Here is a 70,277-nt window from a genome sequence, read left to right as displayed (position 1 = left end):
TCTATACAATTTGTAACACCCTTATAAGGAATGCTTCGTTTCTTTCTCCAACCAATGTAGGATAACGAATGAATAGATATGATGATGCTCAAAGTAGGAGGAATATGATACCTGGAGACCGTGGGACTCGAGTAATTTGACGTAATCAGCAGTGGAGCACCAAGCAGGGAGATAGAAGCCATCACAAATCTTCTGAAGGAGTTTGTGCTCCCATGGCTGCAAGGAGTCCTCAGAAGGCCCAAGGTCTCTATGGCACCATGTCACTATAATTATGGTGGCTCCTGGGGCTGCAACTCTAACCAGTTCACTCACAAACTGCAGAGGTTGAAAGAGGTAAGGCATACAAACAAACAGACACGAACTTCAAAGTAAAAGTCAAGAGCAAAGGAGAAAAAATAACCTTGGATTTGTCAGGCATGTGCTCCCCACTCTCCATGGACCATACCAGATCAAATTCCCCATCTGAGAATGGTTGGTTCAGAGCATCTGCCACTTCAAAACACACCTACCACTCACCAAATATCCTCTTATTATTATCAACGTGTGTCAACGTTGTTCTAACATTTCAGATTCCTTCATAGATAACCGAGCCCATCATCTCTACAACTTTTACAATATCTATTTTCATTTTTAAAATTTTCAACCATAGTTCATAACATAGTTCAATGGGTTGATCCTCACATGTTCTTGAATTCATAATTCGATGTTCATTTCATCCTCACATGTTCTTGAATTCATAATTCGATATTCATTTCATCCTTGCATGTTCTTGAGTTCATAATTCAAGAATCATTTCATAAATTATATCATCTGGTTATTCAATTAGAGGTCAAAATAGATCTTAAAATGGACCCAAAAAAAAGTACTAAACATTTTGAGAAGTAGTGGTTGTGTGGGCACTCTTTTCACAATTTCAGCAACCAAACAAGAAAAGGACTAATGCAGCAGGTATTCATTATTTTGGTTGTATTACTTGATTCGTGACTAATTTTCAAGTTTGGTATCAAAACAAAGAAAACGGTAAAACAAAAGCGTAACGGAAATTCTTCAATGAAGAAAATACAAAACAAGATAAATGGAGAAGAACAAAAAAGAACAGAGGATTAAACGACGTCCATACCTTATCACTTAATCCAGCATCAGCAGCAATCGCTTGAGCGCGTTTGGCTTGAACAGGGCTCAAAGTTATACCTCTACATTTCGCCCCAAACTTCCTCGCCAAATACCTCGAACTTCCCCCAATCCCACACCCAACATCCACCACCGCCGTCGCCGCCTCCACACCGGCAAACCGGAGCGTCTCCTCAATCATCCGGATTTGCGCGGCACGGTGATCAGAGAGAGAAACGGAAGAATCAGGATCGTAAAAACCATGGTGCATATGCTCACCCCAAACGTTCTCCCAAAGCCCCGACGATTCATCATAGAACTCAGCGATTCCCTTCTTGAGGCTATCGACATCCATATCGATCTCAACGTCCGTCGTCGTCGCGGCAGCGGCAATCAGAGGGCAGTTGCGGCGGCGACGAGCGAAAGAAGAAAAGGAACGACGGAGAGGAATCGGAGAAAGGATTGTGGCGTTGAAGCGATTTGAATGGAGGGAGGAGAGGGAATAGGAAGGCGTAAGGATTGGAGTTGCAGTGGTGAAGCTCATTGCTGCTTACAATATATAAAGAAAGGAGCAATGGCCGACGACAAGTCGTTGGGAAAGTAAAGCCGCGCAGAGATTCTGTGAGAGAAGATACAGAAAAAACCTGTGCAATTATTTATTTATTTATTTTTCCTTAAATTTCCGTGGGGTATTAATTATAATATTATATATATATATATATATAAAAATATTAAAATTTATAATTAAATATCTCCCCCTTTTTAAGAAAATTTTAATTTCTTACCCTTAATAAGTATATATATATTTTTAATAATATAATAAAAAAAAGATCTCGGTTTACCTCTGAGGTAGACGTCGAACTTATAGATATTCATATCGACAAAAATTTAAACTCTCGAGTACAATTAAATTAATTTAGTTATAACCTCGACCGAAAATTTAGTCGGATCTATACGAGATGAACAAAAGAACACAATTTCTGTATATATCTAATATCATTAACTTTTAGGAAAATATTTATCTGCAATATATTTTTACGTTAATAACTAAAATCTTATAAAATACAAATATTAAACATTCACAAGTCACGATACATCACTAACATCAATTACAAACAAAAAATATTTTTAATCTTCGTAATAATTTTAAAATTAGAGTAGAGTTTGGTTGGATTGTAACCCTATTTTCGAGTTGGTCTAGTTGACTTAACTAAAGACATGTCAACCAACTTTAATTAAATATTATTAATTAATTTAGTATACAAATTTAATAAATATTTTAAAAACTTATATTTACTAAATAATTGAATATTAAAAATAAATGAATTTAAGTCAGTGTAGAAGACTATTGTGTACATGTTGAACGTGCAATCTTTCATCATTAATGATAGTGAAAATTGGAGCTACCCATTATTGCAAGTTGTTATGGTCCTGACAACTCAATTTATCTGATAAATTACTCGGAGGTCTTATAAGAGTTCTGTGGCCTACTTACTCTAGTTGCTTGACGTTTTGGCGTAGGACATTAAAATTGAAAGGTCTTAACATAATGATTCATTCATCTGTATATTTATTTGTAAGAATTTAGTGTTTAGACCGTAATTCTTCCATTAAACTGTTATCATTTTAGACTATTTATGTTTTATAAAATTAAAATTTTGACGGTATGCCTGAACTCTTTCTTTAATAAAATAAATAAAGATATAGAGATTTGAATTCTCGTCTATTCATTATAAAATAGAGACAATAAAAGATTTTTTAAAGATTTCTCCACGTGAGTTTGTTCCCTAAAGATAGAAAGGTAACTATATATATATTAAATGCAAAAAAATTGAAAATAAAAAAAGAAAAACATAAATTCTTGATTGTATCGGGATCCCAAGATCTTACTAAATTATACTATTTAATTATAGACGATGAATCAATTTGATAGTTTCGATACTGTTATTTATGATATTTTAACAGCTTTTATATCATCGAGATGCAATGCATCCCATTATATTTACAAGCGAAATATTTATCATTTTTATAGAATTAAATCTCGAGTTATTGTGAATAAAAAATAAAATAATATAGTAAATGTGTCATTAATTTGAATTAATTTGTTTTTTAATACATAAATAAATAAATATGGGAGTGTTTTAATTTTAAATAGCTTTTGAAATTCAAAATGATTTAATATGTGCATTATTGGCAACAATAATAGATAGTCATTATATAGTCAACATGAACTACAATATGGGTATTATAAATGCTATTGAAAAATTAATTTACTTTTTTTTTTAAATTATTTTGATTCAATTATTTAATGTCATAATTATTTTTAATTTTATTTTTTTAATTATGCTTGTATATATTTGTTTTTATTTTTTCAAAAATAGAAGTTTTAGCCTAACTAAAAAATTTAAGACTATTTTAAAGCCACCAATTTATTTCTTTATAAATTCATCAATAAGTGAAATAATATTAATAATGGTCTAAAATAATTGTACTTTTTTTTATTATAATTATGAGACGAACAATTATGAGACAGTCTAAAATGTTCAAAACGAGCCAATTGACCCAATTGAAGTCAAATTAAGTCGATGAGGCCGACAATATACAAATCATGTCTTTCATGTTGCCAAAATTCATTGCCAAATTTTTTTTTTTAATTGCTCTAAATTCACCCGGGATTAGAATAAGAATCAAATTTAAGGTTAGATGACGTTTAATAATAATCATTATTGTAGTATACGATGACAACATAGAATTGAGATATCACTAATTCAATCTGGAATAAATTAATTAATACAATTTGAACACGAAATCGGTACTAAATTGATTTGTACGATAATTTTCGACCCTTATTTCAATTAATTAACTTTTTTTTTCTCGTTTTTGAATGTTATAGTTCGAGGTTGGTTTATTTGTGTTTCATATAGGAGTGATCTACAACTTTGTAGAAGAAGTCGAGAGGAGATAAGGACACGAAACCTCAAATTGAAGATGAGGAAGCCTATAATGCCTATAATGCTTGAACCAATTCGAGTTTTAGACCAGTTGGACCATTGTCATACGAGCACGCCCGTGTCTCATGGAAAGAGACGAAGTGCCGTAGCTACAAGCTATTCACAGTTTATTTCAAAATTTTCACTATTTTCGTTCAGTTTAGACTATTTATTATCTGAGTTGACTCAATTTAGGATGTTCTTAAAAATTTTGTTGTGATTTCATCCAAAAAGTATCGTAATAATTAAGAAATGTGAAGGGCCTATAGTATTTAACAAATCGTATCAGAGTGATATTGTAATGACCCGAAATTTTCTACTTAATTTAAGTTCGCTACTGTATACATATCATAAACATTGAATGCAAAAATACTTCATTTAAACATTCATACAACATAACCGTCAGCTTAAAACACAGCCAAGGACTTACGTATTTTGAAAATACGTTTAAAAACGACACAACAAAAGACTAAATAAAATAAACAAATGTTTAAATTAAAAACATCTTATTCTAGCCTAAGTCTAAGAAAATAATACGATTACCCTATACATGTGCCATAGTCTCGAGTTGTGATATCGTTGTTAGCTGTACAGGAATGTCTTGCTTTAATCTGGAATAGAGGTAGTACGTGGCTTGAGTATTTTAATAAATACTCAATAAGTGACTCCACTATCGGGGGGTTAAATGCAAGAACATGCGAATGCAATGACGAGACCTATCATATCACTTTCTTTTCCTACGACACTATCCTAATGCGCAGCTTGTATGTGTACCATATACTCTACACACAACCCATACGTGCGAGTATGGGTTCACCAGTTCGCACACCGCTGGGCCCCTTTTCTTGTTGGACGAACCTTTTCTGGTAGGTCTTTATACCAAACACCCATTAGAATTAGTAACCGTCACGGCAACATTATGTAAAACATAATGATACTTCACCTGCCTAATAATGTACGCGTTTGTACCCTCGTGATGGAATAGAGGTATCCATGAGCACACATAATGCATGAGGTCACAATATTTTTCCGTTTTCAACATTATTAAATATAACCCCGCTATCATTTCTCATTCATATCATATCATTTCTCATATTTCAGTCTTCATATCATATCATTTCTCATATCATACATAATTCTAACGGGTTATATTTCATATCATTTACCGTGATTTCATGTCATTCATATCATGTTGTATACACACAATTTAGGACACATAACATAATGTTTCATGCTTTTAAAATAACATTTCATTATATACATATCATACCATAAACATGTATTTATCACATGTCTCGTACCATAACATATTTCATATCATATATGACAATATATATATATATATGACAATATATATATATATATATATATATATATATATATATATATCCGTCATTCACATGTCGTATCATAATCATATCGTATCGTAAACACTTTGTGGTCATATCGTTCCTTAACTTATCGTAGTTTTAACGTTCTTATACATATCATAATCATATCGGTACATGAACGTACTTTGGTCATATTGTTACAGGAACGTATCCTAACGCTATCGTTCTATCAATCTATCATAATCTTATCCCTTTCTACCTATAACCTAATCGTTTTATCAATCTCGTATATCTATAGCACTTCGATACGTAACCTGACATTAACGTTTCATGAACATATCTTACTCCTACCATTACATTACGTTTAGTGCATCCTTCCCATATTCTATCTCAAACATATCATTGAACACATCGTATCATAAGTATTATCATATATATATATGAGAATTCAAGAGTACAAAACAGATAGTCATGTCAGTAGAATTTAAGAGTACAAAATAGAGAAGTGGTGACAAGTCATAAAAAGGAAGAGCCTCGATGGTACTTCGGTCAAGGAACGACAGGTAGAGAAGCGATCGAAGTCCTATATTTAGCTACAAAACGGACGATTATGGATATACAAGTCAAAATAGAAGCAAAGTAGATGGAGAAGGAGATGATCTCTCATTAATGAAGTGATCAATAGTGTCCATTTTATAGAAGAATGGCAGCTCTAATAGAATAACCATAGGCCCAATAGGCCCATTTACAGCGTAACCAACAAACAATTACCAGCAACAGAAAATGGGCTGTTCCTAAAATGGGCCTACAATGTTTTTTTTTTTTTTTTTTTTTTTTTTGACTTTGCTCCTAAATATCATCACGTTATTAGCGTCAATTTAAACATAACTCAACTAGTTAATGTATATACGGTCAATTTTAGGCTTTTTCATTCTCAAACGTCTTCTGGTATGAAATTTTCAAAACAAAATATTTCAATGTACACCTTTTATGTGCTTTCATGCTGCATAGGTCTTTACCCTTCCATATTGGGTTAGTATGGGGGTGTATGACCGTTCACCGAAATCATGTCTACACCTACAAGGGCTAAAATGCCCCAAAATGTACTATAGGGGATATGACTAGTTGTCAACTTCTTCCTACCTGAGAGTTATATGCAGTAAGCCATTGTTGTTTGTCTTTTTGCTTACATTCTCATATAACACCATTTCCAATTTCTCAATTCTTGCTTTCAAAACTCTCTGCCCCCGTTTTCTAAAATTTCTTCTTGAACTGGGGCTAGAGGCTCGAGCATACATCGCTTGGCCGTAGGCTTAACTCACTTGTTGCTAGAAAGTGAGTGCTGCACAATCGCAAGTCCGCTGCCATCAAAGTGCGATGGTGACACGGAACAATGATATTAATTGTTAATATGGATAATTTTTAAATAGTAAAAATGGAGTTTTGATGTTGGTGTGGTTTTTTTGTTTGGTTTGGTTTTTCTTTACTTTCACTATAATATGTTTGACCCTAAAACACCGTTCCTACTTTCTCTCCTTCTCTCAAATAATTCAACAAACCAAATCATTAAGTTCAAAGAATCCTTACTATTTTTTTTTTCTTTAAAAACTAATTCATTTTATTCAAATGAAATTCAATGGGTTCTTACGCCCTATCATGATCTATCTTGACTTCCATGACTTTTCCAACATTCACCGTTATTTGTGCATAAAAGCTTCAACTTTACCTGACAAATATAAGGGTAACACGTGGTTGGAGTATTTTAAGAAATATAAGGCATCCCAGTATTAAGGTGAGTAATGCAATCAAACATATAACATGATTTGAGACCTAACCTTTATAACCGTAACATGGGCTTAAACTCTTTCTAGTTTTAGGCAGGGTTGGATGTGTGGTGCTTCTCCATACACGACCTACGTACGCGCACATGGAACCACCAAGCGGGCTCGTATATGTACCCCTTGAGCTAGGCTTGGTCGGGCATAATGCATTATGCATTGTCGGATGCCACAGAAAAGAAAAGATCTGCATGATATCATGGCGAACAAATATTTGAAGGTACACGTCTGTACTAACATATGATAACGAGAAAGTATTCTGATGCACAAGACATACAGACATGCATGAGGTCTCCATGACTACATTCATAGCATAACATTAATATCATTCCCTTTCTGCTTTCATCCATTACATATTACATACATGCATAATGTATACATGACAATCATCAAATTATCCATCACATTGTCAGAAGAATTTGATTATGTAAATACTGTTAAATAAAGATGGCTTTTGGGATAGTTAGATTATTTTTAGCTATTTAGTTTAACTAATTTGTTACTTTGTATTTCTCTTGTTATTTGTAAGGCTATAAAAACGAGTTTAAAACTATAATTGTTTATGTTTCTGGCTTAATCATTCTTCTGCCAAAATCTTACAATTGGTATCAGACCCACCACTATGCTTTGTAGAGTAGCAATTTTTAAGTGATCAAATATAGAGAGTATGAGTGAAGACAAAACTTTAACGAATATCCCTCACTTCGATGGTCACTATGATCACTGGAGAGAGCTGATGGAAAATTTGCTCAGAGCAAAGGGCCTATGGAGTGTGGTAGAGATTGGTTTCTCAGTGGAAGGAACAATGCTGACTAAGGCACAAAAGGACCACCTTGATGATGCTAGACTCAAAGATCATTCAGTAAAGCATTACCTCTTCTAGACAATTGATCGTACTGTCTTTGACCAAATCATGAATCGTTGAACATCCAAGATTGTCTGGGACTCAATGAAGCGAAAGTTTGGTGGAAACCAAAAAGTGAAGAAATCTCTTCTTAATGCATTAAAGAGAGAATTTGAGATTCTAGAGATAAAGAAGGATGAAAGTATCACAGATTATTTTGCAAGAGTGATGAAAATCTCCAACAAGATGAGAAGCAATGGAGAAGATATGTCAGACAAGAAAATTGTAGAAAAATTATGCATACCCTAACTGAAAAAGGCGATGAACGATCCAATAGAAAATGACAACCGGCGATAACTTGGAACACTTTCAAGGAGTGGGAGCTTACATAAATTATTAGGAAGAACGCCGGCTAAGGCCAACCAAGTAAGTGACCCTACCGTCGTTAGGTTATGAATTAAATGTTGTATGACGACACGCGCCCGTGGTTCGCATGTGTCATAAAACGTGAATGTAGAATGTTATGAAATAATACGTAAATGCTATGCGACGTGGTTGTTATGTTGTTTTCGATGTATTGTTGTGCTCTATGTGTTATATTGTGATTTATTGATGACGTGTTCATAATGTATTATGTGAATGTTAGGACATATGCTATGATATATGTACGTTATGAACTGTTGTGTCTGAAAGCATGTAAACGTTATGTATGTCTTGTAAGTCACATAAATAGTATGATGTTGACATGAAAAACAAAAAATATCATGAAATACAACCCCGACATACGCATGAAAGACTACGATAAATGATATGTTAGACGTTATGAGAAATGACATGAAAACGTTATGATTATGAAATATACGTTAGTGAGGTTGTAGTAAGAATAATTAAAATGGAAAGATTTAGGGACCTTGTGCATTATTGTGTGCTCATGCATTGGGGAATACCCTTATTCTTTCACGATAGTACCGACGCGTACACTACTAGATAGGAGAACGATCATTATGTGTGACATAATGCTGCCGTGACGGTCGCTACTTCTAATGGGTGTCCGGCATCAAGAGCTCCCAGAGTATGCTCGCTTGACCAGAAAGGAGCCTAGGAGGTGTGCGACCGACTGGTGGGTTCATACTCGCACGTGTGGGCCGTGTGTAGAAAATTAATTACACATCCAAGTTGCCTGTTAGGATAGCTGTCATAGGAAACCAGACTGTTATGATAGATCCCATGCATGCATTTTGTATGTTATTGCATTATAGCCGAGACTCAAAATTAATTGAGTTGAGTTGAGTTGTAACCCTATTTTCAAGTTGTTCAGGTCGGCCGAGTTGACCTAACAAAAAAAAATGTTAACTCGCAAACCCGAACCAAATTTTGCTTTTGAAAATATAATTTTAATTAATTTAAAATAGTTCTCTTCTTGAAAAGTGACTTCAAACTCACCTTACTTTTTATTTTATACTTTTCGAATTTCATTTTATATAATTTAAAATTTAAATTTCCATGTCTTGGGATAGTGACGGGTGCATGTGGGTGGTGAATGGCCTATTCAATCAATTTATTTAACCTTTTATTTTTATATATATATATATACACACACGTATACATATACGACTTTCACTCTTAGAAACATCTTTTTCGAAAAAGATCGTCACAGTCGAATATTAAAATCGAATATTTTGGAAGAAAAAAAAGTCGAGACAATTTATGTTGGAAAAAATGAAAGAGAAATCCGTCACATGTCCTGTTTTTTATTGTAACACCTTCCGGTATCGTATTCCAACTTTGTTGTATTCTTATACTAAAAAATAATAAAAGAAAAATGGAAACAAATCTAGTCGAATTGTTTGACTAGGGTGTTCGGGCTCAAAAAGTATAATAAAGTATGGTGCGAAATCTTTGTACATTAGTATAATAAAGTACGGGCGTTCGGGCTCAAAAACTTAAGTTGTCGTAGAAGGAATTCCGAGAATATAAAGCGGATGGAATATGAATGGGTAAGATTAAATAATGTCTTTTATTTATATCGTCTTCTTAGCAAATGTAAGCGACAAAAAGGGAGCTTGGTTGAAGTGGAATGATCTTATGATCTAGTGAGTATATCATCGCTTCCAATTTCTAGCCTTCTAAGCGTTGTTACCCCTACCGTGTAGTACGTCAAGAGAAAGGGTTGACCCGTAGGTCGAAAAAAAAAATAAAAATTTCCTTACCCTACCTTCTATTCTCTACCTTTTCGGGATCCCAAATCGGTTTAAGAAGAAAACAAAACATTTCTTATAAAGGTGTGGAAACCTCTCCCTAGCAGACGAGTTTTAAAATTATGAAATTAACGACGATACGTAACAGGCTAAAACAAACAATATCAACTAGTAGTGAGTTTGAGCTTGAAAGTTGAAGTGTTTAGACACCGTGCAAAGTTTAAGGACATTTTTTTTTATTAATTTAGCGAATATTATATAACAAACTAACCTAAGTATAATTAAACACGTTAAAATTTATGTCATTGACAAGTAAGTTTGAGGTTTGAATCTTTCATCTTCGTGTGTTATTGAGTTGGAATCTAAAGCCTCATGCCCAAGACTCGAATCACAGTTCAAAATTAAAATTTGGTATTTGTGTGTCCTCGACAATCACATAACGTAGAATTACTTCAAGAAAAATACACTCAATTTTAGCGATCTTATGATTAAGCCATTGAAAAGAAAGGTACACATTGTTAGCATAGACAGTAACATTCAATTCTTTTAAAACTTTTTAATCATCCTATCCTCAAGATCATTCTCATTTAAATAAGATCTTAGTTCATTCGTATACTCATCTATTACTCAAGTGTCATAAAAAAAAAATCAATTAATTTTTTTAAAACGAATTAACATATTAATTTAGAGTAAGTTTTAATTACACCGTTACAAAAACAATCCATATGATTGATTGTAATAACCCAAAAAATGAAAGTTGATGTGAAAGTTGTCTCACATCGCTTAGATCGAGACAGTGGGGAGTTAGATTCCATTATGTGAGATCCCACATCGATAGGGAAGAAAAACGAAATATTCTTTATAAAGGTGTGGAAACCTCTCCTTAGTAGACGCGTTTCAAAAATCTTGAGAGGAAGCACGAAAGAAAAAGTCAAAGAGGACAATATCTACTGTTAGATATTTTAACGGGAAAATAAGATTGGGTATATGGATTTTTTTGGTAAAGTTGAGGATATTATAGATGGTAGTTGTGGCTACAAATTGAGCACAAATATGAGAGGATAGGAAGTTAATGTAAAAAGTAAAAAAAAAAAAAAAAAAAGGAAGAAAAGTAAAAAAGGTGAAAAAGGAATCCAAAAATGTGCTTCTTTGTGGCTTTCAAGTTTCTTTAAATTACTTTTGGGCTCCATCTAGAATTTTGGTAATTAATGTCCACAACTTGGTACTTTATACCTCCCCCACATTTTACCTCTTTTTAAATTAACTCAAAATTTCATTTTACCCCTTTCACATCAACTATTTACCCCTTTTATAAAAAAAATAAATTTCAAATATTTGTCCCTTCAAAAAAAAAAAAAAAAAAAAATTACCTATCATTTAATTTAATAATATGACCCATCTAGACTGTCTTATTAACCGTTGAGTTGGGTTACATTTTAAAAATTCGGTCGATTAACTGGTTGACATTTTTTTTTGTTGGGTCAACTCGACCAACTCAGAAATAAAGTTACGATGTGTTATGACTTATGAATATTTGATATTTGAATTTACGAGATTTTAGTTATTAATGTAACATGTATTATGAATAAATAAATTTTTTTAAATAATTAAAACTCGAAAATTGAAAATATATATATATATATATATATATATATATATATTAATCTTTATGCTTTTTCCTTAATTTCAAATCAACTTCTATACTTTTTAACATTTTCATTATATTCTTATACTTTGAGTAAAGCTTACTTAACATATACCAAATTATTTATAATTAAAAAAAAAATCTAATTTATATCATCCCTCACACTTTAAAAACGTCTTAAAATTCAACATAAATTCACGTTTTTTTTTATTACGAGCAAACTAAACTTTAAGTAAAGAATAAAGACAATAATGAAACTTTTAAAAGCGTAAGAATCGAACTGGACCTGAATTTCTCTCGTTCCTTGAATTCATTTTTGCTTTTTTTTTTTTTTTTTTATATATAAAAAAGGAAATTACAAAAATACCCCTGGAATGTGCAAAAAGAGGAGGCATGGCTCATAGTAAGAACCAGATGGGACGGTTGCTAAATTCAAGAAATTTGTGGTCCCATTAACAAAAGAAAAATATTATTTATTTATTTATTTATTTATTTATTAACATTTTGATTCTAATTAATTTCTTTCCTTCACATTTTTATTTACGAGTAAATAAACCAATAATTAAAAATGAATTTACACGTAATATTATATTTTAATAAATTTTTTAAAAAAATTATTGTGAGAGATGCCATAAATCTAAAATAGAGGGAAATGAAGGACCAAACAGCAATAATACATAAGAAGAGGGACAAAAAAGAAAAAGACATAAATGCCCCCAAAAGTGAAAAGTCTGGGGGGGGGGGCCTCCTTGGTAGTAGAGAAAAGAGGGGTGGGGCCCAGATTGGAATGTCACCTGCATTCCGGCAAGGAGGCGGGCCGTAGGAGGAACCGGGAATAGCAGGTAGCAGGTAACCGGTTGGGCCTAAAAAGAGGGCCCATTGTATGGACCAGCCCATCACGTGTTGTTGCTGTCAGCTAAAGAGGTAGCAGTGGGTGGGTGAGGGGACAAAGTAATTATTAAAACATAACCCTTCCACCCAAATTTTAAAATAATATTTTATTTTTATTTATTTATTTATTTATTTATTTATTTATATCAAATATCCTCACCACACATAAATAAATAAATAAATAAATAAATAAAAGTGATAATAAAAGAGATAAAGCTCCAAAAAGTTTATAAAGAAATTAGGGTTTCTGAAAAGTCAAGTCATAGGATTGCATCTTACCTCATTTGAAATAAAATACATCCCGAGTTGGGTTTCTAGACTTTTAAGGTTCCCGTGAATAAAATATTTTAATATTTATGTTTCACAACCGTATGTTCATTTTCAGTGAATTGAAAGTTTGAGAGCTTACTGTGTTTCGATGTATACGCACAGACTAAATGGTAAAGCTTTTGGACCTGTTAGGAGTTTGTCAGTGTAAACCTATTATGGAGGTATGTTAAATGTTTCGTGGATGTGGGCAGATCGAAATTGATTCTATTGTATCCTCTCGATGTCTCGCACATTGGCCTCCTACCTACCTACCTACCCAAGAGGGAGCATAAAAACACTAGGACTCTCAAGACACCTACCAATCTATGTATCTTACCTACATAGACTAACAAATCAATCTAATGATAGATGGACTAAATTCAATGGGGTCGTCGTAGCTTTCTAGAATTTAAAATCTCTAGATTCGTCATGATAAGATTTCGTTACCTTATAGTAAAGATCTGTACTCATGTTCTACGTCTTTTAACTTAGGATTTTATTTGTAACGACCCATGTTCAGGATTTAAATCAAGAATTGAAATCTAGATTCAGTATTGGATGGGCCCGACATTCTCGTGCGACATGGTCACTTTATTTACTCTTTGTTTCTAAGAGTGAAGACTATTCTCACAAATCAACACGAATCCTTCTAACATGTTTTGTCTTCACTCACATGCATCTTAGGAAAATTCCTAGAAGGTCATATCCATGAAATTCTTGTAATTGAGGCGCTCGGAAAAAAAGATACACCTTGTTGGTATAGATAGTCACTTTCGAATGTGATCTCAATTCATTCATGTCCCCTCATTTACTCGGGTGTCACATTATTTTCATTGATTTTTATGTCTATTAAAAAGAAATTCCATGTCATCACTCCTAGAAAATATACAAATAGTGAAAGTTTTTGACACTCGAATTCAATGCCTCAAAAGATTGGATCATGTCTTGTTTATTATCCGTCAAAAAATATTTTTAAGTTTTTTTAAAAAAATGTCAGATGTTAAATGAGTTAGATTTAAAACGTGTCTTAAATCTAACGTCTTGATAGAAGCTGCACTCGAAATAAAGAAACGGTTCTAAATCATAGAAATTAAAGGGTCGAGACTAAAGCTACTTTTGAAACGGAGCACATGTTACGATGTAGTATTCGGGAATATTAAGTTTGAGGAAGATCGTTTCGAGTTTAATAGAACCTTGAAAAGCTAGGAATTGGAGAATAAATGTTTCACCACTTTCTCTTCTATTTTTACAACTTCTTTATTGTTCTTGTTCAACCTTTGTTTTGAAAACTACTTTGAAAAATTAATAAAACCAACAAAAGTTGGATGAAAAATATACGTTAGATCTGGTCGAGTTTGATATGATTTTTGTTTTGAATTATGAACGATTTGTTAGATCAAACCACAAGAAATAGAATCTCGTATTTACTAAAGCTGAAGTTAAAACACTTTAATTTATTGGTTCATTTAATAAAGTCGACCTCTTCTGAACTTGATTTAGAGGACGACTTGATACACCAACAAATATGACTAGACAGATCTGATCATCTAAAAGTAACCGTTCATCCTCATTTGGGTATTAACATGTCATTTACGTTCTAATTATATCATTACCTTCGTCATCACTTATATGGAGAAGAAATGTCAAATACGCATCGACTTTGCCAACAATAAGCCATTAGAGCTGCACCAACAAGTTCATCAACGGGTATGAACAAGCACAAAGTAACTAAAATAACTATGATGAGTTACACCTCACCCACAATGTTGCATTTTTTAATAGAAATTATAACGAAAAATGAAAGTACCTAGCTAGTAGAGTAGCTAGCTAGTCCAAACGAACCATAGTGAGTAGCACGAGGAATAGAGTTGTGAAAGAGGACAGACTACCATGTGACAAATTAAAGGATTTCTCAGTCAAACATGGTTCCATAGAAGTTCCCTCGATGATTGTTTGACTGAGTTTATATTGAATTGATACAAGCTATGACGTCAAGACACGTTGTTGAGTTGACCTTACGAGCAAGTTGATTCAGAACACAAATGAGGTGACGTACTACGGTGTGTTGGGCGAAATTTGCCCAAATATAACGATGACCATTGAAAGCCATCTCTAAAAGCTACCTTTGATGGGCGTGGGTATGCACTCTATAAACATGGATGACATGATAGATGAAATATGTTTATAGGATAGAAAATAATGAAAAAGAAAAAGGAAGGAGGAGGAGGAGGAGGAGGAGGCGGCATTGGAGTCCAATGAATGGTGAAAAGAAACAGTGTGGGGCTGAAATAGAGGCATGAAAAACACAGCAAAGGCATGATTGGGAGCTCTTTCCTTACCCCTAAACAGCCCATATCCCAACAAAAACAAAACAATGATGGGTGTGTTTAAGGGAAAAGGCCTTTGATTAATTAACCAAACACACATCAGAATCAAGATCAGCCAAAAGCAAAAAGAGGTAATCTTTTGAAGCCGAATCCCCCAATACCCAATACCCAAATTCCCAAATTCCCAAATCCCAAACACACAAAAATAAAAATGAGACCAAACTTGGCCTCCTTCGGTTCCTCCACACATACAGATACTGCCCCCCCTTTACCCACACAAACCTTCGGACACTAAAAACAAACACTACAGAGAGTGACAGTGAGAGCAATCCAGATGGTGGACACACAGGCTGATCTATGTCCCATGATTTTCTTCTCTGTCTCAGACTATGTTTGAGGTTCTCTGGGTGTTTTAGCAAAAGGGGTTTTGGTGGGTTTTGTGGATTAGTCGCTACACAACTGGTGGTCGGCGGCGGAGGTGGAGGCAGAGGCGGAGGAGGAACTCTCGTGTTATTATGAACAACAGTGGCGGTGGCGGTGAGGATGGGAGTAGGACAGTAGCAGCAACAGCAAGTGGAATGATGGGGATGAATAGGTCACCTTTCACAGTGTTACAGTGGCAGGAGCTGGAGCATCAGGCTCTGATCTTCAAGTATATGATGGCAGGTCTGCCTGTTCCACCGGATCTTGTACTCCCTATTCAGAGGAGTTTCGAGTCCATTTCTCATAGGTTCTTCCATCATCCCACCAGTAATCTTACCTCAACCCTCTCCTTTTTTTTTTTTTTTATCTCATTTTCTCTCTCTCTTTCTGGGCTCTGTCAGTTTGATTGGTTTCTGTTTGTGTTTGATTTGATTTTGGTGATCTTGTTCACTTCTTGTTTCCCCCTTTCTTTTTCTTCATCTCATTTTTTATCTACAGTTCTTTTCCTCTAATGGGTTCATTTTGATTCATGAATGATGCTTTTTTTTTAAGTTCCCTTGCTTCAAACACTTCACAATCTTGTATTTCCACTCCCCTTTTGTCTATAAGTTCTGAATCTGCAAGTTATATAAGAAATAATGGTGTTTTTCAGCTGAATGAATGAGGGGTTTGGTGTCTAATAACCCTTCATTAGTTTCAATCTTTGTACTGTAATAAATCCCCCAATCTAAAGCCTTAGCTTCATCATTTTGGGTATGTAAAGCCAAGAATATGTTTGAGCTATCTTCGTGTTAGTTCATGTTTTGATATGTGCGAGATTTGTGCAGTGGCTTATTGTTCATTCTATGGGAAGAAGGTGGACCCAGAGCCTGGAAGATGCAGGAGAACTGATGGAAAGAAATGGAGATGCTCCAAAGATGCATATCCAAACTCCAAATACTGTGAGCGCCATATGCACCGTGGCCGAAACCGTTCAAGAAAGCCTGTGGAATCTCAAACAATGACACAATCGTCGTCCACTGCGACATCTCTTACCGCTACTGGAAGCAGTAGCACCGGAGCTGGAAGCTTCCATGGCCTTCCATTGAATGCCTTAAGCAACTCTGAGGCGACTACGACTAGAACCAGCCAGCCTGATTATCCTTTGGACTCCATTCCATATGGAATACCAAGCAAAGATTATAGGTATCGTATAAATCCTCCCTGCAACTTCGTTTTGTCGAATCATATCGCAACGCAAGAACTTATGAACATTCATATCCAATTGCCATGATGTTTGATATCAAATGGGAGGAGTTTCCATGCATTTATTTGCAAGAAAGGAAAAGTTTGCACTCTTGGGGACCATATTCAAGCTATGTGGTGGGAGCCCAAACTGTTCTCTTCTCTGCCATATGTTTTATTGAATGTTTTAAACACACCTTTTTGAATTCTTTTGGATCCAACTCTTTGGGCCCTATTCATTTCTTTTGTTCATAATTTTTTTTGTGTTATCCTAAGTATACATGCTTCACTGATCCTATGATGTCTTGCTTTTATGTTCTTTCCAATTGATGCAGGCCTGACATAGCCATAAAAAATTGTCTTGCTGTTAAAACAATTGTACTAACCCTATTGGTTATATACCTTAGCTCAATATCAAAAGATGTCAAGACAGAGAAAGAAATGTCAGTTCTGCTCCAATTCTAGTGGTCTGTAAAGTTGAATTGTCTCTCTTTTTTCTCTCTCTCTCTCTCTCTTTGGCTTTTCTTAGCTCATCTTTTTTACCCTTCAAATTGTCTGTGTCTATGGTAATGTTCCATATTTCGCTGACATTCTGCGATCGATGTTTGCTGAAGAGTAACCGTTCTGATGGTTGTTGGCGTTCACTTTTGTTAACTTTAACTGATAAACTTTTGCGTGATCTGGTTTGTTCTAGGTCGATTCTTGTGAATTTAGGTACGAGTTAGAAAATTCTCGTCGTTATTTGTTTTTTTTTTCATGGTCCAACATATCGGGTCCTAATGTCGGCGGATGGCTGCCGAGTTCAGTTTTGTTGTTCATAGGGAACAACTCTGACAATCATTATGTTCTTTTGAACTCTTGCTGTTTAGCTTTAATTGTTCCTAGCTGCCTCAGTTATTGTGTGAGCTGACTGAACTTATGGAGCTTAATGGGTAAACCATGCTTAAGCTTTCAATCTGTCATCGGTTCGTACCTCGGGGTTTGTACCGGTATTAGATGGTTTGCTCTCTTCTATTTAGCATCGTAGCGAACATTTTAGCTTGCTTATTGTCCTTCACTAAAGCGGCTTAAGCTTCTAGCTTTCGGCTTGACTTTGTGATCGATCTCTTCATGTCTTGAACGAAGGTCTTTGGACATGTTTTATTTTCGCTCTTGTCGCACGTTGCTGTACTGAAGCTATGTGAGGAAAAAGTGCCATGTTTTTGAACGATTTTGATTGTTCTTTCATATGCTTTTGGACTCTCCATAATTGATTTTCTTTGTATTTGCAATATCCTTGATCATAGTCACAAGAAACCTGAATATAATAGCTTTGATCCTCCTTTGATGTCTCATCTGTCTGCTAATTTTATTTCTGCTGCTAACACGGTCTCCTTTCGAGCTACTTTCCTTCGACCTTTTCTTTTTCTGGGTCAAGTTCTGATAATCTTGGTCACGCATTGTGATATCCCACATCGGTTAAGGGTGTGGAAACCTTTCCCTAACAAACGTGTTTTAAAAACTTTGAGGGAAAGCCCAAAGAGGACAATATCTGCTAGCAGTGGACCTGGGCCGTTACACGCATGGAAGCGAGTCGGGGGGGGGGGGTTAAAGAATCTATGGAACGTGACAGAAGCGCACAGGCTTACAGCCTAAAATATCTCATACTGTTATGGTTCATAGACGGAAATCGAGTAACAGAGAGCCACTTTGATGTCTGGTCGTGTCCGAACCATTGTAGTATACGATTCTCATTTTGTTACTAGTGACAATGGTTGAATTAACATTGAAGCATGTGCATTGGAGGTTAAATTTGCAGTGAAGTTGAGCATATAGATTCAAATTCTCTTCCCTTATTTATGTATTTGTTGGATTACAGGTATCTCCAAGGGCTTAGACCTGAGGCTGGAGTGCATAGTTTCTTTTCTGAGGCATCAGGAAGCAGCAGGGCTGTTCAAATGGATGCACCAATGGACAACACATGGCCAATAATGCCATCTCGATCACCGTCTTTCCCGGCATCAAAATCGACTGAAAACTCCATCTTCCAAAGTGGATATCTGCAGCATTCGTTCTTCGGTGGCGAATATCCATCTGGGGAAACTCTGAAACAAGAAGCTCAATCGCTTCAACCGCTCTTCGACGAATGGCCGAGAACTAGGGAGTCATGGACTGGACTCGACGAAAGATCCAATCAAACTTCCTTCTCCACAACACAGCTCTCCATATCAATTCCAATGTCTTCATCCGACTTGTCGACCACAAGCTCGAAATCTCCTCATGGTTAGTACCTGCTTCTACCACGCCTGTTCGGTTTCTTCATGCATATTCTTAGTTCATCCTCAATATCATTCTCCATATATGATTGAAAGCAGCATGATGCTTTGAGAAAATTTTCAAGTTTTATCTCTCAACTTCAATGCCTGAATTTTGAATGCTAGTCGTTTACGTTCGGTATATGTGAGCGAACGTGTCGTTGGAGAATTCTGTTGTATTCTTGTCTTGTTTTCCCTTTGCAGCTCTGTTTTTCGGGGTATCGAAAACTTGGTTATGTGTAAACAATTTGGAAGCTGAATGTTGTTATTAGGCTTGGAATAATACAAAACTATGGCTTGAAAATTTAGAGAAAAGTAAGATTATAATGAGGTTGACAACAAATGGATGTTTGTAGTAATGTTTCTTCTCTACTTTTATGTCATATTTTTGTTGAACAATGTTGCCTTGTTTGACAATGGACAACCTTACATAGTTAGAACATGTTTGGTTCTTTTAATGGACAAACATAGGCAAGGGACAACGTTGTTCTTTTAATTAGATGACATAATTGAAACATGTTTGGTTCTTAAACTTTCATGTAACTAGGTATGTAGTCATGAGTGTGAGATCCCATATCGGTTGGGGGGGAACGAAACATCTTTATAAGAGTGTGGAAATCTCTCCCTAGTAGACATATTTTGAAATCGTGAGGCTGACGACGATATGTAACGGTCCAAAACGAACAATATCTATTTACAAGGGGGTGAATTATGAGATCTGACATTGGTTGGGGTGTGAAAACTTGATTGTTGTGAAGTAAGATTCTTGTGTTGACCTGAGACATTGAGTCTGCTTGAGAAAGATGGGAGACTCCCCTGGAGAAAGCAAATTCACCCTAGGTTGTGGCAACTTTCTACTCCTTCTAAGCTATCTTGTCGTATCTAAAATGGCTTCGAGCATCCTCACCACAGTTGTCTGCTCTCTCTTTCTTCGGCACATCCCAGTCCACAACAGACCTGATCTTTTCTTTAGCATATGCTTTTTAAAACATTGAGGGAAAAGCTCAAAGAGGACAATATCTACTAGCAGTGGACCTGAACGGTTACAATTAGTCTTTTAATTATGATTGGTTGCAAAGACTTAGTTCTAATACGAACATTTGAGAACTTTCTATGAATATAGATTGGTAAATGAGACTAATTGTGTTCTCGAACTAGTCTCTGAGTACTTGGTTAAATAAAAATGTTGTTAAGTTGAACTATATTTAAATTGGCTTTTGAAACTTTTTTTTTTTCTTTTAGCGGGAAAAAATTGTTACCATTTTTTAACCTTAGGACTTAATTCCTTCACAATAAATTGACCGCAGTTAATAAATCATGGTACCCGCTGACGTAGGATCCACCGTCTTATGAGACTTCGACATTTATGGATATTAAAAAAAAAAAAAATTGTTATGGACTTCTTTGTTTTCTCACCATTTCTTTATTGTGATTTTTAGCTCCTTTAGTAACAGACGTGCCCACTTGTATACCGAATATGTGACCTTGTTCGAGATGAAGTTTCATCATGTTTGTCAATAATGACCAAAATCATTGTGAAGCCTCTACTCGTTTGAGATAAAATCTATTACCACCACTATGAGGTACTTAGAGGTTGTAGTAATTCAGAGGGTCTCTGTCTAGGTGTTTTGACTTGCTGATAGGTCAAACACCGATTCACGTGGTCTGCCACGTTTCTCTTCATATCAGGCCATCAGTAGCATTTTTCAAGTGTTCTAAATGGTGAGCTATGAGTCTTTGCTAACAACTCTGGGTGTCATGTGTCATAATCATATTATGAAGAGAGTAGGTTGTGACCTTCACGTGTAGTCATGACAAAGTAGCGAAATGAAGTGGTGCCCAAATGGCCACGTGAGGGTCAAGACAAGATAGTGCCATGATTCGATCAAGGAGGACGGAAAATCATCCAACACACTATATAAGGTATACATTGAAGCCAAGCCAAGACAGGCAAGAAAGAGTCATCGAGTAGACAAGAGTGTCGAAGATAGGCTTGTTGAAGGGTCAGGTAGGGTTTCGGGCCTTAATCTTGAAAGTCAGGATTTTGTAGAAAATTTGGGCATGCGATTCTAGAGTCAAACCCATCTGTATGAAATATGAATGCTCACCAAATTTGGTGTCAATCGGACACTGAACGAATGTTCCACGACATCTTATGACCGTTAGCCAAAATCATGTCTACACCTACTAGATTGGAAATGCCTCAAAATGTACCTTAAGGGGAGGCATGGTGTTAGCTCTCCACCACCCCAAGTCCTGTGGCCTAAGTGAGCTACTCTATGGCACATACTTGTGTCACGGTGAGAGCGAGCATTGTGAGATGAGTGTCTCGGGCGACCTCCTATGAAATGAATTTTTCAAGAACAATGTCAGACGACATGGGTGTGCCGACCTTGCGACCCAGCCCAAGTGTCGGCGGTTGGATAATACTCTTGCTATTCGGAACGAAGTCTGTAAATGATATGACATGGACGCGAGAGGGTCCAATGCCTCGATAGAACTCTGAATTTTTAGGATGTCCCAATATTATGAATGACACATGGGCCACTCTTAATGGTATGATCTAGTGAGCTGTGATGGCTGACGATTCCCCCGTTACTTGGGATGGTGTCAAGATATATGTTAATTGGAAACCTAGATGATATGAGATGTGACGTTAAATTGAGAGACCTTGGCTTCGAGTCGAGGCAAGGTCAAGTCGAATGACATGGTTTAGTATAGAAGCAACTTGGTTAAGTCACATATGATTGAACATGCACGCACGGGCAGAGTGTGTGGTCGAACAAGCTTAGATTTCGTACAAGTTGTGTTCGGTGGGTGAAGACAAACTTCGCCTAAGGTCTGAAGAAGACACAAATTTGAGCAAAAAAATGTACATGGGGCTTGGGTTCACCTCAAGGCTAGTGGTGAGCATGTCATGATCATGATGCCACACGGTTGAAAAAGTATGACCGTGACATCATGCCTATATGTTGGTTTAGCTTTTCTATCACACACTACTAGCAAATGTTGTACTTCCCTTAAGGTTGTATGGACTCGTATGTCCTCATGCAACACCCTTCTTAGGTGTGATCCAAGGTTTGTCCAGACTTCCTTCCTTTTAATGCTTCGTGAGTCGGTAAGTGTATTCCCTCACCATTGATATCTATGTCTCGTAAGTGGCAAATCATCGACTTGTCTCTCCATACTCTCTATTTCATACTTTTTATTGATTCTTTCCTTGGAATCAACCAAAGTGTCACGAAACTCGTACCGACTATAGTGTTGGAATATCAAACTTTACATCTTGTTATGGTCTTATAAGCTCTTGATCATATTATGAGTCTAATTAAGGTATCACGGTTCTAGACTTGAGTTCCTTATCATTCATACTCACAAATTCATGGAAGATACATTCATGTGATCATGAGCTGGGTTCTTGGGCCGCCTATGTCTAAGTCCGAGTTATATGAACCCATGTGATCCCTCCCTCATCCTTCCAAGGTGGGTTTATAGAGTGTGGTCCTATTTCGAGAGCCACATCCATTTTCACACACAATACATAGTCATAATTCCCGAATCTAAGACACTTCCCTACTTAGAACAATCTAGGTCACGTGGTTGGTACAGAATTGTATGGTTACTAATCTAGATAGTAAAATCTTGACACCTTACTAATCGGGCGATGGTCGTGAGCTCATGGCGTATCGAAAGAAAAGGAGGTACTAGATGATTTTAGGCTAGGTAGGCTAGATTTGGTTCTTTCCATGAAGTGGTACTTAACTATCAAGGTGTTATGTCATAATCAGGATCTTAACCGTGTTTATTTATGAAATTAGCTCAACAAGCTAGTTCCGATCTTACACTAAGAGCATTGATCTTATGTTCAAAAGTATTAAAAAAAGTTCAACTTAAGTTTGATGGTTTTTCTCTCATAGTCAGTGCATAAAATAACTTTGTTCCACTTCACCCATATCAAATATTAATATTTTTTATTAACAAATTTCTAAAAGTGATTAAATATTTTGTCATCATATCATATAAAAACTCAATAATATAGGACACCTTCACTTTTATGTCCCATATGAACGACTTGGACCAAATCATTTGTAACAATTCTAAAGTGTAACACCCGAGTCTGGATGAGAAATAAATACTCAATTTTTCTTTAAAGTTCTAATTTTCATAATTTATTGAGGGTATTAGAGATCGAATTTTAAGATGATTATTCCTAAAAATCAAGAAAAATATGAAAAAACAGTAAAAAAAATTGAAAAATAGGTCAAAGTCAACCCTCGAAAAAATATTATGGTCATTATAACCTCCATTACCAATTATGTATGTGAAAGTTAGGAAGAAAAATAAAGAGGAGGAAAAAAAATGAAATTTGGATAAAAAGTAGGTTGAGGATGGTTGGAGTCCCACATTGGATAATTAAGGGAAAGATTATAGATATATAATTAGGAACATTACGAGTGGAGACAAAGTCATGAGATCTCTTACCTCAAATCCTATGGGCCACTAGAGCCTTTTGCGAGCGGAAATGCGAGCCTGCAGCGGCGTTTTCATGACGATCGAAACCTCAAGCTTTTCCTCAAGATCAACTTCACCCTCCTCATCCCATTTGAACACCCACACCAAATTCCCCACAAAATACTGCAAATGAAGCATCGAAATCCCAGCTCCTGGGCACATTCTTCTCCCTCCCCCATATGGCATCAACTTAATCTCCTCCCTCCCCCTCCAAATCTCTTCTCTACCTTCCGCTTCCGCTTCCTCTTCCTCGTTTCTCAAGAATCTCTCCGGCCTGAACTCCATCGCCTCCTCCCATACCTCCTCGTTCCTCGCCATCTCCGCCACCGCTAAATGCACTGTCGTTTTCTCCGGCACCACGAATCTCCCGTCCAATACCACCTCCTCTGTCACTGTATGTGGTAGTGCCAAATGCCCTGGCGGATGCCGCCTCAAGGTCTCCATTATCACTGCTTTCAGGTACGGCATCTTCTTCACATCCTCCTCTCTAATGTAGTCTTTCGTTGATGCTCCATCCATCGCCTCATTCATCTCTCTATATAGCTTCTCTTGGATTTCTGGATATTTTACGATGTTTGCCATTGCCCATTCCATCACCACTACTGTGGAATGGACGATTCCGTTGAGAAATTCCACGCATAGGCTGATGATTTCACCTTCTTCAAGCTTCCGATTCTCCTCTGGGAGGTGTAGGTTTATCAATGTGTCGAGATAGGGCAAAATGCGTTCTGATTTTGTTTCTGTTTCTGATTCTGATTCTGATTCTGATTCTAATTTGTTGTTCTTTTGTTCGATTTCGCGTTGTTTTTCGTGGAATCTGGATTTAATTAGAGGAATTATTGCAGTTTCGATTACGTTTCGAAGTTTTGAGAGTTCCTTCCAGAGATTAGGGCAGAGGAATTTCCCTAATTTTAATGGATACTGATTTAGTTTGTTTTCGCTACTGGAGTACAACAGAACGCGATGGAGGAGATCGGCTAGGGCTTTGATTCGATCCTCCTCGATCTTCAATCCAAAGCACATGAACACTGATAACTCCATCATAGTCGGCCAGAAATGGTCGACAAGGCGAACGGCAGTGGCGCCGCCCTGGGAGTGCGATTTCAGGCGAGAGACTAGCAAGTGCAGGCTCCACCGGTGGGTGTCGGAGTGGAGTTTAAGGCGAGAGGGGTGGAGGATTTCAGAGACGAGGTTACGACGGAGGAGGTTCCAGTTTGGGCCGTGGAAGGCGTTGAAGATGGTAATTTGGTTGCTGTAGAGGATCTTAGTAGTGGTGGAGGCAGGGGGGCGGCCAGCGATTGCAGCGCCGTTGTGGTTGAGAGCTTGGTGGGCGATGGTATGGGCGGCGATGAAGATGACAGGGCGGGAGCCGAAGTGGAGTGTGAAGATGGGGCCATAGTGAGCATGGAGGGTGTGAATGAGCGAGGAGAATGATGAGGAGTGTTTCCGGAGGAGGAAGAAGTTGCCCAGAAATGGGAGAGGGGATGGTCCTGGTGGAAGGTTGTTGAAGGAGCGGGCATGGCGGATGAGCATGAAGATTGTGAGGATGGAGATGATGGCTATGATGAGAATTGGAAGGGACGTAATTTCCATTTTGAACATACACAAAGATGGTAGAAGCAGAAGACGATCTAACCCATGCACATGTAAGGAATCCTTAGCTGATGAACAGATCATGAGTTTATAATCGAGGAATACTTTCTATGTTAGTGCGAGACCTTTTGGGGAAGCCCAAGCAAAACCATGAGAGCTATTGAGTGGACAATATCGTACCATTGTGGAGAATCGTGTTCATCTAACATGGTATCAGAGTCATGTCCTAAACTTAGTCGTGCCAATAGATTGGTAAATCCTCAAATCTCGAACAAAAGACTCCAAAAGAACCCTCATCGAAGGCTAGTAAAAGATGACTAAGACTCCAAAAGAGTAGGAGTTGTGGGAGCTTGGTAAATCCTCAAATCTCGAACAAAAGACTCCAAAAGAACCCTCATCGAAGGCTAGTAAAAGATGACTAAGACTCCAAAAGAGCAGGAGTTGTGGGAGGAAATTAAATCAAATTTTAATGGGTTAAAATTATTTTAATAATTAATTTAATAAAAATAAATTAATTAACACCAATCCAAAATTAACTAATGTAATAAAATTGGTAGTAGGAGTAATTATCAAGCTAAACAATTATTGATAACATTTATATTTTAATTTATTTTATTTTGAATAAAATCAGTTAGTTATGTAATTGATCGGGTAATAAACAAGATTATTTATTGATAACATTTATTGGTCACCAAAATCATGTATAATCATGTATATACCTGCTCGGGCTAAAATACCACAAAATGTTATGATGTGATTAGTTGTCAATTCTTGCTATTCGGATTATATGTTATCAAAGTTGTGGTTGTTGCTCATTCACTTTTAACTTATAACATTGATTTCTTTCAGATTATTTTCAACATATTTCCGAACTCACATTTTCTAAAAACATTTATCTCAAACGTGACCAACCCTCGAACATATGCTAATATTGTCCTTGAAATTCAAATCTTACACAGCTTACTAGTCAAAGTATACTATAGGGGATGCAACTAGTCGTTAATTCTTCTCACCAAGATTTATATGTTATTTAAGTCATTGCGTTGACTTTCTTGCAACATTGTTTTCCACTCATTCGAAAATCTCTCTCCATTTTTTTCAGACTTTCTTCTTAACACATGGAGTCGATATGAGGTTATCTGTTGTTCTTCTTAACACATTGAGTCGATATGAGGTTATCTGTTGTTCTTCTTAACACATTGAGTCGATATGAGGTTATCTGTTGTTCTTCTTAACACATTGAGTCGATATGAGGTTATCTGTTGTTCTTCTTAACACATTGAGTCGATATGAGGTTATCTGTTGTTCTAAGCATTCTAGGGAGTGTTATATTTTCTAGACTTTTGTTTTTAAGAAAATATTTAAGGAAACTTCTGAAAATTTAAAAATGTTTAAAAAATAAATGCAATGAAATGTATTTTTATTAATTTATGATCGAGCTTTCAACACATTTCAACGCCCATAATTTGATGAATTATTCCCCACCCGTTTTCGTGATTCCCTTCCCATCTTCGCCGCAGCCGCACACCCAATCGGTCGCTTTATCTCTCCGATCAGTATCACCACTGCTTCACAGCGGCGCCCATACTCATCAACCCTCCATTCCTTATTTCCTCTTTCCCTCTCTCTCACCTGCTGCCGTCGCTGGTCGCCGGCACCCCACCACACCAACAACGTAATGCCGTTTGTTTTTGGGAAAAGAATATGATTGAATTGAATGGTTTATGCATTTGATTCAGTGCAGATGTGTGATTGAAGTTTAGACTCAAAGAAATGGTGAACAAATCGCAAGCATTTTCTTGGTCGCGTCTCCTTCTCAACCAGGTCGTGCACCAAAACCCCATCAAAACCCCACTTCACATTTCCCGGAAAATCTCCCCTCTCCAACGCTTCCCGTTCGAGGAAACACCGAAGACTCCGGCGACGCGGTGTTACTCAACTGCTTCAGCCAGAGTAGTTCAAGATCTTCTCGCTGAAGTGGAGAAGGAGAAGCAGAGAGAAAGGGAGCAGAGGAGAAGGGCTGGTCTTGATACCAAGGATATTGACGATGAAGATAGGGAGGATTATATGGGTGTTGGGCCATTGATAGAGAAGCTCGAGAAGGAAAAGTTAAAGGACACTGGGAACTTGAACGCCTATGAAGAAGCTACTGATTCTGATAGTGATGAAGACGATGAAAGATTTAGCTCTGAATCCGTCAAAAAGAGGTTTGATGAATTTGAGAGGAAATTCAAAAGACACGAGGAATTGCTCAAGCACTTCACTGAGACTGGTATGACCATTTATTTTGGAGCATATCAACATTTCCTACTTGTTCTTGTTTTTAGTATATGGAAGGATTTTGGGAATGCGTATTGATTCAAATTTTGTATACTCCAAATGTAGCTTGTGGCATCCTCAAGTTTTTGTTTCGTTATTTGATACTTATTGCAATAGACTAACATGTGGGTTACACTTTTTATAACGTTCTTCATATGGAATGAGGCATGAACATATGTATTGAAAACGTTGCAGAATTCAGCAGCTATTAATTGATACCATTATTCGATCTTAACATCTTAACCAAAAGAAAATTGATATAACCATTGTTTTCGTTTTTGCAACTTTTTGTACTTGTGTTAAAATCTGTCGTCTTCAACTGTTTTTTTACAGACAACATCGATGACGCCTTCAAATGGATGAGTAAGATTGACAAGTTTGAGCAAAAACACTTCCGGCTTCGTCCTGAATATCGGGTAATTGGTGAATTAATGAACCGCTTGAAAGTAGCGGATGGCAAGGAGAAGTTCATTCTTCAGCAGAAGTTAAATAGGGCTATGAGACTAGTGGAGTGGAAGGAAGCTTATGACCCAAATAATCCTGCAAACTATGGAGTCATTCAACACGAACAAGTTGGTCCGTCGGTTGATCTCATGGAGCAATCAGGATTTGAAAAAGAGAAGCAAATCATACAAGGGGTTGATGATGATGATGAGGAAGAGTTTGATGACATGAAAGAAAGGGATGATATACTATTGGAGAAGCTTAATGCTATAGATAAGAAACTTGAAGAGAAGCTGGCAGAGCTGGATCATACCTTTGGAAAGAAAGGAAAGGTTCTTGAAGAAGAAATCCGAGATCTCGCGGAGGAGAGAAATTCTTTAACTGAGAAGAAACGAAGGCCTCTTTATCGAAAAGTATATTACTCCATCATCCTTTCTATGCCTTTACTTTATTGTCTGTCTTCTTTTGGCAGTTGATAGTTTCCATCTAATTTCGTTGTTCTACACCGGGATTTGAAGAACACGCTGTGTTGTAAGCTAAGCTGTTCCCCTTGTAGAAGGAGGAGATATAGAAAGTGTGGTCTAAGTTGAGGCTCTCTCTCCCTCACTTTTGCTTGTTACAAATTGATTGCAGGGTTTCGATGTGAAATTAATTGATGTGAACAGAACCTGTAAAGTTACGAAGGTACGCACCCACCCTTCTAAATATCCTATCCAAATAATTATGTACTTGATGATTGTAAACTTTGTATGATATAGGGTGGGCAAGTTGTCAAATACACTGCTCTCTTGGCTTGTGGGAACTATCATGGCATTGTTGGTTATGCAAAAGCCAAAGGACCTGCAGTACCAATTGCTCTACAAAAGGCATGTTGCTTGTGCTATTCAGTAGACTCCGTTTACTTGTTTAGTTTTATTGAAATTTGAGAATTTGATAAAATGCCTGAAGTTTGAGTTATAGAATGATAGTGAATTAATTTTTAAGGTGTACTACAATTGTGTTTTGATTGAAGAGATTGAATTTGTGGTGATCCGAAGTGAGAGATACAAAATTTATGGTAGTATTTTGTACTTTGAATCATTATTATATATAGGAAACCGAAGCTGTTCGTTGTTATGTTGAAATGGGTTACAAAAGTTTACAAAACATAGAACGGAGGAGGAAAGGAGTTTGTCGAGGGCCTTTCAGAGGCGAGAGTGTTGCGCTGAAAAGTGTATTTGAAGTCTTAATTAGGAGGGAGGACACTAGTTTGAGACAAAAGTCGAAGGTCAAGCGGGCTAAAATGGTGGATGAAAACTCCTCTTTTTTCCCGTAGTATGGTGAGGGGTAGGAGAAAAAGAACTTGATTGAGTTCGTGGATAACGAAGATGGAGTGGTCGTGATGCCCACCGCCTAGTGTGTTCCTAGTCCTTTCTTGGAAGGTTTAGACTGGTGTCCCATCTTAGAAAGGGAAAGGGAAACAGAAGAGTTGGAAGCTCCTTTTTCTTTGGGAGGAAATTTGCGTGCTGGTATTTGACATTGATAGGAATAAACCGCTTGGTGGGCCCACTGACCCATAACCTGAAGAGCTTTAGCTCGAATCGACTTGCATTAACCAAACTACCTGAGCCCGAATCCACTCTTGCTACCAACTTTCTTAACCGGTTCCCCTATGACTCCTTACGCTTCCATTAGAGGTTCAAACACATCTTCTAGGATTAATGTGGGATTCCTATTGATTTGTTCCCATGAAAGCATCTTTGGAAACCGTAATGTCTGTTTTGTCAACATTTGCTTCAATCATCATCGTTGATCCTGTTGGAGAAGATAAAAGAGCTCTTGAGGCAATATCGTTATACATCAAACGATAGCATACTCTGCAAAGTATTGCCACTTTGTGCCTAATCAAGCCTTCACCTTTTAGCTCTAGGGATAAGGTTTTAAGAATATGAGGGTCTTTGAGAGAGACGGAAAAATCGGGGTAGCAATTAAAAATAAAGTGGTCCTTTTGCAAGGTTTGTTTGAATAATTCCCAAAAAAGAGTTTGAGCAATCTTTGTCTCTTGTCACAGAGGGTAACAAGAACTGGGGTGTTTGGGTTAAGAATATCATCGCTTTTTTTTTACAGTCTGATGAATGTTGACACTTGGGCATGCGCAATCATCAGTCGAGCGCAAAGCTAGGAGAGCCAGAGACCAATACTCTTGAGTCTCCCCACTGAATTAGAGCCCCTCTTGCCACCTATCTGATAGTTTGACGTAGATTATGACGTATATTTTTCTTTTTGCAGTCGAGCGCCTTCGTGATAGTTTGACATAGATTATGCATTGATAAATTCATATTACAAAATGGACTATATATGGTGTTAGCTTAAGATCCATCAGCCACCTTATTTTTCTATGAGAGATAGCAGAAAGAAAAATATTCTATATCAAATTGCCTTGGTGCCTCAATGAGCATTTTGCCTTATAATTTTTCAGTTTACATTTATAATGTGTATATTAATTGGATGCTCTTAAGCAGGCATATGAGAAATGTTTCCAAAATCTTCATTATGTGGAACGCCATGAGGAGCACACAATTGCACATGCAGTACAGACGGAGTACAAGAAAACAAAGGTATTCGACCATTTATAATTTTCTTCTCTGCATCGAAAGCTCCCTCTCCTTATCTCGGATCGAGGAGTCCTGGCCCTCCCGCACCTCGAAAACATCAGGGGCTAAATACCTGCGGTGGACAAGGCTGATGAGTTGCATACCAACAGGCAATATACTGGCTGCTGGACGACAACCGACAATCGTCTCTTGTCTAGTTTTGGATGATCCATATCCAGTTGATCGATTTCTGTCATTTGATAGAAACATGGTTCCTTTCTTTTCTCAAATCTCCTTTTGTTGTTGTGTTTGTTAAGGTATATCTTTGGCCAGCATCAACTACCACAGGCATGAAAGCAGGGAAAACTGTTCAAACTGTTCTGAATCTGGCTGGTTTTAAAAATGTCAAATCTAAGGTAATTTCTTCATCTCCTTTGTTGTGGAGATCAACATAAAACGTATTTTCTCTTCCCTTCTCCACTGCCTCTAACTTGAGTTCAAATAACAGGTTGTTGGCTCAAGGAACCCCCACAACACTCTGAAGGCCCTCTTCAAAGCTCTGAACGCAGTTAGTAGCTATGAAATTAATATTGTTAATGTATCTTCATACAACATTCTGCTAACAATTATATTATACGTCGTGTTTTCCAGATCGAGACTCCGAAAGATATTCAAGAAAAGTTCGGACGGACTGTTGTCGAGAAGTACTTGCTATGATACGAGGTTTTGTTTTTCCTTCCTTTCCATACTTTCTCGGGTCGAGTCTGTTCTTTTTGTTGATTCTAACTCGAAAACGTATTGATATTGGTTTTGAATGAGATGTACAAAATGGAATTTTGGTATTTAACTTAAGAAATCATGGTTGTAACTTGTGTTAAACTTTGGATCATCTTTCTCTTTTTTCTTTTCCATTTTTGTAGCTTTTTTTGGTTTATCTATAAAGGAATTTGTTCTTAGTGGTTGTCTTTCTCCTTTTGGACTTCAACTTTATGGTATTCTTGGGTTACGTGAACTTAGAATTCAAATATCACTTAGATTCCTTTCTCTTCTGCCATTCCTTAAAGCCATCAGCTTCTTTGTTGTTCTTACATTTTTTTTTTCTTTCATTGTAATTTGTCTCGTCTTGTAATGTTCTTATTCGACACCCAACAAGCACGTAACCCGGCTCGAAAAGGGATTATTTTGATTATGATTTTAACAGGTTTGTGTGTGTGAATGGACGGGATAAGACAAGGCGGCTAGGCTGAAGGCAAGGAACATCTGTCCAGAACTATTGAGATGTTGGAATTTGTGTTTTTTTTTTAATTAATATTGAGAGATAATTTTAGAAATTAATATTTTTTTATAATGTAAATGAACATTCTACCAAATCAAATCTTTCATACGTTTTGACGTTTTAAAGACGAAGATGTAATTGAATCCCATACGTAAAAAAAGTTATATCCATAAAATTTATTTATAATATTTGATCAATTATGTTATTCATATAGTAATTGTTGCTTAGTTGTATGATCAATTATATTATTCATATAGTAATGGTTGCTTAGTTGACTATGTTGGCTATTTATTTATAATTTAGATTTACGTGCTCAAATAAATAAAATCAAAATATTTACGTACCCAAATAAAATTAAAATATAGGGACAAAATATTTACGTGCCCAAATAAAATCAAAATAGTTTAGCAAACATATTTATAAATAGTTAGAAAAAAATATCTCCAATCCTAATCCTAATATATAAATAATATTAATATATTAAGGATGGATAAAAATATATATTTCTAAATAAAAAAAATATAGCACTCTTCTATTTTATTTTAAATTAAATTTTAAACTTTAATAATTTTCTTATTCATTCAATATATTTTTTAAAAATTACAAAATTTATTAATTTAAACAATTTTATTAGATATGTAATTTACTTTATGTTTAATGAAGAAAATCTTAAAAATATAAAAGTTAGATCAGAATTTTATTAATTGAAAAATATTTTTTATTTTTATTTATTTATTGATTGTAATAAAAATCTTAAATTAAAAGGCCTTTATTTAAATTGGCTTAGTCCACAAGTAAAGGCACTAAAAAATAAAATAAAATAAAATTGTGTCTCCAAAAAAAAATAAAAGAAAAAGGAAAAAAGAAAAATAAAATTGTCACCACGTGTCTGCAAAGAATGGCATCAGCTTTATATGAAATGACACTTAAAATTCAGAACGCCACCACCACCTTCGCCGCCACTGTCTCCACCGTAGCTGCAACCTTCCTTCCTTCTCTGCAAATTCTGCATTCATTTTCTTCAATTTTTCTGCATTTATTTTCTTCAATTTTGGCATTGAATCGTCTTTTCTTTTACCCTCGATTATGTCCGAATCCAATGCTAATAATCCGATCCGGAAGGTTCTCGGATTGGGATATTGGGTTCAGGGTTTCCGTTGCTTCCCATGGATGGCGGTTAACTTCTTCCTCAAGGACGGCCTCAATGTAGATCCTTCTACTCTTCAGCTTCTTCAAAACTCCGCTAATCTTCCTATGGTCGCGAAGCCTCTGTACGGGATTCTCTCTGACGCCGTTTATATTTCCGGCCAACATCGGATCCCTTACATCGCCATTGGAGGTAAACTTCCTTTGTATTGCTTCAATCTCTGTTTCATTGGATTTCGCCTTTTGTTCTGTGTTGTATTTCGATTGTGTTATTAAGTTTACTTCTTGTATTCGAAATTCTGGAATATGTTTATGAAACAAGTTCAATTCTGGTGTTCTTTTGAAATCAATTTCGGATCCCGCCTTGAATTTTTGGGAATTTTGATGACAGAACACTGCTGAGATGATGGTGTACAGTCCTGAGGCCTCTCTTCATTCACTAATTTTTCTGTCTTTGTTCTGAACTAATGCTATGTTCTAAATTATATTCATATGACCAGATGGCATCATTCTATGATGAAACAGAAATCTTAATAAGCATTACAATCTTTGAGATTTATATTTCATTATAGGCTGGGAAATTCTGTGAGGGTGTGATATGCAAACGATGCCAACGTTATTGATTCCCTAGTTGTAAAATGTATGGTTTAATCTGTTATACAACCTGAATAAGATCCTACAAACAATTTGCATTGCTAACTGGTTTAGGCATTGACCTCGACCAAGAGACCAAGAGGTCAAAAGTTCGAATTTCCCAACCCGACATGTTGTTGAACTTGCATTAAGGTTACCATGGGAGATAACCAGTTAACCAAGTGTTTCTTGGTCAAGCATTTGAGCTAAAATCACTATGCATTTGTTTTCAAGTTCCTTGTGGTAGTTTTGACGTTTTTTCAAAGCAACTTTTATGCTAATCTCAAATGGGAGATGCCTTTTGGCGTAGGCAAAATGATTTTGACCATGCAGAAAGCACCTTCGCCAAATTCATTTACAAAATAATATTATTAGACAAATGCTACCTTTTTTGGATAAGCAAGGTCTGGTACAGAGAGAATAGAAGGCAGCTTTCTTTCAGTATCTTGGAAAGCAGCTTGTAAGAACTGTGAACCGAAGTGGTTTTCTATAAATTGTCTGTCATCAGCTTCTCTGTAAGCTTTTCTACATGATTGCTTTTGTTATTCATAAGTGTGAGATCCCACATCGGTTGGAGAGTAGAATGAAACATTTTTTATAAAGGTGTGGAAACCTTTCCTAGTAGATGCGTTGTAAAAAACTTTGAGGGGAAGTCCAAAAGGAAAATCCCTAAAAGAACAATATCTGCTAGCGGTGGACTTTGACCGTTACAAATGGTATCAGAGCCAGACATCGGGCGATGTGCCAGCGAGGAGGCTGAGGCCCAAAAGGGGGTGGACACAAAGCGGTGTGCCAGCAAGGACGCTGGGCCCCGAAGGAAGATGGATTGGGGGGTCCCACATCGGTTGGAGAAGGGAACGAGTGCCAGCAAGGACGCTGGGCCCTAAAGGGGGTGGATTGTGAGATCCCACATCGGTTGGGGAGGAGAACGAAATATTCTTTATAAGGGTGTGGAAACCTCTCCCTGCAGATGCGTTGTAAAAATCCTTGAGAGGAAATCTAAAAGGAAAAGTCTAAAGAGGACAATATCTGCTAGCAGTGGCTTGGGCCGTTACAATAAGCTTCTCTGTAAGCTTTTCTACATGATAGCTGATTATGTAAGCTTTTGGACAAATGAATTGGTATTACCACTGATACATACTGAATTGGTACAGGTTTGGTAATTAAAAGATGATTGGATTGCACTTAAAACATTAGTTTATGTGCTGGAGTTTTAGGAAGCTATGCGCCAAGTATTTATCATGAGTTATAAATGTGAAATGGTCAAATCGTTTATCAATTATTTTCATCCTTTCATTTGTCTGATAATTTACTTTGAGACTCTCATTTTATTGTAAATTATTTTTAAAAAAATTATTCCTCCTATGCTTTATGTTGATGCAGCTCTCCTACAAGCAGTATCATGGATACCCATAGCAACTATGTCACCCTCAAGTATTTCAGTTTTCACGATCAGCATATATCTTCTCCTTAGCAACCTCGGTGCTTCAATAGCGGAGGTCGCTAACGATGCTATCGTTGCAGAGGCAGGAAAGCAGCCCACTTCTTCCAAGAATTCTCGAGCATCTTCATCAGGTGAGCTACAAGCATTTGTTTGGGTAGCATCCTCTGCTGGTGGGATTCTTGGAAATCTTCTCGGAGGCATCGGTATCGATAGGTTTTCGCCTCAAGAAATGTTCCTATTCTTTGGTCTTCTTCTTTTGCTTCAGTTTTTATTAACCATCATCGTTCGTGAACGCTCTCTTAATCTCCCTCAGAGCTCAACCAGTGCTGGTATCAAGAAACAGCTCTCACAACTTTTCGTCGTGCTAAAAAGACCCGAAATTGTGTATTCCATAACATGGTTTGCTGCATCTTACAGCATAATACCTGCATTGACTGGCACCATGTTTTTTTATCAGACAGAGTATTTGAAAATTGAGTCATCTGTTTTGGGCATCTCTAAAGTTATTGGCCAAGCAGCCCTGCTATTATGGGGTGTAATTTACAATCGTCATCTGAAGTCGATCCCGTCTAGGAAACTTATATCAAGTATCCAGGTTTTGATGGCGGTGTTCATGATCTCGGACATGCTGTTCGTGAAGGGAGTGTATCGAGAAATGGGCGTGCCAGACTTCATATATGTTGTTTTGTTCTCTGGTCTTTCAGAGGTTCTGTTGTTCTTCAAGATCTTGCCATTCAGTGTTCTGATAGCTCAGCTTTGCCCACCAGGATGTGAGGGCTCTCTCATGGCTTTTGTAATGTCAGCCATCGCCCTCGCGTTCATAGTGAGCGGATGTCTCGGTGTAGCGCTTGCGTCTTACGTTGGCGTCACAGCAAATGAGTTTTCTGGGCTCCCTAATGGTCTAATAATACAGGCAGTGTGCACTGTTCTGCCATTGTCATGTTCATGGTGCATCCCTGATGATGTCAAAGCCAAAGGTAGAGATAAAGACTCCAAAAAGCAGCAGTAGCACAATGGAAGAATGGTTAGCATGGTCAGTGAATTTGAATATACATATTATATTCCATTATTTATATTCCATTTTATAACGATTTTGTTATAAATTTTTTATTTTTAAGATTAAGCTCATAAGCATTTTTCAAATCTTAGTTTTCATTATAGTTCATAAACGATGCCACGTACATTTTAAAAATAAAATCCTTAAATCAATTCAAAAAAAATGTAAGAAACAAAAATAAACAATATATTCAAAAACTAGAAAACAAAACAATCAAATGTAATTACCGTAATACCAGTTCTATGGTTTTCATGCGGCGCCTTCTTCATCTGGACAAGGATGTCTTATCTTTACTTGAAATGTAAGAGTGAATAACCCTGGTGGGCTAGGTAGTGGAAACATACGCATACATGATGAAATCTATCTTTTAAAACGACATAACATGATCTTGAGCTCTTTCTTGTTTAGAGCAAGATTGAAGTGTGGTACTTTCTCACGCACGGCCCATATAGGCCTGGCTTGATCGAGCTAAATGCGCTAATGCGTCACCGACATCGTAGGGAAAGACTCGCATGATATCATGACAAACATAAATATCAAAGTGTCTGTAATAACATAACATAATGGGAAAGTATCCCGATGCACATGACATACATAAAATACATGAGATCTCCATGGTTTAAAATCATACACATATAATAAGAATCATTTCGTTCTTTCTCTTCGTTCATGTTATAGTACACATATGAGTCATGTATGCATAGTACTCATCATGGCTTTCATCTTACATCATCATAGTGTAGTATAATCTATACCATAACTTCGCATGACATAGCATAACATTCATAACATTTCATATCATACATATCATGGCATAATAGGACATCACATACATACATAACATGACATCGTATGTCATCACATAGCATGACATTATGATGCATGCAGGAGTCACTGGGCATGTGTCATTATACATCATACAATTCTTTCGATCATCCAATTGTAAGTCTACTTACTTGGCTGACCTAAACTAGAGTTACTATTTATTCTTGGTAGTAGGAAAAGAGTAGTGTCAATAGATATAAAATTAACTAACTATACTTTGATTAACCAATTTTCATTCATTAAACTATTTAAATTATTTAAACTATTTAGGTCACTTTACTTAAGACACAGAGTCTACTCGTATGCACAATAGAACAAGTAGTGTCAATGGATATAACTATTACCAATAACTATTACCAACAAGTTAGTGTCACTATACTTAAAAGTATGTTTTACCCTTATAATTTAGTACCATTGGTCGTGCCCTATTGGTCAAGTCCTAAAATCAACACCGAAAGAAATTACGAAGGAAATGAATTATTCATTCACGCAAAACATGGATTTTAGCTTGATTTTATTAAAAATTAAAATTAAACATAAATCTTACTTTTTGTAAAAGTTGTGACCGAAAAATTTCTTGGATGTGTTCCTATGAGATGAAACTTCCTCCCCAAGATATCCCTAGCTGTGATGGAAACCCAGAACCTAACAGATGGAAACCCAGAATCTAAAGTTTTAGTTCGATAAAAGTAGATTGCTAAATTGTTATTACTAAAGTTTAAGAACTAGATTGATATAACTTTGAAAGTACAAACTAAGGTTAAAGAACTCGCTACGGAAGCTCGGATCAAACATGAACATATCTAAGATTTATGCTTTGAAGAGGATAAGATGACTGTTGAAAGAACAAAAACAATAGTTTATGCTTAGTGTAAAGAGTGATTCTAATAAACCACATAATTTGGCCCTTATTGTAATATACAACAAAGCTGTGTATATTTATTTCAAACCATAATATGTACCCAAAAACAATCACAGAGCTATGGAAAGAAAAAAAAAAAAAAAGTAGCTTAGATTGCTGTTTTCCCTGTTCAAAACTCTGTCTACCTTCAGAAGTTGCTACCATTTGTCGAAATCTGGCTTAAATTCGAGCTCGAATTTGGCAGTCATTACCCAAAAAGTAGCTCCTTAAGAGATGTTAGAGGTGAGCGGAATCCATACACCATAGAGTCTCTCCAGAAGAAAAAGCCTATAGGATTAAGCAACATTAGATATCTAGAAGTGTCATTAGGCAAGGTGCTTAGTTTGTTTCTCTACTATAGCAAGATCAGATATCTAGATGGTGTTTAATATCATTCATGTTTCTACTAGGCGTCTTTTTAGCTATGCAGTATATGTTGAGGATTATTGGGAGTGAGTCCCACGTTGGTTAATTTAGTGGAAGATTATGAGTTTAGAAGTGGGGAATACTATCTCCATTGGTATGAGGCATTTTGGGAAAGCCCAAAGCAAAGCCACGAGAGCTTATGCTCAAAGTGGACAATATCATACCATTGTAGAGAGTCGTGATTCCTAACCGTTTAGGTTCCAGACTCTAGAGTCAACTTTCCTGTATGAGCATTCGGTACATGTAGCAGTCCGTGGACACTTGATGTGGATCTTAAGAGAACAAATAAACTAGAAAGGAAGAGAAGAGAACCTATCCAGGAGAATAGACCAGCAGTTGCAGCAATGAAGAACTCCCTGCTCACGCCATTGCAACTGTTGTAGGAACCATAAACACACTCACTTAACTACTACTAATACTACTACTAAGGTAAGACATATCAAAATTATCAGCAGCTTACCAGTACAAGCATACTATGTTACCATATCCGTAGAACAACATCGCCCAACCCGAACCCAAAAACCTGCAATTTCCGTTCAAATGATCATTATCAAGGCTGGTTGCAATGTTATATAATCTGCAATCGTCGTGGTTGCACACCATAGGGCTAAAAGATGGAAGATTATTTGTATCGATTCGACCCGTTTTCATAATATGCAAGAAAGATGTTTACTTTTGGGAAGAGACACTATACATTTGTACTCTAAGTGAAGATCATGTTTCCCAACAGTTAACGAAAAGGAACGAAATAGACACGACTAAACAGACGTGAAAGTTCTGATTCGGGGAAATAAGATTACCACATGAAGTCTCGAATGAATAGCGCACGTGGGAGTACAAGACCGTTTCCGATCAGGGCAAGAAACATTGTGAGAGCTGATAAGCCTTTGATGTTCTCTGGATTTAGATAATTAGTCCACTGAACAAACAGCATATATTGTCGTTAGAGATAAAGTAAAGATGTAATAGTGTATATTCTGTAACAGCCCAAGTCCATCGCTAGCAAATATTGTTCGTTTTGGCACGTTACGTATCGCCGTCAACCTCACGGTTTTAAAATGCGTCTGTTAGGGAGAGGTTTTCACACCCTTATAAGAAATGTTTTGTTTCCCTCTCTAGTCGATGTTCCCCTCTCCAACCGATGTGGGATCTCACATCGGTTGGAGATGTGGAATCTCACATCACAACCGATGTGAGATTTTGTAACCGCCAAAACCCACCACTAGCAAATATTGTTTACTTTGGCTCGTTACATATCGTCGTCAACCTCACAGTTTTAAAACGCGTTGTTAGGGAGAGGTTTTCACACCCTTATAAGGAATGCTTTTCTTCCCTCTCCAACCGATGTGGGATCTCACATCACAACCCATGTGGGATTTTATAATAACCCAAGTCCACCGCTAGCAAATATTGTCTGTTTTGGCCCGTTACGTATCGCCGTCAACCTCACGGTTTTAAAACACATCTATTAGGGAGAGGCTTCCATACCCTTATAAGGAATGCTTTTCTCTCCTCTCCAACCGATGTGGGATCTCACATCACAACCGATGTGGGATCTCACATCACAACCGATGTGGGATTTCGTAATAGCCCAAGCCCACAGCTAGCAAATATTGTTCGCTTTAGCTCATTACGCATCATCGTCAACCTCACAGTTTTAAAACGCATCTGTTAGGGAGGAGTTTCCACACCCTTATAAAGAATGCTTTGTTCACCTCTCCAACCGATGCGGGATCTCACATATTTATATCATACTAAAAGTTCAAACAGGAGAAATACCATTTGCGAAACCGGCATCCACATGAAGAGGAGTGTTGCTGTCCATCCAGATAACGCTCCAACAAATTTCACACCTTTCTCAGGAAGTTTTCCAGCTCGTGCCTGTAAATCTTACAAGAACACCTTTAAGGGATGTTGAACTAGATCGCACCAATAACATTTTATCAACATGATAAGAACAGAACAGATAGTAATCTTGGTTTCAGATCTCAACTTCACATTAAGGATTTTGCCTATTTGGTGCAAGTTTTGCAACACCATTATTGACAGAGATACTCAATCCTCACAAACACGAGATTTTGAGCTGCATATTTCATTAAACAGAGTAGCAAATGCAAGCAAAAACAAAACATTCTACCGAAGCAACGGCTAGCAACGCTGCGACCAAAGCGGTGATCCCCGGCAAGATACTATTCGGTATGAACGGAACAAACGTAGACCACATAACCTACAAGGAAAAACATCTCTGAGACAAATTTTACTATAAAATGTTATCATCTCAGGAATGAAGGTGAGGCTAGAACAGAGATTACCTGAGGGAGCACAGAAAACCCACCAACAGTGATGAAATCTTCCCAAAATTTCAAGATTTGAACAGGAAGAACATTGAAGTAATTCATAAAGTTTATAAGAAGACCAGAAGACACAACAGCCGATGTAGCTACAAAGTAAGGCAGTGGCATGGCCCCAGCTATTGCAAGCTGAGCAAAAACTATAAACGTTGTAACTGATCCTAATGTTTGAATCACCATGGCCTCTTTTTCCCTCTTCTTTGCAAAGTATGATAGCAATGAAAGGTTCCCAAGCAAACCAGTTAACATCCCCTACATGTATAATAGAATGGACTCGAATTATCAAGAAAACACTAAACATTAATGCACGTAACTCAACATTTTATTGTCACTTCCTTGAATCTTTGAATTGGAAGTAGTTCTTACCAGCCATGGAACAGCCAACAGCGCTGTTGTGTTTCCTGCTAAAAGGTTTCGAGTATTAAGGATAATCTGAGGCAGTTGCAGCAACATAAAAGGAACATTTGCTGCTCCGGAGAACTTCGCTGTTAATGAACTCCACTCCTCAACCCTTTTACTGTCACTTAAAGTCTCAGATCCCTTTCACAATTTGAAAAGAGATCGTCAGTTCAACAACACAAAAGATCTGCTGGGATAACAAATGACGATGCTAAAATTGAATTAGTGAAGAAGATAAGATAGCAACCTGGTGATGTGACTGAGGGACGTCAGATTCCAAGGCAGCGATCGGCGGAAGACGGCGGTGGGGCAAGGTTAATCGAGAACTGTATGGCTTCAAACAAAAGCAATTGTGGGGATTTGGGTTATTCAGAGGCAACGAGAGGGAAATGGGCTTCGAAGGAATCGAAGCCGAGAAGAACCCAAGTGGGTTTCGTGGTAAAGGAGTTCTTGCACCATTTGAAGCCAATGGGAACTTAACCGCCATTAACATCGCTCGAAGCTCGGATTTCTGACAGACCCACCTGCAAATGATTCGCTAGAAATACAGAGAGACGGTGAATTGGGGATTGGAGAAATGGGAGGTGAGGCGTGGAAAGAATCTCGATTGAAAGTGTTAATAAGACAAGGATGATCCTGTTTGGAGCGTTTATGAGATGGGTGAGAGAGATATTTAGGGACGATCAGCATTTCGTTTCAGGTAGTTGCTTGAAAAGGAAGGAGGTATGGGAAACAGAGAGAAGCAGCCGGGTTCGGCACAAGATCCAATTCGATGAGTAATTTTGTTAAGTACAAACCTCACATGCCATGGCCATTGGACGTCTCATTCAAACTTTTTTTTCTTTCCTTTTTTCTTGTTCTTCTAAAAATGATTTTCATTTCAAGTTGTAAAGGTGTTTTTTCATGTTCATGCATTTAAGGGAACATTTTTTGTTTGGTAGAAATGTTCTTTTCAAGTTAGGGAGTTTCCAAACTCAAGATCTAAGCATCTTTTGCTATATTTTCTTTCCACCATCCTAATCACGGGAGCTTTTCTAAGATCTAAGTGATCGAAGTTGTTGAAATTCACCTCCTCGAAGAAGGAAAATATCATGTCGAAGGTGAAAAGGAAGATTTGATAAAGATCATACAGTGTTACAAATGTTTCTGATATGAACTAAGAGACATCAATCATACAATATATTTCAATGAAGATGTGAAGTAAATATTGTTGAAATTATCAAAAGATAGTTCAATTCATGCCACGTCGAAGAAAAATGAAGTTTCATGTTATAAATTTTGGGTGGATTACAATTTAGAGTAATATAAAGTTATTGTATTTCATTAATGTATTTTAAGAATTTTTAGTTACTTTAGGTTACAATTACATAATCGTTAATTATGGCTATGAATGTTACACGTCTTGGAATGTGTTTAATAGTTTCATTTTGAGACTATATAAAGCCATGTATATTGTATTTGTAAGTAAACTTAATGTAGTAAAAAAAAACATTCGTGCTTGCTTTAACTAATGGCTAAGTTTCTTTGCAATTCTACGTAGTTTAGGTTGCACGTAGAATCATTCAAGCTCGACATGATCAATCTTGCTTGTGGAGTGATTCGAATCTCAAACAAGTGTTCTTACGTTGAGATGTTTGAATCATTCAAGCTAGACATGATCGATCTTGTTTGTGGAGTGATTCAAATCTCAAACAATGTTCTTGCTTTAGATATTCAATCAACAAGGTAATCCGAATCTTACTCTTCTTGTAGTGATTTCCACATATCAATTTCAACTACATTTATTATACGATTCAAAACTAAGAAGATTCAATGAGCATTCATTATTCATCTAAGAAATTGTATACGTTTAATCTTCATTTCATGTGTTACAAGAAAGATCATTTGTAAGTTTACAAATGAACATTTGCAAAGTTTAGCTACTGTTTGTACAATCATGAACCAAAACGAGAGAAATGGAGAGAAGATTAATGAAGCTAGGTGGAGAGAAGCACAAGTCGAGGCCATTACTCGTGTGAGTCAAGTTATTAGTAACTTGATAGATCAGATGGAGAGAATTAATGAAGAAGTTGAAAATGAAGGGAAGTATTTTTATGGTATTTTATTAAACTTTATCTTTTATATTTTAATTCGTACTAACGATCCTTGACAGGTCGGGACCATTACTCATTTGAATTATTATTACCTTGAGATCCTTGACAAGTTGTGAAGTGTCTGCTTTAAGGTTGAATTCATCTCATGTCTTTAGAAAAATTCGCTTTCATCGGGTCGATGTTAAGTTCAACCTCTTTGTTTCATTATCTTTGTTACGGTGTAACGAAACTTTCTTTTAGAATCTCAACATCAGACTTTCAAACTTTCAAGCATTCTATGAATGGTGACTTTCTGTGTCTGGACAAGGAACATAATGTAAGACATGAAATATAACGTTAGACATGACGATTAGATACTTTCTCGTCCTTTAAAACTTTAAATTTCATGGGACTAATACATGTCTCACTTCGGAAAGTCCTCACCTTTTGTCAGGTTGACAAAATGACATACTTCCTCCAAACGATTGTCGTGGAAGTTTCTTAGGAGGAACCCTAGTAAAGTTATTGGTCTCCAAGATCGAGGGAGATCCTTGTCTTCCTTCCTTACCGGCTTAAGTTTCCTTGTCTTCCTTTTTCCTTTCTTCTTTTGAGTGTAACTTCTTCTCTTAAAATTTTGGTACGAGCGAGACTCTTCTGAATAGATTCGATTGTTTTCGTGTTATCTTTAATAGACTCATATGTTGGGATCTTCAATCGGAACCGAACAACTATAAGCTCAAAGGTTACAAATTGGGTCAAACTTTCTCCTTGATTATATAATATACCAAAGGTGGTTCAGCATTAGAATTCATCATTTCTATAACACGATTCGTCTGAGTTCCCTTTTCAAGATCTAGCTCGATTTTCTTTTCACAAGTCAATCTAAAATTAACTTGTTTGTACAAAACACTTCTCCATTAGATCATCCGTGGATGTAATATTTGCAATAGTTAAGGTCATTTACTTTTTTTGACTATTTCGATTGTTTGGATTTAGAAAAGTAAATGAGTTGTTTCTTTAACAATTGCTTGAACTTGTCAGGAATGTCAAACAAGTATTTAATTTTTTTTATTCCACCCCTATTAAAGGGGTGGTTTGTTCTCCTCTCCAACTGATGTGGGACATCGCAATCCACCCTCATTCGGGGCCAGCGTCCTTCGCTGACACTCTTTCCTTCCTCCCTCCAATCGATGTTGGACCGCCCCCAAATCCACCTCCGTTTGGGGCCAGCGTCCTTATTGGCACATCGCCTCGTGTCTACCCCCTTCGGGGAAGGGCGAGAAGGTTGGCACATTGTCCGGTGTCTGGCTCTGATACCACTTGTAACGACCCAGATCTACCGCTAGCAGATATTGTCCTCTTTCGTATCTACCCCCTTCGAGGAACAGCAAGAAGGCTGGCACATTGACCGGTGTCTGGCTCTAATATCACTTGTAACGGCCTAGATCCACCGCTAGCAGATATTGTCCTCTTTGGACTCTCTTTCGAGCTTCCCTTCAAGGCTTTAAAACGCGTCTGCTAGGGGAGGTTTCCACACCCTTATAAATGGTGGTTTGTTCTCCTCCCAACCAATTTGGGACATCACATATTTATTCAAAAATTGAATCAAATAGATCTTTTTAACTCAACGGTAGAGTAACACTATAGTAAGACGTAAATCATCAGTTCAAACTCGATAAGGCTTTTGTCATGAAACTACTCCGATTGAAGGGAGAATTAGATGTCATATTCTTATATACTTATTTAAATTTTATACAAATATAAAAAATCTCCTAATATATATGGAACCTAATTAAATCTCATCATCAATTTTCATTTATTAACACCAAAAATTACAGAAATTCTTGATTGCATCGGGAATCCCATTTTGTTTGAATTCGGTATGGATAAAAGATCTTCCTACGTTATACTATTCAATTCTCGACGATGAATCGATTTAATAGCTCCAATATTGTTATTCATGATATTTTAATACAATTCAATATCATCGAGATGCAATGCAGCCCATTGAATTTACAAGCAAAACATTTATCATCTCTGAGATTAAATCCCGAATTATTACGAATAAAAAATGAACGTATTAAGATTATTCAACTTCGAACTTCGAGGGAGTCTGTACATACTAATTACTATTATGATTTACATATGTAATCAATAGAGTGAGTACACGTAATCAATAGAGTGAGTACACGCTAATTGCCACTGAACTATGATAAAATTTTGATTTTTGAGTTGAAAGTATTTAAATATTTTGGTAAAAAATATAAGTAGAACCGAATGATATATATTAAGAAGTTTATAAATATAAAAATGAGTTCTAAATATTTTTAATGTAGAATAACTTGATTAAGTTTAACCTAATTTTAATTTAAAGTAGGAGGATTCCTTGGGAAAATTTTAATTTTGAAGGCAAATTTGAGAAATCGATCGAATAAAAAGGACATTCAACCCAATTTCGCAGCAAGTGGCCATGGCTGAAGGCGGCGGTACAAAATTCCGACGTTCGTAACAAAAAACCAAATTCGAAATTCGAAATTCGAAATTCGAAATATTTTAGCGAAGAACAGAAGAAGAAGAAGAAGAAGAAGCGCAGCTACTGAAGTAGGTTTTCTTCTCGATCAATCATTTTTGATATTGTCAGTCATCCTAGGTTTTCAATTTCAGACGGGATCCCTTCTCCACTCTTTTGTTGTTGTTTTTTATTTTTTATTTTTTTTGTTATTCTGGAGCCGCCGTAATCTGTTTTCCTGGGCGAAATTAGGAAATCAGGGCATTTTCGAGTTTCTTCTTGCTTCTGAAATTAGTGTGTAATTCGTGAGTGGTTGAGAAGGGGGAGAGAGAGAGAGAGGGAGAGGGAGCGATGGATGATTATCAAGAAATGGAGAGGTTTGGTATGGAGAATGATTACGATGATGGCCAATGGATTGGGGGCGAGTTTTATTACCGAAAGCGCAAAGAGAAGAGGTCCCAAACGAAAGATGATGTTCTTTATGGTGTGTTTGCGACTGGGTCGGATTCGGACTCTGATGGTGATGGATTTTCGTCTCGGAAGCGCCGCAAGGACCGCGACTTGTCTAGGAAACCTGACCTCACCAAGCCTGTCAATTTTGTATCCACCGGCACCGTCATGCCCAACCAGGAGATTGATAAGATTTCCAAGGATGGAGATGCTGAGAATGTGGAAGACAACCGGCCTGGCCTTGGCTTGGGCTCTAGCACGTCTGGTTCTGGCCTGGGTTTTAGTTCTTCGACTGCTGACAGGAATCTTGATGGGTTTAAGGAGAATGGTTCTACTGTTGATGGAGATGAAGGTGGTGATGACTTCTTTTTGCCCACTGCGTTTGGGAGAAAGATAAAGGAAGGAGCTGAAAGGAGGGAGAGGGAAAGAGTGAAATCACAGATAGAGAAGAAAAGTCAAGTGGTAGCCGGGGGAAGAAAAGATTCTGACTCTGGGAATGTTGGAGCCTTTGAGAAGCATACCAAGGGCATCGGTCTGAAGCTACTTGAAAAAATGGGATACAAGGGAGGTGGGCTTGGAAAAAACAAACAAGGGATTGTAGCTCCTATCGAAGCTAAAATGAGGCCTAAGCATATGGGTATGGGGTTTAATGACTTCAAAGAGGCACCTAAGGTACAAGCTTTGCAGGAACTTGAGGAGAAAACATTGCCCCAACCAACGACAAAGGCAAAGGAGAGGCTATGGTCGAAGCAAGTAAGGTCTAAAAAGAAGAAAGAAGCATATTTAACAGCTGAGGAATTACTGGCTAGCAAGCAGGACCAGGCATTGGAGGTTGTTCAAAAGGTGTTTGACATGCGTGGTCCTCAGGTGCGGGTGTTAACAAATTTAGAGAACTTGAACGCTGAAGAGAAAGCCAGAGAAAATGACATCCCTATGCCAGAGCTTCAGCATAATGTGAGGTTGATTGTAGATTTGGCTGAGTTGGATATCCAAAAAATTGATAGAGATTTGAGAAATGAGAAGGAAACTGCACTGAGCTTACAGGAAGAGAAGGAAAAGTTAGAGATTGAGCTGGCTCGTCAGAAGAAGCAGATGGATAGTATGGAAGAAATTATGAGCATGATAGAACGAATAGGAGAAGATAATTCTGCTGGAACATTGACATTAGATGGACTTGCTAAGTGTTTCAGTGGCTTGCAGAGAAAATTTGGTGACGAGTACAAGTTATGTAACTTGTCTTGCATTGCATGTTCATTTGCACTACCTTTGTTTATTAGAGTATTTCAGGGCTGGGATCCTCTTCAAAATCCTTCTCATGGGTTAGAAGTGATATTGTTGTGGAAGACTCTTCTTCAAGATGAAGACTGTGTTGACATCTGGGATGTGACATCGCCTTATACTCTCCTGGTTTCAGAAGTTGTGCTACCTGCCGTACGAATCTCTGGCATAAATACTTGGCAGGCTAGGGATCCTGAACCAATGCTTCGGTTCTTAGAGTCTTGGGAAAAATTGCTGCCTCCTTCAGTCCTTCATACCGTATTGGACAATGTTGTCATGCCTAAACTTGCAAGTGCAGTAGATTTGTGGGAACCTCAGCGAGATCCTGTTCCTATCCACATGTGGGTACATCCATGGCTGCCATTGTTAGGGCATAAGCTGGAGGGTATGTATCAGGTCATACGTACAAAGTTGAGTTTTGTTCTTGGTGCTTGGCACCCGAGTGATGCTTCTGCCTATACTATATTATCACCTTGGAAAGCTGTATTTGATTCTGCTAGTTGGGAGCAGCTTATGTGTCGATTTATTGTACCTAAATTGCAGCTTGTCTTGCAAGAATTCCAAGTAAATCCAGGAAATCAGAAACTTGATCATTTTTACTGGGTTACTAGTTGGGCTTCTGCCATACCTATCCACATCATGGTTGATATGATGGAGAAATTCTTCTTCTCCAAGTGGCTACAGGTATTGTATCACTGGTTATGTTCAAATCCAAATTTTGAGGAGGTTACAAAGTGGTATATGGGCTGGAAAGAACTCTTCCCAAAGGAGCTTCTGGCTAATGAAAGTATCAGGTACCAGCTTAGTTGTGGCCTGGATATGATGAATCAAGCCGTTGAAGGGATGGAGGTAGTTCAGCCAGGTTTGAAAGAGAATATTTCTTACCTTCGGGTTCTTGAGCAACGACAGTTCGAAGCTCAGCAGAAAGCTGCTGCGCAAGCTAAACAACAAGGCTCAGCTGGATTGGGTAATGCTTCTCATTTGGACAGTATGGGTGGTACAGTTGAGATGACTCTGAAAGAAGTACTTGAGGCCCATGCCCAACAGTACGGTTTGCTCTTTAAGCTTAAACCTGGAAGAATGCACAATGGGCACCAGATATATGGCTTTGGAAATGTAAGCATAATAGTCGACGCTCTAAATCAAAAAGTGTACGCCCAAACTGAGGAATCATGGTCCCTAGTATCCCTTGAACGATTACTGGACATGCACACTAGTTCTACAGCAAAGAGACGGTAGATGTAAGCTTGGCATAACTTTTTGAAGGAATTTCTCATGTTGTGAAGCAACTTTAAGCAGTGTTTAGATTATGTAGACTGCTTGTACTATAGGAGAAACTATAAGGTTAGTATGGCTTCAATCTCTCAGTCATTGCTGGGCAAGTCTTTTTCACCATTAGATATGATCTGAAAATTCTTTTTTCATCAATATGTACTGAATTTTGTCTTTTTTATGTGAATTACTATCTTATCATGAATTAATCTCAATCTCTAGCTTTGCTGGTAAAATTCTATGATGTCTTCTTCTATCACCATCTGCGTTTTTAATAGGTACAGATAAATTACTGAAAGGTGATTCATGATGAAGATCTTTATTCTAAATTTATTGATTCCTTATTAGTTTTTGGTTCATGTCTCAATAACAATACTTGATAATTATATGGTTAAATATGGAATTGGATCTGACATGTGAATAGTGAACATGTTTTAAATAGAAACATAGGTTATTAGATTAGAGGCTAAAGATGGAGTTCAATAGGCGGTCATAAAGTGAATTTAATTAGAGTTGAGATTAAAAGTAGCTTTTCCTGATTCAAGAAGCACTATAGATGCTGATATCCAAAACGAGCACTATGTTCTTCCTAAAAACTTATGAACCTAATGCTTTGTTCTTTGCTGGAGAGGTATAGGAATGCAAGAGGTTACTTTCTGGAACTGGCTAGGAATAGCAACAATTGTTATAAGGTGTATGCAACTGGGGTGATTGCAGGGGGGTGCAAGCTCTGGTTTCATGAAGAACAGTAGAATGATTGAATACAGTTTTGAATTTGTCTTCTGTCCCTTATATGGTGTTCTGATGCAGGAGAAAAGACATCTCAAAATTAGAGACAGAAGTAGGGAATGTTTTTTTTTTGGGGGGGAGTGTGCACTTCCACTTTAGAATTCCCAGAGAAGTTGTCAATATACTGATAGATGCATGAGAAAAATTATCTGGGAATGAGCCGATGGAAGGGATGATAACCATATCAAATAGATTGGTGTGTCAAATCGTGAGACATTTTTTGTTTTAGATGCTTGCTATTTATTTTGTTTAACATTTAACTTTATTTTGTTGTCTGAACTGGAGAATGTTGTACTAAAAATTATAATTCTGAACTTTGTTTAAAATGAGTCTTGCAATTGGCATCAAGCTTTGTTTAGCATTGACATGTGTATTATGTTAACATGTTTCTTAACCATCCCTGTCTTAACGTCTTTTTGCGTTCCTTCTTTCTTTCTTCTGAGATATATTGTTCTGAATCTTTGCTTCTTAGTGTGCGCAATTGTTGCAAAAATTCAAATAATATCAGACATAAAAGAAAAATGTAATGGAAATTGAAGTTTCCTAGCATTATATACATTTTATTTGTGTAGATGCTTCAATTAATAACTTGATTAGATGCTTTCTGAATTCAAATCTCTGGCTTCTTGTCATCTTGTGCCTTTATTTACAGAAAATCTATTTTGATTTATATTGGTTCATTATCCTTGTATCCTTCCTATTGAATACTTCTTCTCTGGATGATCATGGTTACAAACTTGATATATTATATATAGAAACCGCATTGAGTTTGAGAAAGTTACAGGTACTGTGTTATATAGGCTGATTAACTGGAGGTCACTTTTAACTACTGGGTGGATGGCAAATAATATTAAGTTTGTTAGTTAGCACTTCGTCAGCAACGTCGGTAGGAAATTTTGGGAAATCCCGATATTTGGGTAGATATCGAGTATTGTAGGGTTAATGAGTAGTAAGCTACCTACCTTTGTTCTTAGAAAATGGTAGCAAGGTAGTAAGATATTGAGTATTGTAACATTACTTCTGTAATGTTGGGAAACTGGTAGCAAAGTATTCCCTTGTGGATTCATTGTGTGCTGCTCAGAAAATTTGATGATCGAAGTTTTTCTAGTAGTGTTTGGAGGATACTTTTACAATAGATTGTGCAGGATGATGACACCACTAAGACAACATGGCTCAAAATCAAATTTCGCAAAAAAATTATTCACATTTAGTAGATGGCAACATCAATCAAGAGCAAAATCTCTTTCTGTATATATACACAATAGACAATGGATGGTCTCTATTGTAATTATATGTTCTTAACAAATTAATGTTTAAGCAGCATGGCTTCCATCTTCCTTGTCTTGGCTGCCTTCTTTAGTTTCTCCAACGCCACTAGTCCAATTTGTCTTACTCTTTCTCTGGACAACCCTATGCTGAAAAACTCAGACCACAAAGTGCATTTTCTCAGCTAACTTAGAACATCATCGACATTTTGCTCGATTAAGTTTCTTTGGCTTACCGTTTGCTTATTTCCTCCCATGTCAGACACTCGTTATCCAGACCGTGGTAAAGGCGTATGATCTCTCTTTCTCGGTCCCCAAGTGTCGTAGTTATGAGTTTGTTAACCTCAGCCTGCCAATATTTTTCAGTGTATAAGCAAACAACTCATCATTCTTCACCTTATATTGCTGAAAATAGTATAGTTTTTCACTCTTTTAAGTCTATTTTCTTGGTTTTGTGGTCGATTATTTTACCTTCAGAATCCATATGTCTGTTCCATGCCATGGGTTGTTCTCGAGGCAGTTATCTGCAATATACTGCAAAAACAAAGGAATTCAAGCAATGCCAAACATTTAGACCAAAATTCTGAAAAACATGTTATGTTTGAAGAAACAGAGTTTCTATTCAAGTCTTACACTATGATGAGTTTCGCCTGGAAGACCATTTAATGAAGGAAATGCCTCTCGGTCTAGCGAGAACACCTTGCTTATTGCCTAAAAGAGATGATTGGTTGGCTTAATAAGGAAAATGAAAACAGAGATTCATTAGGATAAAGCACAGTGAATGGGTTATTAGAAATTTGTAGTACCTCTGTGGCGTTCTTGACTTTCTTTTTGGACATGTTTAGGGATTCTGCAATCCTCTGAGACAAATAGACAAGTGTTAAGGAAATCCCAAACTTCACAAAGTTCATGTAGGTTAGTATAGGTATCTCTGTTTTATTTTTACTCAGGTCTATTTTCATTTTTCCCTTTTGTTTCAAAGACTTTATTAAACATGCAAGTCCAATGTTCTATAAATACGTTTCAAATGATTATTTCCGCACTAACGGTGACATTATGTATATGGTAGCGACTTTAGGTTAGTAAAAAAACCTAGGGTCGTTACAGTTGGTATCAGAGTTAGTCACTGGATTGTGTACTAACGAGGATGCTGAGCCCCGAAGGGGGGTGGACACCGAGCGGTGTGCCAGTGAGGGAGCTGGGCACCAAAGGGGGTGAATTGTGAGATCCCTTGAAGTGGGGAAAGAGCACCAGTGAGGACGCTGGGTCCTAAAGGGGGGGCGGATTGTGAGATCCCACATCGGTTGGGGAGGAGTGAAACATTATTTATAAGGGTGTGGAAATTTCTCCCTAGTAGACGCATTTTAAAAACTTTGAGGGGAAGCCCGAAAGGGAAAGTCCAAAAAGGACAATATCGGTTAGCGGTGAGCTTGAGCTGTTATCGTTCATCTTAGTCTAAGTTTGCAGTCTTTAATGTCAGTAAGCAGTGTTTTGCAATATTTTGCTGCAGTGTTATAACAGTTATCCACTTACATCAATTGATGGAGTGATTCCTTTCTCTTGCAGTCTAACTTTAGCGTTGCGAATCAATCCTAATCTTTCATGCATATGAGTCGGCAATCTTAGCATTCTTGAATTCTCAACTAATGCTCTTGAAACACCCTGCACATGGATGTAGACATTCAACTGCTGTCAGTGCGTGCTATAACATGGTATGCATTCTCCAAGTTAAGATGCTTACATTAACTGATTTAATATCTCTCCTTTTATTCTTGGCAAATCAACATGTTTGATCTCCAAGTGTTCATGATACAGAAGTGTAATTGTTTTCTCACCTGGCGTATCCACCAATAAACATAGGTTGAGATTTTAAACCCCTTTGAAGAATCAAACTTCTCTATCCCACGGAGAAGTCCAATTAAGCCACCCTACATTAGACATGAACAAACTCTTCAATTACAGGGAAGCTAATAGGTTTAGAGTTAGCTGTAGGGGGTTGTCATAAGCTCTTCACCTGAACTAAGTCATCCATTTCAGCCCCCATTTTGTCGTATCTTTGCGCAATAGACATAACCAAACGAACATTGCTCATTGCTAGCTTCTCTCTTGCTAATGAACATTCCATTACACTTGACCGTAATTTGGCACGAGAAATCTTGAGTGATATTGCTAGTTGGTCTTCGGAGGGCTCACATCCTAATCTTTCCTTTAGTCTGAGTTTCATTACAGAGGTTAGGGAGAACAAAATGTGAAGTTCATGATATCATTATTAGAGCAATCAGTTTTGACAATGGAGTAACAGAAGCATATAAACATATGATGGGTTTCTTTTTCACAGTTCAGTTCGGATAAGACTAATCATGGGAAGAAAACGGCCGGAAAAGAGTCAGTGTTGAATGATTTTATCCACACTGAGGCCCATCCAAGTAGGAATAATACTATCTACTACTATTACTCAATTGTATACGTAAAGATTGTGAGATCCCACATTGGTTGGAGCGGGGAACAAAGTATTCCTTACAAGGGTATGAAAACTTCTCCTTAGTAGACACGTTTGAAAACGGTGAGGATGACGGGGATGTGTAATGGGCCAAAATGGACTATCTACTAGCGGTGAGCTTTGGTTGTTACCAATGATATCAGAGCTAGACACCGGGCGGTGTGCCAGTGAGGACATTAGGCTCCGAAGGAGGGTGGATTTGTGAGATCTCACATCGATTGGAGAGAGGAACGAGTGCTGGCAAGAACGTTGGGCCTTGAAGGGGGTGGATTGTGAAATCCCACATCGATTGGAGAGGGGAACGAGAGCCAGCGAGGACGCTGGGCCCCAAAGGGGGTTGGATTGTGAGATTTCACCTCGGTTGGAGAGGGGAACGAAGCACTCTTTACAAGGTGTGAAAACTTCTCTCTAGCAGACACGTTTTAAAAACCTTGAGGGGAAGCCCAAAAAAGGAAAGGCCAAAGAGGACAATATTTGCTAGCCGTGGCTTGGGCAGTTATAAAGCTTGAAGTAATCTATAAAAATCTGAATAAGAAGAATGTGCTGACCTGGTTTTACGCTCCTCCAATGCAAGACCGACTTTGATTTTCTTCGAAAGGCGTACAACTTCAGCATGAGAAAGTAACTCTTCACTTAATAAACCTCTCACATACCCCTTTAATCGATTTTGTAATAGCTCAGAATTGATTGTAGGCCTTAACTGTTTGCTGATTCTTGGCTGAGCCATAAGAACATGTTTGCTCTGTATTTTCCTCCTAGAACTCATTCTCCTTTGTCGTGCAGACACACCAGAACAAGTGACAGGTACTTTCTTCTGTGTTTTTCCTCTCGGCGCATCGGCCAACACGGTTTGATCGAAAGATAGATTCCATTGCTTCTCCAGCATAGACTTTTGCAGCAAAAGAAGAGCCTCCACAGTACATTTCAGATCAGTTTCTTCATCTTCCCAGATCGTGCTATTATGAAGCCTTGGTTCAGCAGTTGGAGAAGAGGGTGTATCTACATGTTCCTTCACAGCTTTGATGCAATGCCCGTGCCGTTTCGACGACGACTGATTTCTCGGAGAAAAGTTAGCCGAACTTCTTGCTATTACCACACTCTTTGTAGGGGAAACCTGGGTTTGTCCAATCCTGTGGTCATTGACATACAAAAGCTTTTCTGTGAAATCAGAATAATAGGACGAAGAATTGAACAGCCTCTTGGCTGCACCAAGCCCAGTTATTGCAGTTGTTGTTGCCATCATAATATCATATGGCTTCTCTTCTTCTTGTGCACAAAACTCTTAATCATCACACGATGAACACAAAATCAAAGAACACCAAATCAAAACTCCCAAGTCTATTTGCTTCACCAGAGCCACAAACAGCCCTAAATTCATGAAACAGAGTAGAAAGTGGATTAAATTCCCACCTGAAATCTACAAACAATCAAAGAAAATAAAGTGGACAAGAACTTAGGAAGAACAAAATGACATCCAGATTGAGTTTCAGTCACTATAAATCAACATGGAAACAGCAAAAACAACAGAACCCAGAAACAGAAATTATTGAATGAATTGAAACATGAAAGAGTGCATCAATTAAGTACCTCGAAAATGGAGGAAGACAATGGAGTCTTCACTCCTCAACTCTAGAGAGAGAGAGACGATGAATCCAAGACCGAATGGTTTGCTGCTGTTGTTGGTGGCTTCATGAATACCATCAAATTTTTTTTTTTTTTTTTTTTTTTTTTTTTTTTTTTTTAATTCGATGAAAAATTTCTGGTGGGGTTTAATTAAAAAATTCATGGAAAAAAAGAAGGAGAAAATGGGAATTAAAAAAAAAAAAAAAAAATAGAGAGGAAAATGTTTGAGCATTAAGGATATGGGAAACTGAGATCCTATTGGTTGGAATAGATCTTGGGTCCAGCTTTGTGTGGCCTGCAATTTATTTATTTATTTATTTTTCATTATATATATATACGAACATTTTTTTTTTATCTTTTCTTTTTATGTGTGGAAAGAACTTCTGAATAATATTTTCTCGGTCTCAATTTTACCCTTAATATTTTATAAGCTCTCGGTTAAGTCTCTTGACATAATTTGTTAATATAAAGAGATATGTTATTATAAGAAAATTGACGTACATAATATAATAACAACATATGATCGGAAGTAGAAATTTGAATAATTAAAATCTGTATTTCACAAAAAAAACTCATAGTAAATTTTTATCTCATTGATGTGTGAGGTTCGTCTGTTTCAAAATATTAAAGTTGAGATAATAGGAAAACAATAAATACCAAAATTAGATATTAAAAACTATCATTATACATAATAATCATTATTGAAATAAATTAGAATGATAATAATATATGCATAAACAATATATATTTGACAAAATATTTAATTTCTAAAATTTAAAAAGTAGAGAGAAAATAATATAAAATCGGATAAATTACTTAAAATACTTTGTAATTACGAAAAATTGATCGACGATAGAAGATATATAATCTTTGTGTAAAAACCCTAATTTTCTACTGAAATAGAGTCGTTACTGCATGCATGACATATTCACTTTATGTGGGAAATATTCCGTTAATGCAACTTCATGAAGCGATGTCATGGACTTATACGTTTGCATAAGAGTCTTACAAAAATAACGAGAAATATTCCATGCAAAATAAAATATAAGTCGAAGAAAAAAAATTAAAAACAATGCTCTATGCTAATCTAATATCTACAAAATAAAACGACCCTACTGTGGAATGAAAGAGGGGATTAAGAAAATATTGAAGAAGAGAAAGAAATAAGATGGAAAACGAGAAAATATTTCACCATAAATTAAACTTGACGGTGATTTTCATTCCTACAGAACGATGATATTTTAAAACCTTAAAAGATTAACAACGAGTGTATTAAATGTTCGTACTTTTTTTGGTAAGGAATTTAAATGATGTCATGTATGAAATTATTATGTGTATCGTCTCACTTAACCAAGATTTTATATGGTGGACCTCATACATATTATAAGCTCATACAATCATGGATTATTTCTCTAGTTTTATAATATAGAGATAGGTACCTAGTCATTTTTGGTAGTGTAAGCATACGCTTATCCATAATATGACCTAAAGAATAGATTAACGAACCTATTCAGTGGACTGACGTGCACGTTAGCAAGCAAAACGTTATTATACAAATACTTATGATATTGTATGATTTTGTCCACTTTGAGCATAAGCTCTCACGGCTTTGCTTTGGACTTTTCCAAAAGGCCTCATACCAATGAAGATTCCCTACCTTAATTGACGTGGGACTTTCATCCAATGAATTTTAATAAAAACATTGACTTCACTCGCAATAATTAAATGCCACGAAACTGCTTGTAATTAAATAATCATTAACACCATTATTTAATTTTAGTTATTGTTAACGAATTTAATAATAAAATAATATCTACAATACAAACAAACCTTTTCATTTTATATTTTTATTTTTAATATGCTTTAATTTAATAACTTTGTTGGTTGTTGCTCTCATTTAAATTCTATTCCATTAATTATATATTTTGGAGGATTTTTAGTTAATTATTACTTATCCATTTTTAAAATAATTTATCCATTAAATATTTCTTTAAAAATAAATTTTAAGCTAATTCAAATTTTGTTAAATAGTTTTTATTTATTAAAAAAAAAGAATCGTTGAAATTATTGGTTTTTTTTCAAAAATGTTTTTCTAAAAAAGGATTTACATATATTTTTCTAAATATTAAACCAGCATGATTATTTTAAAATGAGTGTTTATTAAGAAAAAACATAAACATGTTAACCAAATAAGATATCTGTATCAATCACTTACAAGTATGTCCCATGAGATTGTCCCGATCTTGACCTAAACTTTTTTTATGGACCAAATTCTAGGTCCGAGTAGGTCCCATGAGGGAACAGGATTGTCCTAACCTTGGCCTAGACTTTCTCCATGGACCTAATTAGGTCCGTGGGAGAGTTATAGGTATCTGTTCCGAACAATATTTTGTCCCTTTTATCTCGATTTTACCCTTCGAGACATTTTTCCTTTGTGATTGATCCCTAGAATTCAAAATTACTGGTAACAAAAACTTACCACTAAAGTCAAGAATTTGAAAACAAAGGATTAAATTAAAAACATAATTTATTTGATATTTGAAAGTTTGTTGCCAAATTAAGCTCCAAATTAACAAAAAAAAAAAAAGTTCATAAATTACAAGTTTTCCTAATCAGAGAGCAGAAGTAATGAACAATGGCTTCTGATTTTCAACTCCAATGGCTTCTCCCACCTTCAACAAACCATCGAGTTCTTCCACAAATCTTTCCATGGCTGGAGCAGGCAAGCACAGAGGCACCAAAATCCCCTTTTCTCCCTTCTTGTTCTTCGATGGTATATAAAAGCTTGCCACGCCGGGGATAGCTCCGACGCCTCCCTTCGCCGGTCCGCCGTATGCAGCCTTCCCCCACCCAAAGTCCACTTCTCCAAACCCAGCCCTCGTCACATCCGACACAAGATACGACCTGACCACAGTGAAATGAGGCCGCCCTTTCACCACCATAAGATCCGCCACAGATTTCATATACTCCTCTGTCACCGCCGCCTTCGCTTCCCGAACCAATTCCAAAGCATACCCAATTGGGTTCCCACAAAGCTTCCCTGCCGTGGTGACTGCCACCGGAAAAGCAAACGCGTTGCCGTAATACCCCAATGGCAATGGTGGGTTGAATTTAGAACGGGCGTTTACAATACAGAGTACTCGCACTTCCTCCTCTGGATCTGGGTTAAGGGATATGGTGCGGCAGCGCCAGAGACAGGCTGTGAGGATCTCGAAGGAGGAGGATTGTCGGAGGTGGGTCGGTAAGGCCTTGCGAATGCAAGCAATCTCCGATGGGCCGAAGAAGAATGAGCGATGCGCCATGTCGTCAAGCGGGATTATAGTGCCATTAATGTCAGCTACTTCATCATACTCGCGATGAACACACCTCACTTCAGGTGGGTCTCTCGCATTTAACAGCGCCCTTTGCCATACCGGCCGCACCGACGGAGTACTCGCCCCACGAGCCATTTCGCCGACGGCCATCATGAATTGGACAAGACCAGAGGCATCACTCATAGTATGATTCAAACGCAGAGCAAATATAAACCCACCGCACTTAAGCCGTGTCACTTGAATCAGCAACAACGGGCAATTTAGAACACCATTAGAGCCAGGAACATCAAAAAGAAGCTCCTCGAGACATGGAAATGGTGGCTGAAGCGAATCCCCAAATTCCTCCAAGCGCACATCCGCCTCCGCTTCAATAAACAAAACCCCTTCTCCATTACACTCCACGAAGAGCTTCCGGCCAGGCCCTTCCCTCAGCCGACCCGCAAAAGGGTAGTAAAACACAAGCGTGTTGGCAATCGCGTTCTTTATAACCATCGCTGGGTCTCTCCCGGCCATGCGTGGGTCATGGCGGTAGAATTGGATTACAGGGATCTGAAATCGAAGGCCGTCTTGGTCGTCGATGTCGGAGAGCTGCTTGAATTCATGGGGCGTGGGGCTTGCAGGAGCCACAAGCTCCGGCGGGGACCTTCGGACATGGAAGAGAAGAGCAGGGGAGGAAGGCGGCGCCATTGAATTAGAAGAAGGATTGCAGAGAATTGAGCATGATTTGCAATAGCCCAAGTGAGGAATTTATAAGAGGGAGAAATGGGGGAAGGAATTGAAAGTTCTTGAATGGGAAATGAAGGGGGGAGCTACCAGACATTGTAGTGGCAGTTTCTTGTCCCGTTCTAACAACCATCGTACTCTGTTTCAGTTTTCACACCTCTGTAACAACATTTTTTAAGAAATTTGTGAGTCACTTTGAGCATTTATGGGTATTTCATTAGTAGAGTCAATGATTTGTATGTAAGAACATTGTTAGAAATTTCATGATTATTTCTTCTCCAATTCAAGGAAGATTTGTCAGAAAGTAGTTGAATGTGAACATTCAATGGCAGTTGCAATTATTTTAAATTTTTGGCTAAATTATTTAAACATGTTACTTTTCTTATCTTAGTTTTCAATGGGAATGGAAATGGGAATAGTTAAGGTTTTCTTTAAAAAGTTCAAAAAATAAAATTACAATTAAAAACTTCTAAAGAATCATAATGGTAAAGAGTTGATCTTGAAGCATAGGTTCATGACGCAAAGAAAGCATACCTCATCTTTTGGGCTAAGTTGAAGGGTTATGGTATGAAGGCGCCAAACATGGGTTGTGATGAGCTCGTGGGTAAAGTTGGAGGGGACTAAATACGGATAATAACTTGGTCATATATTTACGATACGATGACGACAAGTGAATCTAGGAAGGTTCCTTACGGTAAAGAGAACTCTTAACTATACTGAAAAAATAGATGGAGTAAAAGTTCCACAGGCTATCTCTACTATAGCCTTCATGAATTGGAGTTGCGATGATCGTCACGGAACGGTAACCCGATGAAATTAATCTTGAAAAATTCAAAAACATGCGTTAGGATGGCCTTCGAACTTGCGCACCGTTTGAGAGGGTGGACACGTGTCAACTAGTAATTTGCGCACGCATCTGCACAAGGAAAAATGAAAAAAAAAAAAAAAAAAAACCATGTCTCTTCTATCTTGAAGGCACACCATAATGCATCCGAGAACCTACGGACCTTGCATTGACTCGACCTACGAGATGACCCAACCCAAAAACCTGTGGACCCGTGAGTACACCACCTTCTTTTCGTGTGCACGAGCGCATGAAATTCACGCATAATTAGCCCCTGTAGCTCCTCACGGTTGCATGACTTGGGCGTGAGGTCTCTTTTTCGGTTTGTTTGACCTGACCCATGTTCGACTATTTTCGCTCCAATTTTGGTACTAACCCTATTATAATTTGAACTAGGACCTACTAGATAAATATAAAATTTTTTGGAGCCTCCAACACGTGGAAAAGCTAGCTCAGGAAAACACACTTCATCCAAGTAAGTTACCATATTGACTTTAGGCAAGTAATACTTGTAAGGATCGCTAGGACGTTGTCTCCTACTTGATTACTTTCTAATTTCTTGTTACTGTTCTCCAAGACACTCCCCCTAGGATTTACGGTACTAGTTATGAACCTGACAACCTGTGTTCAAGGTTCATACGTTCCAAGCGACACTGTCTAACCTACGTCCAAGACTTCATGCGTTTCGTGACATAGCTTGAACCCGCATCCATGACTTCATGTATTCCAAGTGGTATAATCTAAATATCTATGCTCAAGGTTTCTTATGATCCAAGGAGCGTAGTCTAAAAACCTATAACTAAGGCTTCTTATGTTTCAAGCGTGTAGTCTGATTCTGCATCCAGAGCTTCATGCATTCCCTACCATAGAGTCTGAATACTTATGGCCAAGGTTTCATATGTTCCAAGTGGCATAGTTTGAATACCTATGCCCAAGGCTTCATATGTTCCAAGTGGCATTGTAACTATTCAGATTTTCCATTTTTTCCTTATTTGGTTAAGATTTTATTTTTATTTCTATAAATGACAAGATATTATGTTATGCATGTATTCTTGCCGGAAAAGGTGCAATTTTAAACAATGAAGTTATTACCTTAATGGAAATGGTAACAATTCGAATAAAATAAAATCAAATAAAAATAGAATAAATAATTAAATGTAATCTCCCCGGAAATCGAGGAATTTCCTGCTAGACTTTTATTGAAACATTCCTGTTTCCCTAAATTTCCTTATCCTAAAACCCTAGGATGCATTATTGGGAAATGTCTTGAAATTAGTTTTATATTCCTATGTCCAACCTTTCACATCCCTTGAAAACGATTTTCTCTCCAAACTTTCATCTGGAACGTTGGGGTTGTTCTTCGGAGGAAGAATCGAGTGGAAGTAAGGTATTGATGTCGGGATCATTGTGTCAAAGAAGGTTGACCGTCGAAAATCGGTGTTGAGGACGTTGTGGGATCGTCGGCGCGTCGCCGGAATCGGGGAGGCGGAAACTAGGGTTTTGTCGCTTGTCGAGTAAGGAAGGCAAGGTTTTTGGAATAGGGTTGAGCTGCAGATGCACACCCAACAGCTCCGGCAGCTTCGCACGCATACACATTGGGTGTAATAGCCCAAAAATAAATAAAAAAATAAACAAATAAAAATAATTATAAAAAAAATAGTTAAAATAATAAAATAATAAATAAATAAAAATTAAAAGAAGAAAAACATTTGGTAACCGATCTCTCCTCCTCCCTTCAATCTCTCACCACTCCTTTCCTAAAAATAAATCTGTCAACAAATCAGTAATTTCTTTTCTATAAAAACAACTGCAAATTTACCCGAATTTCTTCTTTCCTACAAAAACAAATAGGAAAAAACAAAAGGCAAATTTACCCGAATTTCTTCTTTCCTACAAAAACAAATAGGAAAAAACAAAAGGTTTAAGCAGACTTAGTTACACTCGAGTAGATATGTCATTTGAAGTGGTTAGTAGTCGTATGTTAAATCTTCCTTTTATTTTATTAAATAATATTAATTTGGTTACAATTATTTAGTTTTGAATTAGAGATTAAATGAAAAGAATTCTGTATGAGTTTAGAAAATCACAACCAATTATATTTTAGATCTACTGAATTGTTGCAATGCTCTATGGTGTAATTTTATATGAATTATAGGAAAAGAATATAATTAAATAAATCGATTAAATTAAAAGCTAAGAATATAATTGGTAACTAAATCAGAAGTAAGACAAAGGAAGTAAGAAAAAATGAAATAGAGATAGAAATCGAGAACACTGTTAACTGAAAAGAAAAATAATAATAAAAATAAAAAGGGAAGATTTGGGAGTTGGAATAGATTAACAAAATTGAATAATACATTCTTAAAAATAATTACCGAAGAGGGAAGATTGAGGAAAGATTTGTTGAACACAATTTAAAAATAAATTTAAAAATAAAACATAAAATATTAGAGGGCATGAAACTCCCTTAAATTTTGTTAAGAGTAAATATCAGAATCTTAACCATGTAAATGAGAGAAATAATTTTATAGAGTTCAAACTTGAAACTGATGTCATGGGCTCACGTAGGTTGACTTGGATTTCAAAGGACGGAATCGAACTTTCATTAAGGATATATTCGTGACAACGACTTAAGCTAACTAGGTAAGTGACCTTACTATCGGCATGGTTATATTTGATGTTGACACGTGCCCTGTGGTTCTGCACGTGTCATATATATTGATATGTGTGAATTGTCTGTGGATCGATATGCTTCCTATATGTTATGTTATGTTATGTTATAATATGTGGATTGTATGATAATAATTATGGTACGATGTGCTCTAGAAGATGTTTGAGATAGGATACGAGAAGGATGCACAAAACGGAATGTAACGATAGGAGTAAGATACGTTCATGAAACGTTAAGGTTAGGTTACATACCGGAGTGCTATGGATAGGAGTGATGAAAGAATACGGTTAGGTTATGGGTAGAAAGGGATAGGTTTGTGATTGATTGATAGAACGATGGAGTTAGGATACGTTCTGGTGATGATATGACTAAGGTACGTTACGTAATGATATGTCTGTGATAGGTATAAGAACGTTAAGGCTATGGTAAGTTAGAGAACGATATGACTTTGAAGTGTTTACGTTATGACTTGTTTATGATATGATGCATTGTATGCTAGATTATTGTGCTTAAGTACGTAGTTATGTGAACGTGAATGTATGCTTTTAGTCTGATGTGATGTGTAATGCATGTAACGATGTGTGGTCCTTGAACGATTATGGCTTGTTTGTATGAATATTTGAATGTAACTGCATGAATTGTATGACATGAAATACGGTAAATTGCATGAAACATAACCCCGTTAGGAACCTATGTATGATATGTAAAGAAATGAGAATGAGAATGACATGTAAGCATGAAAAACGTGATAGGGGGTTATGTTCATTAATAATAGCTGTAGGACTAGTGGGACCTCATGCATATTGTGTGCTCATGCATTTGGGGGATACCCCTATCCCATCACGAGGGTACGGACACGTACATCCAATGGCAGGACAACGATCGTTATGCTTTGCATAGCGTTGCCGTGACGGTTCTAGTTTTAACGGGTCCCGGTATAAGGGCTCCCAGAGCATGCCCACCGGCTAGGGACAGTGGCCCAGCGGTGTGCGAACTAGCTGGTGAGCCCATACTCGCACGTAAGGCTGCGTGTAGAGTATATGGTACACGTCCACGATTACCTGTTAGGATTACACCGTAGGGAAAATGCAACGAAACGAAACGAAACGAAACGAAACGAAAGATAGGTCCCATCATTTCATTGCATGTGATTGTTGCATAACCCCAATAGAGGGTCGCTTATTGAGTATTCTAGAAATACTCAAGTCTCGTGCTACTTTACTTTTCAGGTTAAGGCAAGGCACTCCTACACGGTTGACGACGGTATCGCAACTCGAGACCATGATGCATGCATAGGGTAGTGGTATTTATTTTCTTAGTCTTAGGCTAGAATAGGATGTTTTTTAAACTAACTCTTATTCATTTTATTTAGTCTTTTGTTGTGTCGTTTTAAAGATGTTTTCGAAACACGTAAGTCCATGGGTGTGTTTTAAGATAAAGGTTATGTTTTATGGAATTTAAATGAAGTCTTCCGCATTTAATGTTTATGGTACGTATATAGTAGCAACCTTAAATTAAGTAGAAAATTTCGGGTCGTTACAGTGCGGCTCGACTCGCACGTGTACGGCGGCTCGGCTCCGTTGAAACCCCCGGCTCGGCTTGGTGGCTCGGTATCACTATAATATATCGATTCCTAGGTTTTCGACCCTTTCGAAGCCGTTTCTGCCCTTAGTTTTACAATCTGAGGTTAGTATGCTTCCTAACCGTCAAAGACAGATTGTGTTGGAGGTTTATTTTGATAAATAGCATGAGGTTTAGCTAGGATATGTTATGAAAGATTCCTAAGTTTTTATGTTGTTATCATAGGACGTATTTAACCGCTGGGATTAGCTCGTTGTGAGTGATTTCAATCAAGGCTATCGAGGTAAGTGACCTTACTGTTGGAGTTAGTTTACTACGTGTTGTATGATGGTGCGTGCCCTGTGACCCCTGCATGCATGTTGAGATATATTATTTATGAAATATATCTAAGATATTATATCTTAATATTCTTTATTTATGATTTGATTTACCGTATATTTTATTTTATTCTCAATATGTAATTATTTTATATTTTCCTCCTTTGTTGCTAGTTGTATCTTATTTAAAGGATATCAATATCAATGAGAATACACACCTTCCAATTCCAATTCTATTTCTATTTCTCATTCTTAACATGGTATCAGAGTACCGATCTTGGTATTCCTAATATTAGAGCACCGATCGTGGTATTCCTAATACCCCTTGGACTCAGTCCAAGGGGAGTATTAAACCTAAAGCCAAACCCTAACTCAATCAGTGAAGCCTTTACCGCCGCCAATCATCCAATATCAAGAATACGTTATAAGCATCTTCAAATTTCTCACCAAGCTCAAAGGTGACATATTAAAGATGTTTGTATTTTCTTTCACAACCTCTCAAGTGATCCAGAGCACCGATCTTGGTGTTATTATCTAACTTCAAAGCTTTGGATGTTTATTTAACACATCCTTATTATATTCATCACTCTGATTAGCCAGGATATTCACTTGTTCCAATCAAATTAAATGGAACAAATTACAAATCTTAGAGTAAATCATTTATGTAAGGACCAAGAAGTGACCAGGGAGGATATTCACTTGTTCCAAATCAAATTAAATGGGATAAGTTACCAATCCTCGAGTCACTCATTTATGCAAGGACCAAGAAGTGATCAAGGAGGATATTCACTTGTTCCAAATCAAATTAATTGGGACAAGTTACCAATCCTCGAGTCAATCATTGCGGTCTATTTCTGAGTTTTGCATCTTTTTTGGAAATTCAATAATTTCTTAAAACTCTAAAAATGCAAACCAATCAAAGGCGGTCTATTTTTTTGTTTTGCATCTTTCTTGTAAATTCAATAATTTCTTGAAAGTCTAAAATGCAAACCAATCAAAGACGGTCTATTTTTTACGGATATTTCCACTACTGCGAAGACAAAAGTGTTATTGACCTACACTCTCTTCTCAAATACAACTCGGGTGTTATTGACCTACACTCGTAAAGACAAGTTGGATGTGATTGACATATACTCTCCAACTTGAAAGAGAATGTTGAGATATATTATTTATGGAATATATCTGAGATATTATATCTTAATATTCTTTATTTATGATTTGATATATTTTATTTTATTATCAGTATTTAATTATTTTATATTTTCCTCATTTGTTGCTAGTTGTATCTTATTTAAAGGATATTAATATCAATTAGAATACACACCTTCCCAATTCCAATTCTATTTCTATTTCTCATTCTTAACAATGCACCATATTTTTATTATGTGATATGACTATATGATGTATGAATTATGTGACTGTTTATGCTATGAAACGTAATGGGTTATGTTGACTGTTGACTGTTGACTGTTTATGATATGTGAAGTTATGAATGATATGTTAGTAATATATGCCATGCAAATGTTAATCGATGCCATGGATACACATAGTATTATCGAGTCATGTCATGAGATGTTTATGTGTGAATGTTTGCTGAATCCACCATACTTAAATGGTGGTGAGAGTTCTCTTGTTTATAATCATTTACAGAATACAGAAATATGGTAAATTACAAATAATATGGAAATAGCGATAAAAGGAAAGAATAATAAATGAATACAATATATTTGCCTTTAATAAAATGGCAAATATGGTAACCCGTAATGTAAGGCAAATATCTAGAAATTTGCCTTATAATGAACGGTCAACTATCCTTAACACCCCCCCGCAAGCTGAGCGTCGAATTTGAACGAACGTGAAGCTTGGATCTGAAAAATTCAAAGAGAGGTCGAGAAATACTCTTTGTGAAGATGTCAGCAACTTGGAGATAAGAGGGTACATATTGTGTGTGAAGTTTGCCAGCGATAACAAGTTCTCGAAGGAAATGATAATCTAGTTCAACATGTTTGGCCCGATTGTGAGAAACGGGATTAGAACTAAAAAAAATAGCACTATTGTTGTCACATAAGAGTAAGGGCTGCTGTGAAATAGAGACCTTAAGGTCATGCAAAAGATGCATAACCCAAAGAAGTTCAGCAGCAGTTGTGGCAAGAGCACGATACTCAGATTCACAGCTGGAGCGTGAGACAGTAGGTTGCTTTTTGGCACTCCAAGAAACGAGATTGTTACCAAGGTAAATAGAATAGCCGGATGTAGAACGACGAGTATCGGGACAACCAGCCCAGTCAGCATCCGAATAAGATACTAGCGTACTAGGAACAGTGGATGGACGAAAGGTAAGACCAAAGTGGAGTGTTCCTTTGACATAACAAAAAATACGTTTGACAGCAAGAAAGTGATCTGCAGTAGGGGCATGCAAGAATTGACTGACAGAATTGACAGCATTGGCAATATCTGGACGCGTAATAGTCAAGTACTAAAGGGCGCCAACAAGAGATCTGTAGAGAGTAGGATCAGAGAAAGGAGAACCATCAGCAGTTAGGTGTTGAGAAACAACCATGGGAGTGTGAACTGGTTTGCTATCGAGCAACTGAGCACGAGTAAGAATATCTCGAGCATATTTTAATTGACTAATAAAGAGACCATCAGGAGTGGGTGAGCTTCAAGACCAAGAAAGTAACTGAGAGAACCCAAATCTTTGGTAACATACTCAAAATGAAGCTTGCGAGTAAAGCTGTCAATGAGAGATGAGTTGTTGCCGGTAACAATAATGTCATCAACATAAAGAAGCAAATAGATAAGGTTAGATTGCTGATGAAAGACAAAAAGGGACGTGTCAGCACGACTGCAAGAAAACCCAAGTGTGAGAAGAAATGAGCTAAAACGCTGAAACCAAGCACGAGGAGCTTGCTTTAAGCCATAGAGAGCTTTCTTTAATAGACAAACATGAGTGGGAAATCGAGGATCAATATACCCAGGAGGTTATTCCATATGAACACGTTCAATAAGAGTTCCATTGAGAAAAGCATTCTTGACATCAAGTTGTCGAAGAGGCCATTTATTTGTGACTGCAATAGAAAGCACAACACGGACAGTGGTAGCTTTGACAACCGGACTGAAAGTGTCAGTGTAGTCAAGACCAGGAACCTGAGTATAACCTTTGGCAACAAGACGAGCCTTGAAACGCTCGACGGATCCATCAGGCAAATATTTAATACGAAACACCCATTTAGAGCCCACGATGTTGGTGTTGGCAGCGCGAGGAACCAAAGTCCAAGTATCAATTTGTTGTAACGCTCGAATTTCTTCATCCATGGCAGCCACCCAAGCAGGATTCTTAGCTGCAGATTTGTATCCTTTTGGCTCAGTGGATGCAAGAACAGCAGAAAGAAGTCCAGATGAGCCCAAAATACCAAGATTTGCTGGAAGACTAGTCTTGAATATACCAGCTTTGGCTCGTGTGATCATAGGATGAGTGCCCAAAGAAGAGAAATCAACAGGAGGTTCAATAGAGGTCGAATTAGAAGTCGAGGGTGGCAAAGTGGAACCTACAAGAGAAGTATCAACCTGCACAGACTCATCTACAAGGTCAGAACAAATATCACACTGGGATGAACTGGATCGAGGAATGTGCAGTGATGAAGTGGTAGGGGGGGATGAATTAATATGATGAAGATGTGGTTCCAAGAAATTTGAAATAGGAATAGAGAAAAGAGGTTGGGCCTGGGAGCTAGGGATAGCAGGAAAGTGAGTTTCATCAAATTGAGCATGGCAGGTGATATATAGCTTAGTGGTGCCAGATCAAGACAGCGGAACCCTTTATGAGCAGAACTATAACCCAAAAAAATATAAGGAATGCTGCGGGGAGAAAGCTTGTTAGGCATATAATCACGCAAATAAGGATAAACACGACAACCAAAGGGATGAAAATTGTCATAATGTGGAGTGTAGCCATAAAGGAGTTCATAGGGTGACTTACCTCCAAGAAGTGGAGTAGGCAACCGGTTGATAATGTAAGCTGCAGTGCTGAAGGCGTCAACCCAAAAACGAGGAGAAAGATGAGAGTGAAAGAGAAGGGCCAAGCCAGTCTCAGTCACATGACGATGTTTTCTCTCAGCACGACCATTTTGAGCAGGTGTATATGGACAAGAGAGTTGATGGTGGATGCCAGAATTACGTAAACGAGTTTTGAAACAAGTACTAGTAAATTCGGTACCACCATCGCTTTGAAATACCTTGATACGAGAAGAATATTGATTTTCCACAAATTTTTAAAATTGAAGAAAAATATAAAAAAAATCAGATTTAAATTTTAAAGGGTAAAACCAAGTGAATCGAGAATAATCATCAATAAAAATAGCATAATAAAGAAAATCCGAATTTGATTTGACGAGAGAAGGACCCCAAAGATCACAATGAATAAGATCTAACACATGAGACGACCTACGTTCATTGCGGGAATAAGGCAATCGATGACTTTTCGCAAGCTGACAAGTATTACATAATGATGGAGAAGGCAATAAAGACGTAAGAGAAAGATGACCTTTTCTATTTAAAAAAGAAATAACAGAATGATTCACATGACCTAGACGAACATGCCATAAATCATATGAAGCACGTAAAGATTTGTTTCTAAGGGCTGAAATAAAAGCAGAGTTGCCGCGCTCCAGCACATATAGCCCTCCATCTCTTTTACCGGTTGCCACCACCCTTCCTGTTTGCCGATTCTGGATAGTAATAAGATTATTAGTAAATGTAACGGAGAGAGGAAAATTAGACGTTAATTTACTTATGGAAAGAACATTTTTAGTGAGGTGAGGGACAACCAAGACATCTAATAAGTGAATATTTGGAACAGGAGAAAGAGTACCGGTGTGGGTAATGGGTAGGGATGCACCGTTTCCTACGATCAAAGAGTCCTTACCCGTGTAATTTTTAGACTGATCCAGAATAGATGGGTCGGCAGTCATATGGGCCGAAGCTCCAGTGTCCAGAAACCAATCAGCAGCATCGGGTCCAGCAATAGAACATGACATGTTAAAGGCTTCAGCAAGGTGAGCATGAGAAGAATCAGGTCGAACATACCGTTGGTTGCAGCGGTCTGCATAATGGCCCTCTTTGCGGCATATTTGGCAGTGAGGTGGTCGATGACCCTGACTTGAGTGGGTTCGTCCTTGATTAGAAGAGTTGTTTTTGTGAGAATAAGAACGACCTCGCTGGTTGGTAAAGGAAGCAGGGTGGCTTCCATGGGTGCGACCACGATTAGTGGTTGTGAATGCTGTAGGAGTGGTGTCAGAGGATTCAAGGGAACACTGGAACAACTAAAAACTTTCAACTTTAGAGACTAAATCTGCAAAACAGGGGGATAGGCGTGAGAGCCATCTGAGTAGTAGAAAAAGCTAAAAATTCGGTACCGAGTCCACGAAGGAACCAGTGCACTTTATCAATGTCCTCGACGGGTCTGCCAATGGCATGAAGTTGGTCACAAATTTTTTTGAAGGCACGAGCATGTTGAGATATGATTCAAAGTATTCAAAATGAAGATATGATTTGAAGTAGTTGAGATATGATTCAAATATTCAAACTACCAAGATTTTAGGAGATTTTAGGAGATTGTTAGTAGATTTGAATTTATCTACATTTGCATGATTTACTATTTCTGGTCCAGTGTATTAGCTATAAATACTGGAATTGTGTAACCCTCTAAGCATCAAGTCAGTAGACATTAATAAAGCACTGCAGCTTC

General features: G+C 37.2%; 8 protein-coding genes and 1 pseudogene across 10 annotated transcripts in view; 4 read left to right on the top strand and 5 right to left on the bottom strand.

The window, feature by feature from the left end:
• The window catches only part of G-TMT (gamma-tocopherol methyltransferase), a 2,558-nt gene extending 760 nt beyond the window's left edge, over positions 1-1,798 (bottom strand). Inside the window, exons 1-3 of the mRNA XM_023657636.2 lie at positions 1,121-1,798; positions 401-505; positions 112-315 (exon numbers count right to left, since the gene is read on the bottom strand). Of these exons, the coding sequence (XP_023513404.2) occupies positions 112-315; positions 401-505; positions 1,121-1,654 (843 nt within the window). The 5' untranslated portion in view covers positions 1,655-1,798. The remainder of the gene's footprint in view (positions 1-111; positions 316-400; positions 506-1,120) is intronic.
• A 13,697-nt stretch (positions 1,799-15,495) lies between these two features.
• On the top strand, positions 15,496-19,739 carry LOC111776948 (growth-regulating factor 3). Its single transcript, XM_023656369.2, has 3 exons — positions 15,496-16,233; positions 16,734-17,091; positions 18,989-19,739. The coding sequence occupies exons 1-3, from the start codon at positions 15,999-16,001 to the stop codon at positions 19,395-19,397; spliced, it is 1,002 nt and encodes a 333-aa protein (XP_023512137.1). The 5' UTR covers positions 15,496-15,998; the 3' UTR covers positions 19,398-19,739.
• Positions 19,740-23,924: 4,185 nt separating this feature from the next.
• LOC111777778 (cytochrome P450 89A2) lies at positions 23,925-25,529 on the bottom strand. Its single transcript, XM_023657492.2, has one exon. The coding sequence runs from the start codon at positions 25,527-25,529 to the stop codon at positions 23,925-23,927; it is 1,605 nt and encodes a 534-aa protein (XP_023513260.2).
• LOC111777531 (uncharacterized) lies at positions 24,939-32,332 on the top strand. Of its 2 annotated transcripts, XM_023657175.2 has the most exons (10): positions 24,941-25,582; positions 27,050-27,801; positions 28,182-28,705; positions 28,926-28,976; positions 29,051-29,158; positions 30,794-30,889; positions 31,183-31,281; positions 31,374-31,433; positions 31,517-31,588; positions 32,067-32,332. In XM_023657175.2, exons 2-9 carry the CDS (start codon positions 27,303-27,305, stop codon positions 31,580-31,582), a joined length of 1,503 nt encoding a protein of 500 aa, XP_023512943.2. In that variant the 5' UTR covers positions 24,941-25,582; positions 27,050-27,302; the 3' UTR covers positions 31,583-31,588; positions 32,067-32,332. The 2 variants fall into 2 exon arrangements, with proteins under 2 accessions (XP_023512942.2, XP_023512943.2); XM_023657174.2 differs by lacking the exon at positions 32,067-32,332 and having other exon boundaries at positions 24,939-25,582; positions 31,517-31,910.
• Positions 32,333-32,997: 665 nt separating this feature from the next.
• Positions 32,998-36,452, top strand: LOC111777592 (Major facilitator superfamily protein). The gene is made up of 2 exons (XM_023657259.2): positions 32,998-33,480; positions 35,304-36,452. The coding sequence occupies exons 1-2, from the start codon at positions 33,228-33,230 to the stop codon at positions 36,371-36,373; spliced, it is 1,323 nt and encodes a 440-aa protein (XP_023513027.1). The 5' UTR covers positions 32,998-33,227; the 3' UTR covers positions 36,374-36,452.
• A 1,632-nt stretch (positions 36,453-38,084) lies between these two features.
• On the bottom strand, positions 38,085-42,057 carry LOC111777593 (maltose excess protein 1-like, chloroplastic). The gene is made up of 9 exons (XM_023657260.2): positions 41,571-42,057; positions 41,291-41,464; positions 40,886-41,176; positions 40,711-40,800; positions 40,353-40,454; positions 39,374-39,492; positions 39,034-39,096; positions 38,886-38,947; positions 38,085-38,435 (listed from the first exon to the last, which is right to left on the bottom strand). Exons 1-9 carry the CDS (start codon positions 41,814-41,816, stop codon positions 38,356-38,358), a joined length of 1,227 nt encoding a protein of 408 aa, XP_023513028.1. The 5' UTR covers positions 41,817-42,057; the 3' UTR covers positions 38,085-38,355.
• A 3,745-nt stretch (positions 42,058-45,802) lies between these two features.
• On the top strand, positions 45,803-50,058 carry LOC111777590 (septin and tuftelin-interacting protein 1 homolog 1). The gene is made up of 2 exons (XM_087118439.1): positions 45,803-48,976; positions 49,715-50,058. Exon 1 carries the CDS (start codon positions 46,256-46,258, stop codon positions 48,869-48,871), a length of 2,616 nt encoding a protein of 871 aa, XP_086974565.1. The 5' UTR covers positions 45,803-46,255; the 3' UTR covers positions 48,872-48,976; positions 49,715-50,058.
• An 819-nt stretch (positions 50,059-50,877) lies between these two features.
• On the bottom strand, positions 50,878-55,201 carry LOC111777591 (RNA polymerase sigma factor sigA). Of its 2 annotated transcripts, none has more exons than XM_023657257.2 (10): positions 55,046-55,201; positions 54,007-54,826; positions 52,973-53,171; positions 52,794-52,886; positions 52,492-52,620; positions 51,765-51,818; positions 51,592-51,669; positions 51,430-51,492; positions 51,195-51,307; positions 50,878-51,108 (listed from the first exon to the last, which is right to left on the bottom strand). In XM_023657257.2, the coding sequence occupies exons 2-10, from the start codon at positions 54,699-54,701 to the stop codon at positions 51,000-51,002; spliced, it is 1,533 nt and encodes a 510-aa protein (XP_023513025.2). In that variant the 5' UTR covers positions 54,702-54,826; positions 55,046-55,201; the 3' UTR covers positions 50,878-50,999. The 2 variants fall into 2 exon arrangements, with proteins under 2 accessions (XP_023513025.2, XP_023513026.2); XM_023657258.2 differs by having other exon boundaries at positions 54,007-54,875; positions 55,046-55,137.
• Positions 55,202-57,590: 2,389 nt separating this feature from the next.
• On the bottom strand, positions 57,591-59,358 carry LOC111776990 (benzyl alcohol O-benzoyltransferase pseudogene; annotated as a pseudogene).
• Positions 59,359-70,277: the final 10,919 nt, after the last annotated feature.

This window comes from Cucurbita pepo, chromosome 16, assembly GCF_057944985.1.
Source record: "Cucurbita pepo subsp. pepo isolate OVF chromosome 16, ASM5794498v1, whole genome shotgun sequence".
Classification (NCBI taxonomy): domain Eukaryota; kingdom Viridiplantae; phylum Streptophyta; class Magnoliopsida; order Cucurbitales; family Cucurbitaceae; genus Cucurbita; species Cucurbita pepo.
Note: the sequence above shows the minus strand (reverse complement) of the source record. Positions and strands in the feature narration are given on the sequence as shown.

Excerpts from the sequence above, each read along its gene's own strand:
- LOC111777778 (XM_023657492.2), bottom strand. The coding sequence starts at position 25,529 with ATGGAAATTACGTCCCTTCCAATTCTCATCATAGCCATCATCTCCATC.
- LOC111777590 (XM_087118439.1), top strand. The coding sequence starts at position 46,256 with ATGGATGATTATCAAGAAATGGAGAGGTTTGGTATGGAGAATGATTAC.
- LOC111777593 (XM_023657260.2), bottom strand. The coding sequence starts at position 41,816 with ATGTTAATGGCGGTTAAGTTCCCATTGGCTTCAAATGGTGCAAGAACT. Across the intron at positions 41,177-41,290 it reads TGTTGGCTGTTCCATGGCTG|GGGATGTTAACTGGTTTGCT; the intron begins GTAAGAACTACT and ends TTATACATGTAG. Across the intron at positions 40,455-40,710 it reads CGTTGCTAGCCGTTGCTTCG|GCACGAGCTGGAAAACTTCC; the intron begins GTAGAATGTTTT and ends TAAGATTTACAG.
- LOC111777592 (XM_023657259.2), top strand. The coding sequence starts at position 33,228 with ATGTCCGAATCCAATGCTAATAATCCGATCCGGAAGGTTCTCGGATTG. Across the intron at positions 33,481-35,303 it reads CCCTTACATCGCCATTGGAG|CTCTCCTACAAGCAGTATCA; the intron begins GTAAACTTCCTT and ends ATGTTGATGCAG.
- LOC111776948 (XM_023656369.2), top strand. The coding sequence starts at position 15,999 with ATGAACAACAGTGGCGGTGGCGGTGAGGATGGGAGTAGGACAGTAGCA. Across the intron at positions 16,234-16,733 it reads GTTCTTCCATCATCCCACCA|TGGCTTATTGTTCATTCTAT; the intron begins GTAATCTTACCT and ends AGATTTGTGCAG. Across the intron at positions 17,092-18,988 it reads ATACCAAGCAAAGATTATAG|GTATCTCCAAGGGCTTAGAC; the intron begins GTATCGTATAAA and ends GTTGGATTACAG.
- LOC111777591 (XM_023657257.2), bottom strand. The coding sequence starts at position 54,701 with ATGATGGCAACAACAACTGCAATAACTGGGCTTGGTGCAGCCAAGAGG. Across the intron at positions 51,308-51,429 it reads CAGACATATGGATTCTGAAG|GCTGAGGTTAACAAACTCAT; the intron begins GTAAAATAATCG and ends AAATATTGGCAG. Across the intron at positions 51,109-51,194 it reads TGGGAGGAAATAAGCAAACG|CATAGGGTTGTCCAGAGAAA; the intron begins GTAAGCCAAAGA and ends TGAGTTTTTCAG.
- LOC111777531 (XM_023657175.2), top strand. The coding sequence starts at position 27,303 with ATGGTGAACAAATCGCAAGCATTTTCTTGGTCGCGTCTCCTTCTCAAC. Across the intron at positions 29,159-30,793 it reads TACCAATTGCTCTACAAAAG|GCATATGAGAAATGTTTCCA; the intron begins GCATGTTGCTTG and ends GCTCTTAAGCAG. Across the intron at positions 31,282-31,373 it reads TTAAAAATGTCAAATCTAAG|GTTGTTGGCTCAAGGAACCC; the intron begins GTAATTTCTTCA and ends TTCAAATAACAG.